We start from the raw sequence: 60948 nt of genomic DNA on the forward strand, positions 1-60948 counted from the left end.
TTCTTATCCATTACAAAACATCTCTATACACTGTTAGTAAACGTTCTCTTTTTATAGAGATTTTTAACCTTAACGTCCTTCCAGGGGGCTCATACAGTGGGGGAAAAAAGTATTTAGTCAGCCACCAATTGTGCAAGTTCTCCCACTTAAAAAGATGAGAGAGGCCTGTAATTTTCATCATAGGTACACGTCAACTATGACAGACAAAATTAGAAAAATAAATCCAGAAAATCACATTGTAGGATTTTTAATGAATATATTTGCCAATTATGGTGGAAAATAAGTATTTGGTCAATAACAAAAGTTTCTCAATACTTTGTTATATACCCTTTGTTGGCAATGACACAGGTCAAACGTTTTCTGTAAGTCTTCACAAGGTTTTCACACACTGTTGCTGGTATTTTGGCCCATTCCTCCATGCAGATCACCTCTAGAGTAGTGATGTTTTGGGGCTGTTGCTGGGCAACACGGACTTTCAACTCCCTCCAAAGATTTTCTATGGGGTTGAGATCTGGAGACTGGCTAGGCCACTCCAGGACCTTGAAATGCTTCTTACGAAGCCACTCCTTCGTTGCCCGGGCGGTGTGTTTGGGATCATTGTCATGCTGAAAGACCAAGCCACGTTTCATCTTCAATGCCCTTGCTGATGGAAGGAGGTTTTCACTCAAAATCTCACGATACATGGCCCCATTCATTCTTTCCTTTACACGGATCAGTCGTCCTGGTCCCTTTGCAGAAAAACAGCCCCAAAGCATGATGTTTCCACCCCCATGCTTCACAGTAGGTATGGTGTTCTTTGGATGCAACTCAGCATTCTTTGTCCTCCAAACACGACGAGTTGAGTTTTTACCAAAAAGTTATATTTTGGTTTCATCTGACCGTATGACATTCTCCCAATCCTCTTCTGGATCATCCAAATGCACTCTAGCAAACTTCAGACGGGCCTGGACATGTACTGGCTTAAGCAGGGGGACACGTCTGGCACTGCAGGATTTGAGTCCCTGGTGGCGTAGTGTGTTACTGATGGTAGGCTTTGTTACTTTGGTCCCAGCTCTCTGCAGGTCATTCACTAGGTCCCCCAGTGTGGTTCTGGGATTTTTGCTCAACGTTCTTGTGATCATTTTGACCCCACGGGGTGTGATCTTGCGTGGAGCCCCAGATCGAGGGAGATTATCAGTGGTCTTGTATGTCTTCCATTTCCTAATAATTGCTCCCACAGTTGATTTCTTCAAATCAAGCTGCTTACCTATTGCAGATTCAGTCTTCCCAGCCTGGTGCAGGTCTACAATTTTGTTTCTGGTGTCCTTTGACAGCTCTTTGATCTTGGCCATAGTGGAGTTTGGAGTGTGACTGTTTGAGGTTGTGGACAGGTGTCTTTTATACTGATAACAAGTTCAAACAGGTGCCATTAATACAGGTAACGAGTGGAGGACAGAGGAGCCTCTTAAAGAAGAAGTTACAGGTCTGTGAGAGCCAGAAATCTTGCTTGTTTGTAGGTGACCAAATACCTATTTTCCACCATAATTTGCTAATGAATTCATTAAAAATCCTACAATGTGATTTTCTGGAGAAAAAAATTCTCAATTTGTCTGTCAAAGTTGACGTGTACCTACAGTGGGGAAAAAAAGTATTTAGTCAGCCACCAATTGTGCAAGTTCTCCCACTTAAAAAGATGAAAGAGGCCTGTAATTTTCATCATAGGTACACGTCAACTATGACAGACAAATTGAGAAAAAAAATCCAGAAAATCACATTGTAGGATTTTTAATGAATTTATTTGCAAATTATGGTGGAAAATAAGTATTTGGTCACCTACAAACAAGCAAGATTTCTGGCTCTCACAGACCTGTAACTTCTTCTTTAAGAGGCTCCTCTGTCCTCCACTCGTTACCTGTATTTATGGCACCTGTTTGAACTTGTTATCAGTATAAAAGACACCTGTCCACAACCTCAAACAGTCACACTCCAAACTCCACTATGGCCAAGACCAAAGATGTCAAAGGACACCAGAATCAAAATTGTAGACCTGCACCAGGCTGGGAAGACTGAATCTGCAATAGGTAAGCAACTTGGTTTGAAGAAATCAACTGTGGGAGCAATTATTAGGAAATGGAAGACATACAAGACCACTGATAATCTCCCTCGATCTGGGGCTCCACGCAAGATCTCACCCTGTGGGGTCAAAATGATCACAAGAACGGTGAAAAATCCCAGAACCACACGGGGGGACCTAGTGAATGACCGGCAGAGAGCTGGGACCAAAGTAACAAAGCCTACCATCAGTAACACACTACGCCACCAGGGACTCAAATCCTGCAGTGCCAGACGTGTCCCCCTGCTTAAGCCAGTACATGTCCAGGCCCGTCTGAAGTTTGCTAGAGTGCATTTGGATGATCCAGAAGAGGATTGGGAGAATGTCATATGGTCAGATGAAACCAAAATATAACTTTTTGGTAAAAACTCAACTCGTCGTGTTTGGAGGACAAAGAATGCTGAGTTGCATCCAAAGAACACCATACCTACTGTGAAGCATGGGGGTGGAAACATCATGCTTTGGGGCTGTTTTTCTGCAAAGGGACCAGGACGACTGATCCGTGTAAAGGAAAGAATGAATGGGGCCATGTATCGTGAGATTTTGAGTGAAAACCTCCTTCCATCAGCAAGGGCATTGAAGATGAAACGTGGCTGGGTCTTTCAGCATGACAATGATCCCAAACACACCGCCCGGGCAACGAAGGAGTGGCTTCGTAAGAAGCATTTCAAGGTCCTGGAGTGGCCTAGCCAGTCTCCAGATCTCAACCCCATAGAAAATCTTTGGAGGGAGTTGAAAGTCTGTGTTGCCCAGCGACAGCCCCAAAACATCACTGCTCTAGAGGAGATCTGCATGGAGGAATGGGCCAAAATACCAGCAACAGTGTGTGAAAACCTTGTGAAGACTTACAGAAAACGTTTGACCTGTGTCATTGCCAACAAAGCGTATATAACAAAGTATTGAGAAACTTTTGTTATTGACCAAATACTTATTTTCCACCATAATTTGCAAATAAATGCATTAAAAATCCTACAATGTGATTTTCTGGATTTTTTTCTCATTTTGTCTGTCATAGTTGACGTGTACCTATGATGAAAATTACAGGCCTCTCTCATCTTTTTAAGTGGGAGAACTTGCACAATTGGTGGCTGACTAAATACTTTTTTTCCCCACTGTATGATGGAAATTACAGGCCTCTCTCATCTTTTTAAGTGGGAGAACTTGCACAATTGGTGGCTGACTAAATACTTTTTTCCCCCACTGTATATAGTTAACAATTATTAACATTCTCACCAACGGAGACTCATAAGATTTTTAACCTTAACTTACATATTTCCTTATAAAAAACAAAAACCCCTGTTCTCAACCAAAACATATATATGTATATATCTCTAACATAAATCTTATCCTAACATGAATCGACACACAGTTTAAACACAACAGAGACGTCTTTATTTATTTATTTTTTTTCTCTCCCACACACACACACAGTTTAAGAGGCTTATTTCCGTTCCTACGGACCCCTAAGGCAGCATTCTACCTCCATCGCGCCGTTTTTTTCCATTGTTCCTAAATTTCTGCTACCTAGAGTTTCCAGATATCCAATGAGCGGTTACATCAAACATATACTTTGTCAACTATAAGTTGAGCGGTAACTTGCAATCGAATGTATGTACCACAAACTCCAGTCCCCGGGACTGACCTAAAACCAACCAAATGCGCTTTTAGGATTTTGGGCCCATCCTAATGATCGCCTCGTTGGAGGGCTTGCCATAGATTCGCGATGTCCTAATTTGTATACATTTCCTTGGCCTTATTCCTTCATTCTATTCTTTTTCAATTTTCCTCAAGCAAAATATCCCTGTGTCCAGTATTTGTCAATAGTTATAGACACTCCCCCCTGTTTGCGTTGCTTTCAACGCAAACACATTTAGAAATTTAGAACAGACTCTTATCCCACAGCAAATAACAGCAAAATGCACACATAAGTCTTTCAAACGGTACATCTCCCCAGCGCACACACCCACATAAGCAAACGAACCGACCAGCGCACAAAATTGTGAGAAATCTCACCTTATGAGCCGGCGTCTTGAGCGGGAGTCACTTCGTAGCTCATGAATGGAACACTGGAGAGACGCAACACGTCCCAACTACCTCGTCGCCATTCTGTAGTGTCGAGAAAACTATGCTGAGATGCTGTGAGAACAAGGAGTCCGCTTACACTGTACTTTGATTATAAAGGTTTATTATATCAAAGGATTTCAGTTTCAGCGTAAATTTACAGACATCTGCAGACATCTGGAGAACAACGGACCCGATCTAATATGTTGTTACTCCCCGTCCTTTGTTTTAACTGTGGTATTTATATCCTATGCCCTATGTAACATAATATGGGTGTTTTCCCATAAACCAATCCCAGGAGGCCACCTAACAGACTTCCTCTAACACACCATTTGCAAACATCAACAAAGTCATAAACTGTTTAGACACTACACATGTACCCACCCAGCCTCTTTTCCCTGTATACTGCTCTGAAGACCTCGGTCATGTTGTCATTGAGGAGGTACCAGAAGGTCTGCTAGAACTGACCTGGCATCCCGTCCGGTCCTGGTGCTTTGTGTTTGTTCAAGGAGCGGACAGCCTGGGTGAGCTCCTCAGGGCTTAGGTCGGGGTTCTTGCTCTCGCCAACCTTGGTGACTCTGTCTAGACCATCTAGGAAGGTGGCCATGAGAGCTTTGTCGGCAGGCTTGATGTCATACAGCCTACCGTAGAACAGGATGTCCTCACTGTTGGTCACAGAGTCACCTTGGTTGTTGTATAGGGACAGGATGGGCTTTTGCTTTGACCGAGCCCTGCGAAAGAAGAAGCGGGTGTATTTGTCCTCCTCCTCCAAACCCTGGAGTTTTGACTTGTGCTGGATCTTCTTCTGTTCTTCCCGATAGAGGGTGGAGAAGTGTTAATTGGTTTTGGCCAGTTCTCTGGCCATATCTCACCCCTCTAGCTGGAGGAGGCTAAGACATTGGAGGGCCTTGTTGTGGTGTTCAAAACTGACCCTCTTTTCCCTAGCTTTCCTCTGCCCTATTCCCCCGAAATAGCCCTGGGTCCTGACCTTGACCAGTTCCCACCACTCTATCGGGGAGTCAAATAGCTCTTTCAAAGTTCTCCACTCCAGGTAGCATCTGGAGAAGGAGAGCTTGACTAATGGGATAGATGTATTCATCCTCCAAGACGTTGTCTTCGCCCAGTACCCTCCTACTCGCTGACTTGAGGGTGGCAAGCCTGCTTAACCAAACGTGTATGTCGTAGTCCTGGATGCATTCATTGTGAAACTGTACAGTATCTACCTTGGATGCTGTGTTGAAAAGGGGGTGTGCTTGGAGTTTGTTAAACAGGGCTGAATCTTTGCACTTTCAGAATTTTGACCAAAACTGTCCTAGTAACTGGGGGGTCTTGAAACTGGCTTCGAATGATTCCTGTGGCCCTGGGGGTTTCACCAGGCAGTTCAGGTCAGCCCACACCTCTCTGTAGAACTGCCCTGCTGAATACCAGGTGGGTCATGGTTTCTCGTCTGGCAGTTGTTGTTGCTGCTCCCCAGCGATTGGCAGCTCCGTCCTCGGCAGGAGGATTCTTGACAATTGCTATTCGAACTTCCGGGATGGTTATAAGGCCCTCCCCCGCCCTCCTTTCGACAAATCTGACCACGACTCCATTTTGCTCCTCCCTTCCTATAGGCAGAAACTCAAACAGGAAGTATCCGTGCTAAGGACTATTCAACGCTGGTCTGACCAATCGGAATCCACGCTTCAAGATTGTTTTGATCACGCGGACTGGGACTATTAAAACCTACCCTAACCAGAAACCGTGGATAGATGGCAGCATTCGCACAAAACTGAAAGCGCGAACCTGTCACGTCTCCTCCCGTTGCTCCCCTCGCACCACCTCGTCAACACAGGAATAGAAACCCAACGCACCCTAATCACTTCCAGCGCACCTGCACCTCATCATCTCATCACCACCACTATATATCCATGGACTGTTCAGTCATTGTTGTGTGTAATTGTTAGCGTCGTGTCGTTTACGCGCTCCTTGTTATTCTCTTTCTCATTGTTAAGTAAACCTTTACCTTGTTGATTCCTGCATCTGCGTCCTGCCTCTTCGTATCCTCAGTACTCGTCACAGAATAACACACCTCTCATGAAAATGGATGCAGCAGGTAATCCTCCTGGAGTTTCCCAGCGCCTCGACCAGCACCAGCAGCAGCTAGCCCAGTTGAACGCCACCATGCAGGAAGTGCTCCAAACTCTGCATAATCTGCCCAGCGCTCCGGTTCCACCTCAGGGATCGGCGAGTGCACCCAGTCCACCTGTTCCCGTGCTATCACCAACTTCTGAGGGACCCCTTGCCCTACCGAAGCGCTATGACGGTAAAACTACTAAATATAGCCGCTTCCTGCTACAGGTTTCACTTTTTCTGGCTTGTCAGCCTGGGGCATATCCATCTGACCAAGCCAGGATAGCGCTGGTGGTTTTGCTACTTAAAGGAAAGGCACTGGATTGGGCCACGGCAGTCTGGGAAGGAGGTGTGGCCGCGGCGCTTCCCTACTCCACCTTCCTCGCTCGGTTCAGGGCGGTGTTTGATCATCCCACGGAGGGAAAGGATGGGGGTGAGTGTCTCCTCCAGCTACAACAGGGAGAGGGGCCCGCATCCGAGTACGCTCTGAGCTTTCGCACGGTGGCGGCGTCTTCCAGATTGAATGAGCGTGCTCTGCGCACAGCCTTCAGGAGAGGCTACGGGAGGACATCAAGACGGAACTCGCATGTCGGGATGACGAGATGGACCTTGATACCCTCATCACCATGTCCATCCGTCTTGACAACATGTTGAGAGACAGACGGAGTTCCCAACACCTCCCAGAGCCTCGACGCTCACCCCATCTGAGCTATGGAAGCCGCCCTGCCTCCGAGTCCTCACCCATGGAGGTGGGCAGCACCCCCTACACCACCATGGACCACAGATCTCTGGGCGGCTCCCAATCTAGGCGGTATGACTCCCGTCGCCGCTCCGTGAGTGTTACGTCATCTCCTATCACAAAACCATTGTTTTTAGTTCCCATAACAGTGACTGGTTATTCCTTCTCTTCCATTTCCACTGCAATGATAGATTCCGGATCAGCGGGGAACCTTCTAGATACCGTGCCACTGCCTTCTCCGCTACACGTCACCTTGCTGGACAATAAACCACTTGGATCAGGCACAATTACGCACGTCACTCTCCCCATCACCATTCCCACACTACCGGAGCACCACAAGGAGCTGTCATTCCACATCGTCACGTCCCCCCTTCACTGGATCGTCTTGGGATTGCCCTGGCTCAGACTACACAACCCCACCATCAATTGGATCACCAAGAGGATCACAGCCTGGTCCACCTCATGCCGGAAGACCTGCCTGCCGGTGGTTTGTTGTTCCACGTCAGTGGAGAGTCCGGATTCCGCCCTCCAGCCCAACATTCCACATGAGTACGCAGATCTCTCCGATGTCTTCTCTTCATCATAGGCTATGTGTCTCCACACAGGCCGTGGGACTTCGCCATTGACCTGCTGGAGGGACAACACCCCCCGAAGAGTCGCATTTACTTCCTTTCTATGGCGGAGACTGAGGACATGGTGAAGTATGTGGCGGAGACCATGAAACAGGGGTTCATCAGACGCTCTACCTCTCCTGCCTCCGCCAGCTTCTTCTTCTTGGCCAAAAAAGACGGAGGACTGAGACCATGCATTGACTACAGGGGGCTGAACGCAGTCACCACCAAGTACCGGTACCCCCTCCCTCTGGTTCCGTCGGCCATCGAGCAGCTACAAGGGGCCCGGTACTTTACCAAGTTGGACCTGAGGAGTGCCTACAACCTGATCCGAATCCGGGAAGGAGACGAGTGGAAGACGGCATTCAGCACTACCTCAGGCCAACGCACCTTCTGTGTTCCAGTACTTCGTCAATGACGTGTTCCGAGACATGCTGAGTAGACAGGTGGTGGTGTACATTGACGATATCCTGATCTACTCGGCTACGTTCCTGGAGTACGTCAGGGACGTCAGAGCTGTCCTACTCCGCCTCCGGGATCACAGCCTGTTGGTGAAGGGGGAGAAATGTGAAATCCACCAACAGGCCATCTCCTTCCTGGGATACAGGATCAGTCCTCAGGGGGTGTTCATGGAAAGAGAGAAGACGGACGCCGTCAGGTCATGGCCAGTCCCCACCACCATCAAGGGCCTACAGAGCTTCCTGGGCTTTGCCAATTTCTACCGGTGTTTCATCAGGTCCTTCAGCTCCATATCCACCCCGCTCACCTCTCTCCTTAAGTGTATGCCTCAGAAGCTGGCCTGGAACCCTGAGGCTGACGCTGCTTTCAAGAGGCTGAAGGAGAGGTTCACCACAGCGCCCATCCTAAAACACCCAGATCCATCTTGTCCTTTCATCCTGGAGGTGGACACATCTGAGGAGGGTGTGGGTACGGTCCTCTCCCAGTGGCAAGGTAAGCCAGACAAAATTTATCCCTGTGCCTTTTTCTCTAAAAAGCTTACCCCCACAGGGAGGAACTATGGAGTTGGAGACAGGGAGCTGTTGGCAGTGGTCCTCGCTCTGGAGGAATGGAGACACTGGCTGGAGGGCGCAGTCCATCCATTCCGGATTCTTACTGATCATCGGAATTTGGAGCACATACGGGCAGCGAAACGGATGAAATCTTGTCAAGCCAGGTGGGCCCAATTTCTTACTCGCTTTCAGTTCATTTTTGATTGATTTATTTTTATTTATTTAACCAGGTAAGCCAGTTGAGAACAAGTTCTCATTTACAACTACAACCTGGCCAAGATAAAGCAAAGCAGTGCGATAAAAACAACAACAACACAGAGTTACATATGGAATAAACAAAAACAAAACGTACAGTCAATAACACAATCGAAAAGCTATATACAGTGTGTGCAAATGTAGTAAGTTATGGAGGTAAGGCAATAAATAGGCCATAGTGCAAAATAATTACAATTTAGTATTAACACTGGAGTGATAGATGTGCAACAGATGACGTGCAAATAGAGATACTGGGGTGAAAATGATCAAAATAAATAACAATATGGGGATGAGGTAGTTGGGTGGGCTAATTACAGATGGGCTGTGTACAGGTGCAGTGATCGTTAAGCTGTTCTGACAACTGATGCTTAAAGTTAGTGAGGGAGATAAGAGTCTCCAGCTTCAAAGATTTTTGCAGTTCGTTCCAGTCATTGGCAGCAGAGAACTGGAAGGAATGGCGGCCAAAGGAGGTGTTGGCTTTGGGGATGACCAGTGAAAGCCGACACACTCTCCAGGATGCACCATACCGGAGAAAGGAAGGATCTGGGGGGTCCTATCCTGCCCCCATCTCTCATCGTTGCACCTGTCGTTTGGGTGTGGACGAAGACATCTGCCTGGCAGCTCAGGAGGACCCAGCGCCTGCAAACGCCCCTCCGGGGCGCGTGTATGTACCCACCAGTGTCCGTGACCGCCTGCTGATCTGGGCGCACACCACCCTTACGGCAGGGCACTCTGGTATTACGCGCACCCTGCATTCTCTAGCACTAAAATACTGGTGGCCCACCTTGGCTTCTGATGTCTCTCGCTATGTCAACTCCTGTTCCGTATGTGCCCAAACGAAGACACCTCGGAATGCCCCGGCAGGCAAACTAGTTCCTCTACCAGTGCCTCAGCGACCTTGGTCACATCTGTCCATAGACTTTGTCACCGACATCCCACGTTCTGAATGCTTCACCACAGTCATGGTGGTCGTAGATCGGTTCTCCAAATCATGCCGTTTTTTGCCACTAACTGGTTTTCCTTCTGCTCTCCAGGTCGCTGAGGTCCTGATCCAACAGGTCTTCCGGCACTATGGACTTCCGGAGGACATCGTCTCGAACCGCAGCCCCTAATTCACCTCCCGAGTGTGGAAAGCTTTCCTGGAGAAGATTGGGGACTTCCGGGTATAGGCCTCAGTCAAATGGGCAGGTGGAGCACATGAACCAGGAGCTGGGGAGGTTTCTTCATTGCTACTGTCAGGACCGGCATGGTGAGTGGGCAAGGTTTATTCCCTGGGCAGAATATGCCCAGAACTCCATTGTTCACTCCCTTCCAATGTGTACTGGGGTACCAGCCGGCCCTGGCCCCTTGGACACCCAGCCAGACCAATGCGCCCGCTGTCGACGAGTGGTTCTGCAGGGCCGGACAGGTCTGGGACGCCGCCCATGTCCGTCTACAGAGGGCCATTCGTTAGCAGAAGGACCAAGCTGACCGCCACCGCAGCGAGGCTCCCGTATTCCAGCCTGGTGATCGCGTCTGGCATTCCACTCAAAACCTCCCTCTCCACCTGCTCTGCAAGAAACTGAGCCCCCGGTTTGTGGGGCCGTTTAAGGTCCTCTGGCGGATTAATGAGGTGTTGTACCGGCTGCTCCTTCCCCCTCACTACCGTGTCTCACCTACTTTTCATGTGTCTCTCCTCAGGCCGGTGGTTCCTGGTCCTCTGGTGGATGCCGTCCCTCGGGGTACGCCCCCTCCACCCCTGGACATTGACGGGAGTCCGGCGTATGCTGTGAGGGGCGTACTGTCACGTCTCCTCCCGTTGCTCCCCTCCGGCGCTCTGATTCGCCGGTCTACTGAGCCACCGGTCTGAGCGCACCACCTCGGCAAACACAGGAATGGAAACCCAATGCACCCTAATCACCTCCAGCGCATCTGCACCTCATAAAAATATGCCATTTAGCAGACGCTTTTATCCAAAGTGACTTACAGTCATGTGCGCATACATTTTTACGTATGGGTGGTCCCGGGGATCGAACCCACTGCCCTGGCGTTACAAGCGCCATGCTCTACCAATTGAGCTACAGAGACCTCATCATCTCATCACCACCACTATATAGCCCTGGACTGTTAGTTCATTGTTGTGTGTAATTGTTAGCGTTGTGTCGTTTACTCTCTCTTTGTTATTCTCTTTCTCATTATTAAGTAAACCTTTACCTTGTTAATTTCTGCGTCTGCGTCCTGCCTCTTCGTATACTCAGTACTCGTCACAGGTAGTTTAAAACTCTGTTGTTAAATGAGTTCACTGAATTGATTATTATAACTTGTTGTAATAACCTGATGTATTGTATTTATAGCTGTTTTGTAGTTGTTTTTGTTGTTGCTATATTAATGTAATTGGTGTCCTCTGGGTACCATTGTAAATGAGACACTGGTCTTAATTGGGTTCCCCTGAATAAATAAAAGTAAAAAAAAAAATATGGGACTTTGAGCAAACTGTAGCTGGGGACTTTAATAAAGGAAATATACTTTTTTTTAATCCCAGAATTTCACCAACACTTCGCCTGTGCCACACGGAGAGAGAAGACGCTTGATCACTGTCATTCTCCCTTCCGAGACAGCTACAAGGCCCTCCCCCGACCACCCATTGACAGATCAGATCACGCCTCCATTCTGCTCCTCCCCGCTTATAGGTAGAAATTAAACCAGGACTCAATCGAATCAAATTGCATTTGTCACATGCTTCGTAAACAACAGGTGTAAACTAACAGTGAAATGCTTACTAAGCACCCGTGCTAAGGTCTGTGCAACGTAGGTCTGACCAATCTGAATCCATGCTACAAGATTGTTTTGATCACATGGACTGGGATATGTTCCGGGTCGCCTCTGTGAATAACATCGACAACTACACAGACTCTGTCACTGGTTTCATCAGGAAGTGCATAGAGCAGTGGTGATCTCCTAGTCGATCTCCTAGTCGATCACAAAACATTCATATAAAAAAACGATGAAGCCTTGTCCTGCGCGCCGGGTAGGCGAAGTGTTCCCATTTTGAATCAGTTCATGTGTCTGAAGGTACAAACTCTGCCTACTCGGCGTGCCCAGAGAGCAAATCACGTGCACCTATAGGTCTACCGCTAGCCAATCAGATTGCTCAGATCACCGTGTCTGCGACTTCCTGCATGTTCAAGTTTTTATTCAGCACTGTCAACACTTTTTATTCAACACTTTTATAAGGTATGAAATGAGCTTCTCCACTCGTACTGCAACCAGCACTGCAGCTTCAATGAATGAATAGCAAAGTGTATCGATAGGCTTGTGTTGTTATTATTAGCGTCTGTGTGTTTTTTAATACCGACTGAGGAATATTTCATTTTTTCTGGTGATAGGAGTAACAACATGAATTTGTGCATGAGACATAAATAATGCGGTGTGACTCGAGTTTCGCCATCAGCTCGAAGACGATGTCCCCTTTTTGGTCAGTCTTAGCGGAGGAGGGAGGGGGGAGAGCTGAGGGACAGTCCGACGGTGACAGGCGGAACCTCTGATGCTCTCCCTCCGCTGAGACTGACCACCAGATGCAGGCACCATCAGTCCAGTAAAATAAAGAAAGCAAATAATTTAAATGCATGCTCACTTATCTATGCCTCACAAGTAATACAACAAATTGTGATCTATTACCAGTGTGATCATATACCTCAAGTTTTGAAATATAATTGGCAGGGCAATTCAAACATAGACAATATGCAGTGATAATGTATTGGGCCTATAGCCTACTGCACAAACCACAATGCTACAGAATGTTTTTAAATAGGTTAATGTTGCATAGACTTATATATTTTAAGTTTTAAAAATCTGAGTGGTAGATCTCGGCCTGCATTTTGACTCAGAAAGTGATCTCAGCTCAAAAAAGTTGACCACTGGCATAGAGGATGTTGTTCCTACGAAAGGCATATCAAGCCACGTCCTCAGTGCATGCACAGACCAGCTGGCTAGAGTGTTTACAGACATATTCAACCTCTCCCTATCTCAGTCCGTTGTCCCCATTTGCTTTAAGATGTCCACCATTGTTCCTGTACCCAAGCAAGCTAACTAAACTGACTACCGCCCGTAGTACTCACCTCTGTCATCATGAAGTGCTTTGAGAGGCTAGTCAAGGACCAATCATGTCCACCTTTCCCTGACACCCTAGACCCACTACAATTTGCATACCCCCCCAACAGATCCACGGATGATGCAATCGCAGTTGCACTGCACACCGCCCTCTCCCACATGGACAAGAGGAATACCTATGTGAGAATTATGTTCATTGACTACAGCTCTGCTTTCAACACCAAAGATCACACCTTCACCCAGAGCGAGCAGGCCACAGGGAAGTACCACCATTGACCTCTGGGTCTAGGGCTCCCTTGAGTGTCTGCTTGCTTCTCAGGTTGTCTTTCCTCCCCTCTACAGATCCCGACCCAGCACCAACCCCGGTTCCCAGTTCCTGTTCTCTCCCAGGCCCATGGTCCCAGCACCAGACCCAGCACCAACGCCTAGTTTTCCAGCCCTGCTACCAGCACGATCTCCAACCCGGCCCCAACACCATCCCACTGCCATGCCCAAGCCAAACACGGCCACGCCCAGTGCCATGACCAGTTCGCCACTGAGTGTGTTGTTGAGGAAACGTGTTTTACTAGCCTGAGTTATAATACTCTACACAGCCATTCATTTTTCACATTGTGAATTCTACAAAAATTCTAATTAATTGTGTAATTGGTGTAGGCTTACCTTGGCCTGACGTTTTTGATAGCCGGGTGGTTCTCTCTCAGGCAAGTTGGGAGTTCCCTGTCAAGAGGAGAGACACAGAGGCCTGCTGGCTTAGCTAGTCTAGCTAGCCTGGAGCCTCAAATGGAGGACGCTAACAAACATTTTCAACGCTGCAGGAGCTGTGTTTATTTTGCTTTATTCTGGGACAATGTGGGTCGCCCAGACTTTCAATGTAGCAACTGTTTGCTTGCAGAGGACTACAGCGGCGAAGTGGCTACTCTTAGCAAACAAGTAGTAAACCTACACAAGCTACTGGGGAATCCACGCCAGTGGTGTAAAGTACTTAAGTAAAAATACTTTAAAGTACTACTTAAGTCATTTTTGGGGGTATCTGTACTTACTATTTATATTTTTGCCAACTTTTACTTTTACTTCACTACATTCCTAAAGAAAATAATGTACTTTTTACTCCATACACCCAAATGTACTCGTTACATTTTGACAGGAAAATGGTCCAATTCACACACTTATCAAGAGAACATCCCTGGTCATCCCTACTGCCTCTGATCTGGCGGACTCACTAAACACAAATGCTTCATTTGTAAATTATGTCTGAGTGTTGGAGTGTGCCCCTGGCTATCCGTAAATAAAAATTGTGCTGCCTGGTTTGCTTAAAATAAGGAATTTGAAATTTTATTTTTGATACTTAAGTACATTTTAGCAATTCCATTTACCTTTAATACTTAAGTATATTTAAAACCAAATACTTTTAGACTTTTACTCAAGTAGTATTTTATTGGGTGACTTTCACTTTTACTTGAGTCATTTTCTATTAAGGTATCTTTACTTTTACTCAAGTATGACAATTGAGTACTTTTTCCACCACTGATCCACGCCTGCCTCTTTCTCTTCTTCCCCAGTAGCCAGATGCTGCTCTGGTCTGGTGGAAGTGTCGCCGCCGTGTCAGCTCCACAGCCGACTGGCTGGTACTCTGCAGGGATCCCTCCCCGAAGGGGTCTCCCCCTTCCCTGGAGAATGGAGCTAGTAGGATGTTCCTGGATGACGTAGTGGATGTTCCTGTTCTCAATCCTACCAACGAGCCATGGAGACATGTCACATGCCGTGGAAGTCAAAAACAGCATCCTCTTGCAACGGGGGCCTCCTTGGAGATTTTAAGGTCGGACCGGACACAGACCAGAAACAGCTTCGCCGCCCTGGATCCAAAGGTTCCGGTGCCTTCTTCCCTGGGGGCTTCCAATTCAAGATCGGATCCGGAGGTACCCGCGCCTTTGTCCTCTGTTCTGTCTCCCTCTCTGGTGGCTTCTACTTCGGGTTCAGATCCTCAGAGCTCCCACCCTCATCAGACGTGAGGCTGTCTGAGATTCTGGCCCATTCATCATCCACATTGGACACTACAGCTGGCTCGTGTCCACCAGGCCCCACCGACCTTCAGTCCTCGAGGGGTTTGCTAAACCACTCGAGGCAAAAGAACGGCCGGACCTCCTCAGCCATTGCACCAGCTGTCGTCATCGGTAGTTCTATGGTAAGAAACATCTTCCTGGAGAACGAGTACAGGACATTATAAGGCTGCTTCCAACCGTTCTACGACAGATGCCAGGAGCTGACGCTGTCGTAGTCCATGTGAGGTCAAACGACATTAGGAGGGCTAGCTCGGAACTTATGAAAATTGATTTTAAAGAACTGATTCTAGAACTGAAAGATTCCAGAAAGCGGCCAATTATTTCAGGTCCTGTACCATCATTGGGCCGCGGGTGTGAAAGATTCAGCAGGCTACTGGCATTACACACCTGGCTAAAAGATTACTGTAGCTCTGTTGGAATCACTTTTATAGATAACTTAGACACCTGGAAACAGAAGATGCTCTACAGGAATGACGGAGTCCAGGCAAATCATCTTGGCTCCTGGACTCTATCCACGCATTTCAAGGCTGTGTTGAGACAATGACTTATCAATGACCCAAGACCAGCTCAGTTAATCCCTACCATTGTGTCGCTGAGTTGTCATAATGCTGCAGCAAATGTACATTATCCCAGGGGCGTTGGCAGACCCAATGTAGGTAACTTAACTTATGTCCCTCTAACTGTCCTGAATGCCTCTGTTGATCCTACAGCTATTGTATGCAGTAATCATGTGCCTATGAACCAGAGTTATACTGTTAGCACTGAGGCGGTGTGCCCTAGTAGGAATTCCACTGTGTGCAGCTCACCGTGCAAAATCAGCTCAAACATAAATAACATGAGCATGTCTACTTCTGACAAGCTGCCCAGTAAAGCAATAAAAACAATCAGGCTGTCGTGACTTGCATTAATGTGATGACTGTTATTTATCGAATCAACTAACTGTTTAATTGTCACTCGATTAAATTAATAATGTAATGAACTCATTAGGAATTTGGGGCACCATGGAATAAGTTGTTTAACTAATTACTATCTCCTGAATTAAGCTCTTAGAAGATATATATATATATATATATATACAGTGGGAAGAACAAGTATTTGATACACTGCCGATTTTGCAGGTTTTCCTACTTACAAAGCATGTAGAGGTCTGTAATTTTATCATATGTACACTTCAACTGTGAGAGACGGAATCTAAAACAAAAATCCAGAAAATCACATTGTATGATTTTTAAGTAATTAATATGCATTTTATTGCATGACATAAGTATTTCATACATCAGAAAAGCAGAACTTAATATTTGGTACAGAAACCTTTGTTTGCAATTACAGAGATCATATGTTTCCTGTAGGTCTTGACCAGGTTTGCACACACTGCAGCAGGGATTTTGGCCCACTCCTCCATACAGACCTCCAGATTCTTCAGGTTTCGGGGCTGTCACTGGGCAATACGGACTTTCAGCTCCCTCCAAAGATTTTCTATTGGGTTCAGTTCTGGAGACTGGCTAGGCCACTCCAGGACCTTGAGATGCTTCTTACGGAGCCACTCCTTAGTTGCCCTGGCTGTGTGTTTCGGGTCGTTGTCATGCTGTCACGCATTGTCTCCGTACTGCTGTGCTGTTTGTTGCTACTTGGCTACCTGCCAAACTATTCACGTTTTACTTTTAATAAACGTTTAATCAATCTTTGTGTTCAACAAATTTACCAACTTTTTAGTTTTGTCCTCACTCATCTTTTTTCGTTAAACTTTTTCACCCCGGACGTTTATCCCGAGACAGAAGAGTCATTTTCCTGTGCGTTTTAGCTGCCAACTTTACGTTATTTTCCTTTTTTCCATCGCAACTTTTTTTTCCCTTATTCAACTTTTTCACTCCGGACGCTTTATCTGGACATGGTTCATCAACATCTTCAACAGCCGAAGCTAAGTAGTAACATTAACATGATGTCTTCTAATTGCAGTCGCTGTACTCATAATATACAGGAGAACGATCGCCTTACGGCGAAAATAGCTGTGCTACAAGCCCAGCTTCAGACGCAATCGTTAGGCAAGGGTAATCTCAGTGTAGGAAAGGAAGAAACAGCGTCTGTGCCACCAGTAAGTACAGACAGTAACGTTAGTATAAATCCCCCCGCACAGTCCCTGCAGCCGGACAACTTTCTCATGGCTTCTGGAGGGAAATACTGTTGGAATGCTCAACCGGTGTCGCTCATTCAGCCGACAGAAACCTTCAACCGGTTTTCCCCATTATGTAGCGAGTCGGAGTCTGAGTCTGAGTCTTCTCTAGTCTCTACTCCTCCCGTTACGGGGTCTGAGACGCCGAAGGCTCCCACCATTAGCTCTGACAAATTGAAAACCCTAGTCATTGGCGACTCCATTACCCGCAGTATTAGACTTAAAACGAATCACCCAGTGATCATACACTGTTTACCAGGGGGCAGGGCTACCGACGTTAAGGCTAATCTAAAGATGGTGCTGGCTAAAGCTAAAACTGGCGAGTGTAGAGAGTATAGAGATATTGTTATCCACGTCGGCACCAACGATGTTAGGATGAAACAGTCAGAGGTCACCAAGTGCAACATAGCTTCAGCGTGTAAATCAGCTAGAAAGATGTGTCGGCATCGAGTAATTGTCTCTGGCCCCCTCCCAGTTAGGGGAAGTGACGAGCTCTACAGCAGAGTCTCAGCACTTAATCGCTGGTTGAAAACTGTTTTCTGCCCCTCCCAAAAGATAACATTTGTGGATAATTGGCCCTCTTTCTGGGACTCACCCACAAACAGGATCAAGCCTGACCTGCTGAGGAGTGACGGACTCCATCCTAGCTGGAGGGGTGCTCTCCTCTTATCTACCAACATAGATAGGGCTCTAACTCCTCTAGCCCCACAGTGAAATAGGGTGCAGGCCAGGCAGCAGGCTGTTAGCCAACCTGCCAGCTTAGTGGAGTCTGCCAATAGCACAGTCAGTGTAGTCAGCTCAGCCATACCCATTGAGACTGTGTCTGTGCCTCGACCTAGGTTGGGCAAAACTAAACATGGCGGTGTTCACCCTAGCAATCTTATTAGGATAAAGACCTCCTCCATTCCTGCCATTATTGAAAGAGATCGTGATACCTCACATCTCAAAATAGGGTTACTTAATGTTAGATCCCTCACTTCAAAGGCAGTCATAGTCAATGAACTAATCACTGATCATAATCTTGATGTGATTGGCCTGACTGAAACATGGCTTAAGCCTGATGAATTTGCTGTGTTAAATGAGGCCTCACCTCCTGGTTACACTAGTGACCATATTCCCCGTGCATCCCGCAAAGGCGGAGGTGTTGCTAACATCTACGATAGCAAATTTCAATTTACAAAAAAAAAAATGGCGTTTTCATCTTTTGAGCTTCTAGTCATGAAATCTATGCAGCCTACTCAATCACTTTTTATAGCTACTGTTTACAGGCCTCCTGGGCCATATACAGCGTTCCTCTCTGAGTTTCCTGAATTCCTATCAGACCTTGTAGTCATAGCAGATCATATTCTAATTTTTGGTGATTTTAATATTCACATGGAGAAGTCCACAGACCCACTCCAAAAGTCTTTCGGAGCCATTATCGACTCAGTGGGTTTTGTCCAACATGTCTCTGGACCTACTCACTGCCACAGTCATACTCTGGACCTAGTTTTGTCCCATGGAATAAATGTTGTAGATCTTAATGTTTTTCCACAAAATCCTGGACTATCGGACCACCATTTTATTACATTTGCAATCGCAACAAATAATCTGCTCAGACCCCAACCAAGGAGCATCAAAAGTCGTGCTATAAATTCTCAAACAACACAAAAATTCATTGATGCCCTTCCAGACTCCTTCTGCCTACCCAAGGACGTCAGAGGACAAAAATCAGTTAACCACTTAACTGAGGAACTCAATTTAACCTTGCGCAATACCCTAGATGCAGTTGCACCCCTAAAAACGAAAAACATTTGTCATAAGAAACTAGCTCCCTGGTATACAGAAAATACCCGAGCTTTGAAGCAAGCTTCCAGGAAATTGGAACGGAAATGGCGCCACACCAAACTGGAAGTCTTCCGACTAGCTTGGAAAGACAGTACCGTGCAGTACCGAAGAGCCCTCACTGCTGCTCGATCATCCTACTTTTCCAACTTAATTGAGGAAAATAAGAACAATCCAAAATTTCTTTTTGATACTGTTGCAAAGCTAACTAAAAAGCAGCATTCCCCAAGAGAGGATGGCTTTCACTTCAGCAGTGATAAATTCATGAACTTCTTTGAGGAAAAGATCATGACCATTAGAAAGCAAATTACGGACTCCTCTTTGAATCTGCGTATTCCTCCAGGGCTTAGCTGTCCTGGATCTGCACAGCTCTGCGAGGGCCTGGGATCGGGAGAGACACTTAAGTGTTTTAGTACTATATCTCTTGACACAATGATGAAAATAATCATGGCCTCTAAACCTTCAAGCTGCATACTGGATCCTATTCCTACTAAACTGCTGAAGGAGCTGCTTCCTGTGCTTGGCCCTCCTATGTTGAACATAATAAACAGCTCTCTATCCACCGGATGTGTACCAAACTCACTAAAAGTGGCAGTGATAAAGCCTCTCTTGAAAAAGCCAAACCTTGACCCGGAAAATATAAAAAACTATCGGCCTATATCGAATCTTCCATTCCTCTCAAAAATTTTAGAAAAAGCTGTTGCGCAGCAACTCACTGCCTTTCTGAAGACAAACAATGTATACGAAATGCTTCAGTCTGGTTTTAGACCCCATCATAGCACTGAGACTGCACTTGTGAAGGTGGTAAATGACCTTTTAATGGCGTCAGACCGAGGCTCTGCATCTGTCCTCGTGCTACTAGACCTTAGTGCTGCCTTTGACACCATCGATCACCACATTCTTTTGGAGAGACTGGAAACCCAAATTGGTCTACACGGACAAGTTCTGGCCTGGTTTAGATCCTACCTGTCGGAAAGATATCAGTTTGTCTCTGTGAATGGTCTGTCCTCCGACAAATCAACTGTACATTTCGGTGTTCCTCAAGGTTCCGTTTTAGGACCACTATTGTTTTCACTATATATTTTACCTCTTGGGGATGTTATTCGAAAACATAATGTTAACTTTCACTGCTATGCGGATGACACACAGCTGTACATTTCAATGAAACATGGTGAAGCCCCAAAATTGCCCTCGCTAGAAGCCTGTGTTTCAGACATAAGGAAGTGGATGGCTGAAAACTTTTTACTTTTAAACTCGGACAAAACAGAGATGCTTGTTCTAGGTCCCAAGAAACAAAGAGATCTTCTGTTAAATCTGACAATTCATCTTGATGGTTGTAAAGTCGTCTCAAATAAAACTGTGAAGGACCTAGGCGTTACTCTTGACCCTGATCTCTCTTTTGACGAACATATCAAGACTGTTTCAAGGACAGCTTTTTTCCATCTACGTAACATTGCAAAAATCAGAAATTTTCTGTCCAAAAATGATGCAGAAAAATTAATCCATGCATTTGTTACTTCTAGGTTAGACTACTGCAATGCTCTATTTTCCGGCTACCCGGATAAAGCACTAAATAAACTTCAGTTAGTGCTAAATACGGCTGCTAGAATCCTGACTAGAACCAAGAAATTTGATCATATTACTCCAGTGCTAGCTTCCCTACACTGGCTTCCTGTTAAGGCAAGGGCTGATTTCAAGGTTTTACTGTTAACCTATAAAGCGTTACATGGGCTTGCTCCTACCTATCTTTCCGAGTTGGTCCTGCCGTACATACCAATACGTACGCTACGGTCACAAGACGCAGGCCTCCTAATTGTCCCTAGAATTTCTAAGCAAACAGCGGGAGGCAGGGCTTTCTCCTATAGATCTCCATTTTTATGGAACAGTCTGCCTACCCATGTGAGAGACGCAGACTCGGTCTCAACCTTTAAGTCTTTACTGAAGACCTATCTCTTCAGTAGGTCATATGATTGAGTGTAGTCTGGCCCAGGAGTGTGAAGGTGAACGGAAAGGCTGGAGCAACGAACAGCCCTTGCTGTCTCTGCCGGGCCGGTTCCCCTCTCCACTGGGGTTCTCTGCCTCTAACCCTGTTGCAGGGGCTGAGTCACTGGCTTGCTGGTGCTCTTTCATGCCGTCCCTGGGAGGGGTGCGTCACTTGAGTGGGTTGAGTTACTGACGTGATCTTCCTGTCTGGGTTGGCCCCCCTTGGTTTGTGCTGTGGTGGAGACCTCTGTGGGCTATACTCGGCCTTGTCTCAGGATTGTAAGTTGGTGGTTGGGGATATCCCTCTAGTGGTGCGGGGGCTGTGCTTTGGCGGAGTGGGTGGGGTTATATCCTTCCTGTTTGGCCCTGTCCGGGGGTTTCTTCGGATGGGGCCACAGTGTCTCCGGACCGCTCCTGTCTCAGCCTCCAGTATTTATGCTGCAGTAGTTTATGTGTCGGGGGGCTGGGGTTAGTTGGTTATACTTGGAGTACTTCTCCTGTCTTATCCAGTGTCCTGTGTGAATTTAAGTATGCTCTCTCTAATTCTCTCGTTCTCTCTTTCTCTCTGAAAACCTGAGCCCTAGGACCATACGTCAGGACTACCGGGCATGATGACACCTTGCTGTCCCCAGTCCGCCTGGCCTTGCTGCTATTCCAGTTTCAACTGTTCTGCCTGCGGCTACGAAACCCCTACCTGTCCCAGACCTGCTGTTTTCAACTCTTTAATGATCGGCTATGAAAAGCCAACTGAGAGACCTGAGCCCTAGGACCATACGTCGGGACTACCGGCCGTGGTGACTCCTTGCTGTCCCCAGTCCGCCTGGCCTTGCTGCTATTCCAGTTTCAACTGTTCTGCCTGCGGTTATGGAACCCCTACCTGTCCCAGACCTGCTGTTTTCAACTCTTAATGATCGGCTATGAAAAGCCAACTGAGATTTATTCCTGATTATTATTTGACCATGCTTGTCACTTATGAACATTTTTGAACATCTTGGCATGGTTCTGTTATAATCTCCACCCGGCACAGCCAGAAGAGGACTGGCCACCCCTCATAGCCTGGTTCCTCTCTAGGTTTCTTCCTAGGTTTTCGCCTTTCTAGGGAGTTTTTCCTAGCCACCGTGCTTCTACACCTGCATTACTAGCTGTTTGGGGTTTTAGGCTGGGTTTCTGTACAGCACTTCGAGATATTAGCTGATGTAAGAAGGGCTATATAAAATAAAATTGATTGATTGATTGATTGGAAGACCCAGCCACGACTCATCTTCAATGCTCTTACTGAGGGAAGGAGGTTGTTGGCCAAGATCTCGCGATACATGGCCCCATCCATCCTCCCCTCAATACGGTGCAGTCGTCCTGTCCCCTTTGCAGAAAAGCATCCCCAAAGAATGATGTTTCCACCTCCATGCTTCACAGTTGGGATGGTGTTCTTGGGGTTGTACTCATCCTTCTTCTTCCTCCAAACACGGCGAGTGGAGTTTAGACCAAAAAGCTCTATTTTTGTCTCATCAGACCACATGACCTTCTCCCATTCCTCCTCTGGATCATCCAGATGATCATTGGCAAACTTCAGATGGGCCTGGACATGCGCTGGCTTGAGCAGGGGGACCTTGCGTGCGCTGCAGGATTTTAATCCATGACGGCGTAGTGTGTTACTAACGGTTTTCTTTGAGACTGTGGTCCCAGCTCTCTTCAGGTCATTGACCAGGTCCTGCCGTGTAGTTCTGGGCTGATCCCTCACCTTCCTCATGATCATTGATGCCCCACAAGGTGAGATCTTGCATGGAGCCCCAGACCGAGGGTGATTGACCGTCATCTTGAACTTCTTCCATTTTCTAATAATTGCGCCAACACATGTTCCCTTCTCACCAAGCTGCTTGCCTATTGTCCTGTAGCCCATCCCAGCCTTGTGCAGGTCTACAATTTTATCCCTGATGTCCTTACACAGCTCTCTGGTCTTGGCCATTGTGGAGAGGTTGGAGTCTGTTTGATTGAGTGTGTGGACAGGTGTCTTTTATACAGGTAACGAGTTCAAACAGGTGCAGTTAATACAGGTAAATTAGTGGAGAACAGGAGGGCTTCTTAAACAAAAACTAACAGGTCTGTGAGAGTCGGAATTCTTACTGGTTGGTAGGTGATCAAATACTTATGTCATGCAATAAAACGCAAATTCATTACTTAAAAATCATACAATGTGATTTTCTGGATTTTTGTTTTAGATTCCGTCTCTCACAGTTGAAGTGTACCTATGATAAAAATTACAGACCTCTACATGCTTTGTAAGTAGGAAAACCTGCAAAATCGGCAGTGTATCAAATACTTGTTCTCCCCACTGTATATGTGTTATATATTGATAACAGTCACTTATTAAATCATTACCTCATCAGTATCATTCTGAATGTCGCATAATCCTTGAACCTGCAAGAACCCTAACCTTATTGATGAATCAGCAATACACAAATTGGCCTAATTGTTGATTTACTAACTAAATAATAACGCAGAATACATACACACACACACACACACACGGTATAGGTTATTGATTACTAACGTAATACAATGAAAACAGGTCCCTAGTGGACTGGACTAACAATAGTATGACTGCTTGGTTAGGGGAAGGCGGTCAATAGAAAGACAGTGAAAGGGAGAGACAGAGATTCATTTACATTTACATTTTGGTCATTTAGCAGACGCTCTTATCCAGAGCGACTTACAGGAGCATTTAGGGTTAAGTGCCTTGCTTAAGGGCACATCGACAGACTTTTCACCTAGTCGGCTCGGGGATTAGAACCAGCGACCTTTCGGTTACTGGCACAACGCTCTTACCCACTAAGCTACCTACCTGCTACCTGCCGCCCTAGATTCAAACTATCGTTGTTATATTTGGAAACTACGCTCACAGTAATCATAATACTATGCACCCTAACCACCGCTCATTCGGATAAGAAATGCAATGTATATATTTACACGTACAGTGAGGGAAAAAAGTATTTGAGCCCCTGCTGATTTTGTACGTTTGCCCACTGACAAAGAAATTATCAGTCTATAATTTTAATGGTAGGTTTATTTGAACAGCGAGAGACAGAATAACAACAAAATAATCCAGAAAAACGCATGTAAAAATTGTTAAATTTATTTGCATTTTAATGAGGGAAATAAGTATTTGACCCCCTCTCAATCAGAAAGATTTCTGGCTCCCAGGTGTCTTTTATACAGGTAACGAGCTGAGATTAGGAGCACACTTAAAGGGAGTGCTCCTAATCTCAGTTTGTTACCTGTATAAAAGACACCTGTCCACAGAAGCAATCAATCAATCAGATTCCAAACTCTCCACCAAGGCCAAGACCAAAGAGCTCTCCAAGGATGTCAGGGACAAGATTGTAGACCTACACAAGGCTGGCATGGGCTACAAGACCATCGCCAAGCAGCTTGGTGAGAAGGTGACAACAGTTGGTGAGATTATTCGCAAATGGAAGAAACACAAAATAACTGTCAATCTCCCTCGGCCTGGGGCTCCATGCAAGACCTCACCTCGTGGAGTTGCAATGATCATAAGAACGGTGAGGAATCAGCCCAGAACTACACGGGAGGATCTTGTCAATGATCTCAAGGCAGCTGGGACCATAGTCACCAAGAAAACAATTGTTAACACACTACGCCGTGAAGGACTGAAATCCTGCAGCGCCCGCAAGGTCCCCCTGCTCAAGAAAGCACATATAGCCCTTTCATGGCTGGCCCTTAAATGTACACGGAAAGCTAACATTAATAATATGCATGTCAATCTCTCATGATTCAAAGTAAAGGAGAGATTGACTTCCTCACTACTTGTTTTTGTAAGAAGTTTTGACAAGCTGAATGCACCGAGGTGTCTGTTTAAAGTACTAGCACACAGCTCGGACACCCATGCATACCCCACAAGACATGCCACCAGAGGTCTCTTCGCAATCCCCAAGTCCAGAACAGACTATGGGAGGCGCAAAGTACTACATAGAGCCATAACTACATGGAACTCTATTCCACATCAGGTAACTGATGCAAGCAGTAGAATCAGATAAAAATACATCTTATGGAACAGCGGAGACAGTGAAGAGACACCACACAGGCACAGACACACGCATATGCACACACATGCTAGCAAACGCACTCTACACACACGTATTTGAAATATTGTTGTATGGTGGTATTATACATTTTGTATTGTAGATATGTGGTGGTGTAATAATGTTATATGATGTACTATTTTATCTTTTGTTTTATATGTGATGTAAGTGCCTTAATGTGTTTGGACCACAGGATGAGATGCCTTGGCAGCAGCTAATGGGGATCCCTAATAAATACAAATACAAACCCAGGTTTTCCCGGTACCAGCAACAACCCTGGACACAGCACTGACCAACCACAACTGCCACCTTCAGCCAGCAACTGCCACCTCAGATCCCACCCCTCCCCCTCCCCCAACAGAAAGACACAAACACACCGTCAACCACTCCACTACACTGACTGACTGACTGAAAAATTGATGGACTGGTGATTGTTACATGTTATTTGAACGAATGCTTTAGGTTTGTGGTAATGGTTGGTTTTTCATTAGATTAACTTAAGTTGGGATTGATTATTTGTTTGAATTGTTTATTATGTTTAACTAAATTTGATTTGAAATTTTTACATGTAATGAATTTTGAGGAAACCAAATAATTTAACCTTTCAACACCATAGTGCCCTCCAAGCTTGTCACTAAGCTCAGGGCCCTGGGTCTGAACCCCTCCCTGGGCAACTGGGTCCTAGACTTCCTGACGCGCCTACCCCAGGTGGTAAGGGTAGGCAACAACTCCTCTGCCATGCTGATCCTCAACACGGGGGCCTTCCAGGGGTGTGTGCTCCCCTCCTCCCTCCTTACCCATGACCACGTGGCTACGCACGACTCCAACTCAATCATCAAGTTTGCTGATGACGTGACAGTGGTAGGCCTGATTATCAACAACAACGAGACACCTGACAGGAAGGAGGTTAGAGGCCGGGCGGAGTGGTGTCAGGAAAATAACTTCTCCCTCAACATAAAAAAAATACAAAGGAGCTGATCGTGGACTCCAGGAGACAGAGGAGGGAGTGGAGAGGGTCAACAGCTTCAAGTTCCTTGGCTTGCGCATCGCTGAAGGCCTAAAATGGTCAGACCACACTGACACCATGGTAAAGAAGGCGCAACAGCGCCTCTACAACCTCAGGCGGCTGAAGAAATTCGGCATGGCCCCTAAGACTCTCACAAACTTCTACAGATGCGCCATTGAGAGCATTCTGTCGGGCTGCATCACCGCCTGGTACGGTAACTGCACTGCCCTCAACCGAATGGCTCTCCAGAGGGTGGTGTGGTCAGCCCAACGCATCACTGGGGGCACGATGCCTGCCCTCCAGGACATTTACAGCACTTGGTGTCAAAGGAAGGCCAAGAAGATCATCAAGGACCTCAGCCACCCAAGTCACGGTCTGTTCACTCTGCTACCATCTAGCAGACAGAGACAGTACAGGAGCATCAAAGCCGGGACCAAAAGACTGAAAAACTGCTTCTATCTCCAGGCCACAGACTGTTGAACAACTATCGCGACATTTCCTGTAGTAAGAGACAAAGATAGGCTCACTCACACAAAACGCACACACACATTTCATACACACGAAGACTCCTGCACTCACATATACACTAACAGACGCATACGCCCATACTCACAAACACACACACTCACAGCCAATGCTGCTGTCCCATGTATATACAGTGGGGAGAAGAAGTATTTGATACACTGCCGATTTTGCAGGTTTTCCTACTTACAAAGCATGTAGAGGTCTGTAATTTTTATCATAGGTACACTTCAACTGTGAGAGACGGAATCTAAAACAAAAATCCAGAAAATCACATTGTATGATTTTTAACTAATTAATTTGCATTTTATTGCATGACATAAGTATTTGATACATCAGAAAAGCAGAACTTAATATTTGGTACAGAAACATTTGTTTGCAATTACAGAGATCATACGTTTCCTGTAGGTCTTGACCAGGTTTGCACACACTGCAGCAGGGATTTTGGCCCACTCCTCCATACAGACCTTCTCCAGATCCTTCAGGTTTTGGGGCTGTCGCTGGGCAATACGGAATTTCAGCTCCCTTGGGTTCAGGTCTGGAGACTGGCTAGGCCACTCCAGGACCTTGAGATGCTTCTACGGCGCCACTTAGTTGCCCTGGCTGTGTGTTTCGGGTCGTTGTCATGCTGGAAGACCCAGCCACGACCCATCTTCAATGCTCTTACTGAGGGAAGGAGGTTGTTGGCCAAGATCTCGCGATACATGGCCCCATCCATCCTCCCCTCAATACGGTGCAGTCGTCCTGTCCCCTTTGCAGAAAAGCATCCCCAAAGAATGATGTTTCCACCTCCATGCTTCACGGTTGGGATGGTGTTCTTGGGATTGTACTCATCCTTCTTCTTCCTCCAAACACGGCGAGTGGAGTTTAGACCAAAAGGCTCTATTTTTGTCTCATCAGACCACATGATCTTCTCCCATTCCTCCTCTGGATCATCCAGATGGTCATTGGCAAACTTCAGACGGGCCTGGACATGCACTGGCTTGAGCAGGGGGACCTTGCGTGCGCTGCAGGATTTTAATCCATGACGGCATAGTGTGTTACTAATGATTTTCTTTGAGACTGTGGTCCCAGCTCTCTTCAGGTCATTGACCAGGTCCTGCCGTGTAGTTCTGGGCTGATCCCTCACCTTCCTCATGATCATTGATGCCCCACGAGGTGAGATCTTGCATGGAGCCCCAGACCGAGGTTGATTGACAGTCATCTTGAACTTCTTCCATTTTCTAATAATTGCGCCAACAGTTCTTGCCTTCTCACCAAGCTGCTTGCCTATTGTCCTGTAGCCCATCCCAGCCTTGTGCAGGTCTACAATTTGGTTGGTAGGTGATGAAATACTTATGTCATGCAATAAAATGCAAATTAATTACTTAAAAATCATATAATGTGATTTTCTGGATTTTTGTTTTAGATTCCGTCTCTCACAGTTGAAGTGTACCTATGATAAAAATTACAGACTTCTACATGCTTTGTAAGTAGGAAAACCTGCAAAATTGGCAGTGTATCAAATACTTGTTCTCCCCACTGTAGATACATTAAACACTGATCCGTTTATTTTATACTGTTTTTCACACTGTGTATTCATATCATGTATTCTTCACATAGCTCATTCTAATACAGTTGAAGTCGTAAGTTTACATACACTTAGGTTGGAGTCATTAAAACTTGTTTTTCAACCACTCCACAAATTTCTTGTTAACAAACTATAGTTTTGGCAAGTCGGTTAGTACATCTACTTTGTGCATGACACAAGTCATTTTTCCAACAATTGTTTACAGACAGATTATTTCACTTATAATTCACTGTATCACAATTCCAGTGGGTCAGAAGTTTACATACACTAAGTTGACGGTGCCTTTAAACAACTTGGAAAATTCCAGAAAATGATGTCATGTCTTTAGAAGCTTCTGATAGGCTAATTGACATCATTTGAGTCAATTGGAGGTGTACCTGTTGATGTATTTCAAGGCCTACCTTTGCTTGACATCATGGGAAAATCAAAAGAAATCAGCCAAGACCTGGGGGAAAAAATGTAGACCTCCACAAGTCTGGTTCATCCTTGGGAGCAATTTCGCCTGAAGGTACCACGTTCATCTATACAAACAATAGTACGCAAGTATAAACACCATGGGACCACGCAGCCGCCATACTGCTCAGGAAGGAGACGTGTTGTGTCTCCTAGAGATGAACGTACTTTGGTGCGAAAAGTGCAAATCAATCCCATAACAACAGCAAAGGACCTTGTGAAGATGCTGGAGAAAATAGGTACAAAATTATATATTTCCACAGTAAAACGAGTCCTATATCGACATAACTACGGTTTGCAACTGCACATGGGGACAAAGATCGTTCTTTTTGGAGAAATGTCCTCTGGTCTGATGAAACAAAAATAGAACTGTTTGGCCATAATGACCATCGTTATGTTTGGAGGAAAAAGGGTGCGCTTGCAAGCCGAAGAACACCATCCCAACCGTGAAGCACGGGGTGGCAGCATCATGCTGTGGGGGTGCTTTGCTGCAGGAGGGACTGGTGCACTTCACAAAATAGATGGCATCATTAGGAAGGAAAATTATGTGGATATATTGAAGCTACATCTCAAGACATCAGTCAGGAAGTTAAAACTTGGTCGCAAATGGGTCTTCCAAATGGACAATGACCACAAGCATACTTCCAAAGTTGTGGGGAAATGGCTTAAGGACAACAAAGTCAAGATATTGGAGTGGCCATCACAAAGCCCTGACCTCAATCCTATAGAACATTTGTGGGCAGAACTGAAAAAGCGTGTGCGAGCAAGGAGGCCTACAAACCTAACTCAGTTACACCAGCCTGTAAGAGTAAAGTTACGCTCTGTCAGGAGGAATGGGCCAAAATTCACCCAACTTATTGTGGGAAGCTTGTGGAAGGCTACCCGAAACGTTTGACCCAAGTTAAACAATTTAAAGGCAATGCTACCAAATACTAATTGAGTGTATGTAAACTTCTGACCCACTGGGAATGTGATGAAAGAAATCAAAGCTGAAATAAATCATTCTCTCTACTATTATTCTGACATTTCACATTCTTCAAATAAAGTGGTGATCCTAACTGACCTAAGACAGGGAATTTTTACTAGGATTAAATGTCAGGAATTGTGAAAAACTGAGTTTAAATGTATTTGGCTAAGGTGTACATAAACTTCAGACTTCAACTGTATATCTACTACTGTACATTGCATTTTGTTACACTATTTATACACTGGACTCTCATAGTTCACTGTAATACAGTGCCTTTGGAAAGTATTCAAACCCCTTGGCTTTTTCCACATTTTTTCCCCTCATCAATCTACACACAATACCCCATAATGACAAAGCAAAAGCAGGTTTTTACACATTTTTGCTAATAATAATTTAAAAAAAACTGAAATATCACATTTACATAAGTATTCAGACCCTTTACTCAGTACTTTGTTGAAGCACCTTCGGCAGCAATTACAGCCTTGAGTCTTCTTGGCACACCTTTATTTGGGGAGTTTCTCCCATTCTTCTCTGCAGATCCTTTCAAGCTCTGTCAGGTTGGATGTGGAGCGTTGCTGCACAGCTGTTTTCAGGTCTCTGACATGAACTGTCAACTGTGGGACCTTATATAGACAGGTGTATGCCTTTCCAAATCATGTCGAATCAATTGAATTTACCACATGTGGACTCCAATCAAGTTTTAGAAACATCTCAAGGATTATCAATGGAAACAGGATGCACCTGAGCTCAATTGAGTCTCATAGCAAAAGGGTGTGAATACTTATGTAAATAAGGTATTTATGTTTTTTATGTTTAATACATTTGCAAACATTTCTACAAATCTGTTTTTGCTTTGTAATTATGGGGTATTGTGTGTAGACTGCTGAGGATTTTATTTTTATTTTTATCAATTTTAGAATAAGGCTGCAACGTAACAAAATGTGGAAAAAGTCAAGGGGTCTGAATACTTTCCGAAGGCACTGTGTATCATTCTTTGTATATATTTTTGGTGTATATTCGCATAGATTGCATTTGGGTTGTTAACTGGATTCGTTCTGACATTCGTGATTTCTTGTTTCTAGTTTATTATTATTTTTTGTGTACTTTTGACATTTTAGGAACTAGTAACACAAGCATTTCATTGCACCCGCTATAACATCTGCTAAACTGTGTACGCAATCTCTAAACTTTGATTTGTGTATCAAGCTGCGATCCTAAGTCTGTCACTTCATATGACCTGCAGTCACCACGGAAAGGAATGTGAAGAGAGAAAGCTGTCACATTACTGCTGCACCAAGATATTTTGGGGAACACAGTTTCACATAACAACTGTCCCCAACACGGCATCATACATGAGTCTGCCTTGAGGGCAAACATTGTCCTCACAGACATTTCACACTCGCAGCACAAATCTCCCATCAGGATTTCTATTGGGAAATGACAGTAAACTACACAGCACAACACTGCCACCAAGTGATCAAAATATGAACACACATAAAAAATAAATTACCAAAAACTGGTTAGAGTACATTACTTCCTGTGATGTTTTTTTATTAACAATTCAACCTTAATTTTAAAGACATGTACATCTCATTTGTTTGTGCTATCATGAGCAATAACATCAACTCCATGTACACCGTTAGTATTTACATAGGATGCGTCCCACATTGCACCCTATTCCCTATATAGTGCACTACTTTTAACCAGGGCCCATAGGCCTCTGGTCAAAAGTAGTGCACTATTAGGGTATAGGGTGCCATTTGGGATAAACTATAGTAATTTTTATTTTCTTCAAAAATGAACATGTTTACTTGTTAGGCACATTTGTATAATAATCCTCTCATAAAGATGCTGGGTGCAGATACAGACATAAAGAGCACATGGTGGAATGTGTTGTCTCATGGTTAGAAATCATCATCCTACAAACAAAACTATGAAGTTGATGTGTTATGATGATAACAAAATCATGTTATAATACAACACAAAAGAACAAAAATACTTCATAGTATTGTGTGCATTTTAAATTTGTGGGCAATAGCATTCTAAAACTGTTCCAAAAATATATCGGTCCTGGAGATATGTACTGTAACCATTCCAAGATACTTTTACGTAACATATACATTACAATGCAATAGTCTTCATCATAGAATTCATTATACTAATATACTGTACATCATTCATTTTACTCTTACAGGCTGTGTACAATACAACACCGGAAGAAATTCAACAACAGTCACTCTGACTGAAAGTAGGGGAGAGCGGGGTAAGTTGAGAATTTCTTTACATTCCGCATCACTCAGTCAAGGAAAATATACAGTAGTATTCTTTCTAACAAAGATATCTACATAAACTTAAGGATGTTGTGTATCCCTGGAAATAATCAGAATTCATGTAAACAGTACAGTTTTGAAAACATAGCTTGTCCAAAAAAAGTGGTCTCTTGGCACAACTTACCCCAGGTATGGGGTAAGTTGAGCCGCGGGACAGGGTGTTAAGCTGCTTACAAATGTCTTTATTGAATTAAATACTACCACTACCGTTTTAAAACCATGTTGATGTTTATTTCCCAAACATAAACACAATCACCATAGCTTTTTTTGTCTTGTAATCGTTTTAAGCATCTTTTAACACAGGCTTAACACCTAACAAATACTTTAACATAGGCCAGGTCCTGTTGTTACCTCATATCCCAGCAATAATGCCTTGCATTACACCTGGCAAGAAAACACTTACATTTTCTCAATTTGACATTGGATCAACCATTGGCTCAACTTACCCCAAGGCAAACATTTTGACTATTAGCCCACACAGCTACAAGGATGCACTTTCATGCTAGGTTTAGGACATCATATTGAAGCTTATAGAGACCCCAACGGATGTATAGGACCATCTTTAAATTATCTACTTTGGTTTAGAGACAAGCATCATGAAACCTGTAACACAATCAATTCCTTTGACTTCATGAACATATGTTTTTTGGCTCTAGCTTGCTTACCACTTTTTCCATGTGGTTTCTTCCATGACAGACTCCATGAAATGAAAGCCTCTTCCTAAATATTTGGTCAAATTATAAATTTGTGTATGGTTTGCTAGAAACCCCTGTGGCTCAATTTACGCCACTCTCCCCTAGCTGTTAACCTCCTGACATCAATTTATGGATTCTTGGTCAAAATACTTCATAACAGGATTGGGGTTGGAGGTGACAGATAGAAAGCGTCACCTTCTCCTGCTCCCTTCAATAATTTATCTCACTGCTAGGAACATGCGTACAGGTCCCATAGAGCAGGGTTTCCCAAACTCGGTCCTGGGGCCCCCCCTGGGTGCACGTTTTAGTTTTTGCCCTAGCACTACACAGCTGATTCAAATAATCAAAGCTTGATAATAAGTTGGTTATTTGAATCAGCGGTGTAGTGCTAGGACAAAAACCAAACGTGCACCCAGTAGGGGCCACCAGGACCGAGTTTGGGAAACCCTGCCATAGAGAACAAGGACATGACCGGCAACCCGTCAGAGGAAAGCAGAAGCAATGACACATTCTACTCTCTGAGCACAGGCAATAACCAATCAATTGTCTGGAATAAAACGGTATGCCTAATATGCTGTCCATCGTATCATTTCAGGGACAGTCAAGAAGACATACTGTATGTGTAGCTGTGTCTTTCTGTCCCATTGGCCACTTTGTTATGAATATAAATACTTTGAAAAGTTCACATACAAGTACGACACATTTGTGGAACTTTCTAATACTATACGCTTTTCAAAATCCAGACGTCTCATGGACAGCTATTCACTATTCATGCATTCAAACAGGAATCTCCTTCAGTAAATACTAAAGTTAACACAGGCATGAGCTTCTTTAGATAGATAGGTCTAGAGTGCACAACTACTTCCTCATTCACATTAGGGAAAATAACTTGGCGTTGTTGTTCATGTGGGGGGAAATACTGGTTTCAAAAGCCTAACTTGTAGGGATACAGGACTAATACCCTTAAAGGTGCAATATGCAGAAATCACTTCGTCATTTCCTGGTTGCTAAAATTATAATAGGTCGCCTAATTTCAGTTTATGTGACAAAACAAGCAATGCATAGTGTAGAGAATCATTGTACCGTCTAAACCACTGTGAAATATATTTTCAATAACCCAAAATATTGTATTTTCAGCTGTTTGAAGCTGGTATACAAAACCGAAAGTAGAAATGAAACATAAGAATGGGAAGCGCAGAAATAGTGCACATAGAACATATCTACTGCTTCTTAGACTTGCTTTCAATGAGAATTACATATCTATAACTCACATTTCTATGTGAATTTGGTCAGGTAGACCATAAAGTTACAAATTGCAGTTTTAATTCAATACTGTATGTACATTTAAAACATGAACTATGGACATTTACACATTGTGACAACCTCACAGAAAAGAGAAGGATGACTATGTACAATAATAATGTGCAACTCATGTATTTGATCAGATGAAATAGCTTTCTCTTCATTTATATTTCATAAACCCTGGGTTAGTTAAGTTTGACTCTTGGGGGGTGAAAACTATTTGTTTTGCGGATGGTTAAACCACGTTAAAATCAGACTTCAAAATAACTAATTTGAAAGTTGAGGTAGCTAGTAACACAAACATATTTATTGAAGGAAAAATAACAATGATTGAAATTCATGATTTTGTCACACAAATAAAAAAAGTTAAGCTCAACTTGAAAATCCACCCCTATAATATACTTCAGAGTAAGGTTATACTTAAAAGAGAATGAAGAATCCTCCCAAAAATTACAAAAAGAAAACCAGTAAAAATGTGTCTCCATCAAAGTTGAATATAATATTTTTACTACCAAAGTAGCCTAGACATTTCGGTCAATATGTTGCAGAATGTTAGCAATATTATTTTTACAGTATGAATAACAGGGTTGGGGTCAATTCCACTTCAAATCCAGTCAATTCAGGAAGTACACTGAAATTCAAACTCAAATTCCAATTCTCTTCAATGCTTTTCAATGAGGAAAATGTGGAATTGGAATTTGGTTTACTTTCTAAATTGACTGGAATTTAAATGGAATTGCCCCCAACCCTGATGTATAATATCAATAAAATACATCATAAATACATCTTATAAATTATATTATTCAAGATAAAAAAACTTTTTTAGTACAGTAACAATCAGGATTTCACAGACTGAACAGAAACCGCAGGGCACTGCATGAAACCATAAAGCTCAGCAATGATTATGGCATCATTAACACCTCAATTCTGCCTCCTACTGACATGAGGCCACATCCAGTAAATATCCTACATAGTTCCATATTCTCACCATACAGTAACACTTTTAGCAGTTTCTCTAGGACCAGTGGTTCAAGTACCAAAACTCTGCACAATAAAGTGTGAGGAGTTATGAGATCTTGGAGTAAAAAAATCACACCAAGATCTCATCTTCCTACTCCCCTACCATCTTATTCCCTCATGCCTCCCCACCCCTTATAAGACAATGATATGATAAGTGCTTTCTGAATAATGTGAGTTATTGTAAGGCTTGTGAACAGAAGATCCCATGAAATATTGGACAAATATCTCATCCCTTTTATTATGTCGTAATCTTATGGCTGCTCATAGTGACAGAGTTCCTCTATGAACAGTCTTCTAAAGTAAATATGTTAAGTGTTGTTGACTACTGGCACAGATCTTCTTCTTGTATTGAAATGCTGCGCAGCTGAGTTTGAAAATGCGTTGAAGCAATAAAATGCAGGGCATAGCAAGCTCTTTCCCTTCTACCTCCATTAAACATCTTGTTAAAAAAAATAACTCACTCAATCTCCCCAGCGGGCAAAGCTGGTTGAAATGGCATCATTACAACCAGATTATAACCAGTAACCAGTTTTGCCCGCTGGATCCACTATCTCTCCCTTCAGACTCTTATAGCAAAACAAGGTCCAGAGTCCTATAGGTGAAAAACTAAAAACACTGGGGTAACCATCCCCTGAAAGATCACAACATCATAAACAGCATATCAAATCCTCTTAAATAAATAAATACTAGTTCCTATGGAGTAAGGGCGGGGACAGGGGCGTAGACCAGGGAATTAATGGTTGGTCGTGCGGTGCAGAGTTGCACACAAGATTGAGCTTAGTTTGCTAGGCCCCTGTCCCATCCCCATCCCCCTTTCATTCTCTCCTCCTCCATTGGGGATAGATAGGCTACATAAGTGGCGTGTTGGGGTAGTTCCTGTAGCTGGGTGTAACAATACCAAAGCTGCCTGCTGCCCTCCTTCTGTCACACGATGCTGTCCTGAAGCAGGGGCTCAAAGTCCTCGTCGCTGGTCGGCACTTGCGTGTCCTCGTCGCTGCCCGGTAACAGGGTGTTGATGTGCACACCGGCTAGCATGGAGGTTTCCTTGGTGTCGGCACAGGTCACAACTGGAGGCTCAGTGTGTTCAGGGATAAACAAGGCTACCAGGAACGCCACGACAACCGTGCACGAGCCCAGGAGGAAGGGAGGGCCGGGGATCAGGGATTTCTTTATGGAGAGAGACAGGGTAGTATAGATATGAAGAGTTTTATTCCAAAACGCGATATATCCATTTTCAGAAATGTTGGTAAATGGACATGAATTAAAAACAGATCTTGTGAAAGAGCTAGAGCTATAATTTTTTCATGAAAACCCAGACATGATTTTGTTTGAAATACACTGAGTGTACAAAACATTAAGAACACCCGCTCAATGACATACAATGACCAGGTAAATCAAGGTGAAAGCTATGATCCCTTATTGATGTCACTTGTTAAATTCACTTCAATCAGTGGAGATGAAGGGGAGGAGATGGTTTAAATACGTATTTTTAAGCCTTGAGACAGTTGATACATTGATTGTGTATATGTCCCATTCAGATGGTGAATGCGCAAGACAAAGATTTAAGTGCCTTTGAATGGGGTATGGTGGTAGGTGCCAGGCGCACTGGTTTGTGTCAAGAACTGGACGCCGCTGGGTTTCACGCTCAACAGTTTCTCGTTTGTATCATGAATGGTGCACTACCCAAAGGACATCCAGCCAACTTCACACAACTGTGGGAAGCATTGGAGTCAACATGGGCCAGCATCCCTGTGGAACGCTTTTGACAACTTGTAGAGTCCATGCCCCGACGAATTGAGGCTGTTCTGAGGGCAAGGGGGTGTTCTTAATGTTTCATTTTATTTTAGAGTGGCAAAACGCTATATATCCAACCCAAACAACAGAACTCCCGATTGGGTTTTAAACAGTTACATGTAATAAAGTAGGCCTATCTATACATAAATAAATATTAAAAGATCCCAAACAGCAATTCTGATTCCCATGTAAAATTGCTTTTGAGTGACTAAAATATCACCCATAATATTTTTGGGGGATAGAAATGTTCAAACTGAGAAAAAGTAGTTTTTCTCTCATGGCTAACTAGCAGGAAGTTTGAAAAGACAGGCTCAGTGGGCGGGGAGGTTATATTCATGAGCTTGTCTTGACCGACAGCTCTTTGAAACGCCTATGTCAAGGAACTTGGATGCAGTGAGTGGTGTTGCAGTAAAATCATCTCAAGCTAATTTGGTGATACACAAACCAACTCAAACAACATTGAAATTGCATCTGCGTCAGAGTTTTAAACAACCCTTCCCCCCCTTTTGTTCCATGCAGGCTGAAGACCTAGCTACCCAGTAACTAGCTAACACCAGACACAGATGAAAAGGGGAGACATATGCATCTTTGCCATAGATGAACAGGGCAAACTTTTAATTATATTTGCTGACACCCTACAGTCAAATTTTGGCACCAGTAGAGTAGCTATCTAACTATATAAACCACGCCCTTCAGCAAACACGCCAAATACTTATTTAAATTAAGTAAAAGAATATCATGTTACCATTGGTGTATTAAAATGAGAGTTAGGGTGATGTCACCCTATCTCCTTAATAATCCCGCCTCCTGAATCCAAGAGTTTGACATGGGGGAGGGAACCAGTAACTTTATGATCAAATTTGATCAATGTAGAAGCAACAGCCATTTTTCATACTTTGGTCATCATACTTTGATCTGGTATCTTCCAAATATCATCCAATTTCATGAAAAACATGGTTTTGACTGTTCATGAAATATAAAATAATCAATTTGTTTAAACAATATTGTGCAAAAAGCCTATCACATAGCCGATTTATTGTATCCAGAGGGTGAACAGTGTATACAATGTGTGTTTTCTTTTTGGACATTTAAGCAATTTTTTGAAAAATGTTATGGGAGTTTTATGGGGTTTTCTGTTAGGATAAATGATAGGAAGCTTTTTGAGTTTTATTATATACTCTTTAGGGAAGGATTTAAGGAATAATAAGGACGCAATTAATTTGCCGTTCAAGGATGGATTGATTCTTATTGTCGGAGTGACACAGCCCGCTATTTGCAGTGTTTCCCGTCATTAGATCTTGGCTCTCTCCTTTTTATGAGCATGTTTAGAAAGTTATCTTTCGGCCAACAGTAATAGATTTCACAGACTCCAAAAACTGTTGAAGGGATCCATAGTAATCAAAAGGTCCATGACACTCAAGAGTTCAAAGCTAACATAACGCTAGGTAGCCAACGTGCAAACAGCTGAGAGTGACAGCTATCTATCACTGCATCTGGCTGACTAAGCCAGGGGTTAGCCTAAATTAATAAGATAAGGTTTTAATTACGTTCCAAAGTGTGGAAAAATTATTTAGAGAAACCTACCGTACAAATGAACAGACAAATATAATGGAAATGATTCAGTAAATTATTCATTTTTGCGCCAGCGGCAAAAACCATATGTAATGTTCCATGCAACTGGACAGTGGATATAGCGAGAGCCATATACAGTACAGTGCCTTCAGAAAGTATTCACACTAGTGATGCGCGGGTTGACTCATAACCCGCAGTCCCCGCGGTTATATATCCGCGGGCCGGACGGGTTTAGGGTAATTAAATATTGTGTGGCTGAAGGGCGAAAGAAGAGTTGAAAATAAAGAGAAGGGAGGGCCATATTTGGTAAAGTGGTAAAAGAGGATGATAGCAGTGCCGGCTATATTATGTGTGATAATTGTGATAATTGAGGCGCTATACAAATTCGACTGTCTCAAGATGGGGACTTCAAATAGGCCTATGGCATGTCAAGGGAACTGAAATCTGGACATGACTGTAGGTCTATAACCTCTCACATAGCCTTAATAATAACTCCTGCAGAATTAAGTATTTCTTGCAGTAAAATTATACACCAATGTAGGCTAAATTTGGACTTGGGAACAGGAGTGGAGAAATATGATTTATTTATTTCTGCATCTTGAGAGAATGCAATGCTCAGTTAGATACCATCTGTAGAGGTGCTGTCTTCATCATAAAAGCTTATAGTATTTCAACCACATAAAATATGCATCGAAGACTAACTGAAATCTTATCAAAAACACATTGGGTCTTTTCACAGCTTTCTGTGAAACTAATGTCATTTGGACATTTTGCACAGAAAATCTTTCCCTCTTTTTTTATTTAGTCTTCTAGGGCAACATATAATGACAAAAAAGAAGCTACATGTATCTAATTATAAACAAGTTTACAAAAAAATAGCCTACCAAAATGTCAGAAATTATAAACTGAAACGCATCTAAATCAGGCAACAAAAAAATCCTGCACCCCCTGTCAAGAAAATCTTTCTGCCATCTTTGACTGTAGCCTATAGTGCATTTTCTATATTTGCGGGTTAGGGTTGGGTGCGGGCCTCAGATTTTCACTTTATCACATATAGTTGGGTGGTTGCAGATGGGTTATTAGCAATTGCGGGCGGGTGCGGGTGAACAAATAGCTGACCCGCGCAACACTAACTTACAACCCTTGACTTTTTGCACATTTTGTTGTGTTACAGCACCTACTTTTCACTGGCCTACACACAACACCTCATAATGTCAAAGTGGAATTATGTTTCTAGAAATGTTTACAAATTAATTTTACATGAAAAGCTTGAGTCAATAAGTATTCAACCCCTTTGTTATGGCAAGCTTAAATAAGTTCAGGAGTAAAAACTTGCTTAACAAGTCACATAATAAGTTGCATTGACTCACTCTGTGCAATAATATAGTTTAACATGAATTTTGAATGACTACCTCATCTCTATACCCCACACATACAATTATCTGTAAGGTCCGTCAGTCGAGCAGTGAATTTCAAACACAGATCAGGGAAGTTTTCCAATGCCTCGCAAAGAGGGGCACCTATTGGTAGATGGGTACAAATAAAAAAAAGCACACATTGAATATCCCTTTGAGCATGGTGAAGTTATTAATTACACTTTTGATGGTGTATCAATACACCAAGTCATAATGATGCACGCATCCTTCCTAACTCAGTTGAAGGAGAGGAAGGAAAACGCGCAGGGATTTCACCATGAGGCCAATGGTGACTTTAGAACAGTTACAGTGATAGGAGAAAACTCGACATTGTAGTTACTCCACAATACTATCCTAACTGACAGGGTGAAAAGAAGGAAGCTTCTACAGTAGGGTTGGGCAGTTTCCAGATTTTCATATGATCATTACGGGATTTACGGTATTACCGGTTTAGTACACAAGGGTGCGACCAAAAAAACGCAAAAAAGACCATTGGGCATCTGTTACCAGAATGCTAACAAAATTAGCACAGGTAATAGCGGATTTCCATGGAGGCTGCTAGCTAAATATGCTAACTGGTGAGTTTGGACATTTACAAGCGAATGTGAATGAGAGACATTGTGCAAATTAACAAAAGTTTGTGTACACACTGTGTCTGTCTGGAGTCGTTAGGGAAAAGGGCCTGCCTGCTCTGCGAAGATGGGGGAGGAGCAGACGGGCCGAGAACGGAGGAGAAAAACGCAAGGAAATCAAAAGATAGTAGTGGCAGATGTTCAGATAACTCATCCAAAGGGCTTTGACTTCTCAAACACGGCAGAAAACTTACACAATATGATGCCCCGTCACCATATTAATTAAGTAACTTACTTAGATAGCAAGTTAAACTTAGGGGTCACGTTAACGCAGAATTCGTAAGAATGTGATTTTCTGGATTTTTGTTTTAGATTCCGTCTCTCACAGTTGAAGTGTACCTATGATAAACATTACAGACCTCTACATGCTTTGTAAGTAGGAAAACCTGCAAAATCGGCAGTGTATCAAATACTTGTTCTCCCCACTGTATCTCACTGGTCATCCCCAAAGCAAACACCTCCTTTGGCCGCCATTCCTTCCAGTTCTCTGCTGCCAATGACTGGAACAAACTGCAAAAATCTCTGACGCTGGAGACTCTTATCTCCCTCACTAACTTTAAGCATCAGTTGTCAGAGCAGCTTACCGATCACTGCACCTGTACACAGCCCATCTGTAATTAGCTCACCCAACTACCTCATCCCCATATTGTTATTTATTTTGCTCATTTGCACCCCACTATCTCTATTTGCACATCATCTTCTGCACATCTATCATTCCAGTGTTAATACTCAATTGTAATTATTTTGCACTATGGCCTATTTATTGCCTTACCGCCATAACTTACTACATTTGCACACACTGTATATAGATTTTCTATTGTGTTATTGACTGTACGTTTTGTTTATCCCATATGTAACTCTGTGTTGTTGTTGTTTTTATCGCACTGCTTTGCTTTATCTTGGCCAGGTCGCAGTTGTAAATGAGAACTTGTTCTCAACTGGCTTACCTGGTTAAATAAAGGTGAAATATATATATATTTTTTAAATTAGAGACTTACCCAGAAAGACTCAAAGCTGTAATCACTGCCGAAGGTGCTTCTACAATGTATTGACTCAGGGGTGTGAATACTTATGTAAATTAGATATTTTTGTATTTCATTTTCAATCAATCTGAAAACATTTCAAAAACATATGTTCACTTTGTCATTATGAGGTATGTGTTTAGATGGGTGAGATTTTGTATTTATTTAATGAATTTTGAATTCAGGCTTTAACACAACAAAATGTGGAATAAGTCAAGGGGTATGAATACTTTCTGAAGGCACTGTATTTAGAGTTGGGCCAACTTTTAGAATTTTGAATATTGTTCTAATTCTAGACATTCAGTAACATAGCATTTTTAAAATATTCCCTGTGTAATGATAATCGGGTGGTAACATGGCTGCCATATAATTTTGTAGTGTCATGTAAATGCATCATAATGCAGAAAACCCAATGTCCCAACTCTCTATACACATGGCTCTGGATATAGCACGTTTTGGTATGAAACAAGTGTGTCGCATATTGCGTTTAGCAAAAAAAAAAAAATTTTAAAGAACATCTAAAGTAAATGTTTTAAAAGTATGAAAACAGCCATAATTCATACACATAGAAAGGGATCCCTGAGCATTCATTTCAGAAACGGACCCATGAGCAATTTCATTTCAAAATTGCAATTTATCGTGTTTTGGAATCAAACACTTCATATATAACTTATTTTTCTGTAGGAACTTGATCTCACATTCATATAACACAAATAATACCACCCATCTCTGAATAAAGAAACAGAAAGATACAGGATTACAGCTACATAAAGATTGCAAGCGCTTACTTAGGAATAAATATGTTTTAAAGCTAAAGAAGAGAGATGTATACGGCTAGTCTGGCTGGCCCTAGAGGCAGAATGAGAATGTTATATTGGTGTTAGATAGTAATTCATTTACCTCAGCCGGTGGGTTTATAGGTATAGGGTCGATGGGGTATTCTCCCTGGATGGGGTCAATGGTGTTCAGCTCTACGTTGAACATGAAGAAGATAAGGCCATACAGCGCAGGGCCCAGACCGTTACACAGGCCCCGGATTCCAGTGATCATTCCTTGCACCAGACCTGAGGAGAGAAAGGTTATTAGTTTATTTGTCAGGAACGATGTGTACCACATGTAGCTACATAGACCATCTGCGGTTCCTGGGCAGAACACATAAACAGCATGACATCACAGAAAACACACCATATACATAAACATCCATGAGGGTCTGTTTCTGATAAAAGTCTATTATAAAAACAAATTCAAATGTTAACAGGATAGGTCTGCTATGAAACAAAATAGTCAAAGTTAAAAACATCCATGCATTTGTATGCTGTGATGTGTCTTAATGGAAAATGTTAGTAAAAAATGTATTTAAAAATATACACATTTATTCACTTTCAAAAGGACTACGGAGGTGGAAAGGTAGTACCGTAGAGAACAGGATGAATGGATAGATTACATGAAGGAAAAAAGGGAATGCCTTAGAGCATGACAAATGGATAGATTACATACAGTAAAGGGAAATAAGGGGAATGTCTTACCCTGCTTATCTGGGTCTGCGCTGTGAGACACCAGGGCGCTCACTGCAGGAAAGGTGATACTAGACATGGCTGCTACTGCACCCGCAGCCCACATCATCCTAAAAACCACAGCGAAAGAGAAAGAGACACAGAGGAGACAGTGGTTAGCTCCAGACACATACAGTCTGAGACATCACTTAGCTAAATGGACCCACTCTAAGGAGTCCCACACTCAGGACCAGCCCTGCTGAGCATGCTCAATGATCTTTGACAAAATCGATTCCCGATCCACCTTCTCTTTTCATTTTAGATCGATTCTGAGATGAGGGAGAAAGATATACCAGTAGCTACATAAACGTACAGATTTTACATGTAATACATTTCTTAGTCAATAGAAAAACAAATCTGTTTGCTAACTTTATGTAGGACAGCTCTGTAGATCATACTCCACTAACCACAGTGAACATAGAGTTAAAGGTGACCCACCATGGTTCTGATCCAAAGCCGTACCAGGCCAGCTGTAGAATCTGGAAGCCCAGGCCCAGTAGAACTGTGTTCTTGTTTCCGATCGTTCTCATCAAGACTGTCAGGATAAGTGTCTGCAACAACAATTAATCAATTAACCAATCAAACAAATGTATTTATAATGCCCATTTTATATCAGAAGTTGTCATAAGTGCTTTACAGATTGCTAATTTATTTCATATGTATTGTAGGCACATTCTTCAGAAATATTGTATGCATAGGAATTACACGATTTGCTACATTACTTTAGAATGCTTTTCTTTTAAGTAGGATAGAACGGGCAGGCTAAGGCTATGTCGACATGATTTAGATCTAAATGTGGAGCTAGATTAAATACATTCCAAAGGACATGATTGTTCGTTAACACATTGCAGTTCCCCACAGACACAGTTAAATGGAGTAGCAGACGGTCACCATTGCGTCAGATACGTACCTGGGCTATGATGGAGAGGATTCCAACCACCCCGATGAACACTGCGATCGTTGCCGATGAAAAGTTAATGACCTGAGTGGGGATAGAGAGAGAGAGACAGAGAGACAGAGAGAAAAAGAAAGAAAGAAAGAAACAGAGCCAAAGATGGAGAGAGAGAAAACATAAAACAGCATTAGCCTCTCTCTTTCTCTCTTTGCTCCAATGGTCCAAGGCAAAGTAACGCCACTATGCTAAATGACTAGCACTTGACTGTGCTCAATGGAGAGAGAGTTGTACAAGTGGATCTAAAAAGAACAGCGAAAGAACACCATCTCTATAATTATAGTCACCGAACTAAAATGAACTGAACCGGAGGTAAACAACACTGTGTGCTGAAATAACTTGTTGTTTGTTGTACTTGTATTTTATGTAGATGATGTTATCATTTGCAATCTGGCATGGTTTTCTTAATTGCCCCTAAGGGGATAAATAAAGTTGTATTGAATTGAATCTCAAGTTTACTGCCAGATGGTTCAGGTAAATGTAGAGGAGTTGTCCTGTCTAAGATACAGGACAAGCTGGATATTTACCTGTCTAAGGTAGAGAAAAAAGCTGGAGTATTGGCCAGCTTCAGGTAGGTAGGACAGGAACACTGTTATACAGATGAGAAGAACCGTGGGATCCTTCCCCACTTTCCTCATTGACTGCAAACATGAGACACCAAAGTATTTTAAACAACAGAGAGACACCAAAGTATTTTAAACAACAGAGACACCAAAGTATTTTAAACAACAGAGAGACTCCAAAGTCTTTAAAAAAAGGACACTGACACTGATGAAACCATTAGCTGATGTAGCCTACTCAGCATGGCATGGCATGGCATGGCATGGCATAGCACTCACCTGGAATGGGTCGGCTTGCTCCCAGGTGATGGGTGCTCCCCAGGTGTTGAGCCTCATCTTCTCCGGAAGGGACTCTGGCACGGCCAGCAGGATGAAACAGATGTCTGCCAGTGCAACCAGTGTAGCCACCAACACCACCAGGTTGTCACCGTAACACGCGGACAGGTACGCCCCGATGGCTGGACTCGTCACCAGGCTGGCTGCAAACGTAGCCGACACCTAGGGACACAGGAGGAGAACGTGTGTTTGGAACTAAAGTTGTTTCCAGGTCAGTTTATATTTAATCATGATATCCACTCAGTGACAATTGTAACTGTTTTTCATGAAGTCCTGTTGTGTGTTTTGTGTTGTGTGTTTTTTTTATTGTATTGGAGCCAATAGCTGTCAACGACCCAATTGTCAGGGATGCAGCCATTTTTCACATTTCACAAGTGGTTAAGCTACAAAGGAAATGTAGTTCAAAATACAAAGATAAAAGGATTGAAGAATTCAATGGGATATGCTATACTACAAGCATTTGGCTCCACCTAACATCTGCTAATCTGTGTACACGACAAATAAACGTTGATTTGATTTGATTTACTGCATGCTGTGACCTCAAGGGACCCATCATGACACAACTGTATGAGATATGAAAACCACTGTGTGAAGGCTTGCAGGAACATGACACTACCAACATCTATTCTAAGCACAAAAGAGCACATTGCATAACCCATATAGAATTACAGAACTTGATCTTTACCCACATAATTGTCAGATAGAATTGGAAAGATGGAAAGATAAAATTCTCCTCTACCCCAAATCAACATGGGAATCAAATGAGAAAGATACTGGACATCATAATAAAAATAACTTTTTACCAGTCCATATGCTGTGCTTCTCTCATGCTCCTCCGTGACATCAGCGACATAAGCGAAGATGACAGAGAAGGTGACAGAGAAAGCCCCTGACATGGAAATCGCTGCAAAGTACCACCTGAGGGAGGGAAAATTGTCAGTTAGACTCTTCTCAAACTGCCAGTCAGTCACATTCAAGCAAGTGCATTTCACATCATGTACAAATACTCCTTCAGACTCTAAAGATAGACATTCTGTGACAAATTACTTGACAGTCTTAAAGTGTTTACCAATTACAAATTCTGACTAAAATTGGTAAAACAGACAACTAACTATATTGTGGTGTGTGCATAGGAGGGATAATATAGTATTTTCATTTAAAACAGCACTTTTACATTTGGACAAAGACCACACTCTTAGACAAAAGGGTTCCAAAAAGGTTATTTGCGGAAGGATTGGGTTCTACCATCTGAAGATCCCTTTTGGAAGACAAGGTTTCTTTGTAAGGCAAAGGGTTCTACCTAGAACCTTTCATGTCCTAAGAACCATTTTTGGAAGAAGGGTTCTTTGATGATTCTTTGGAAGGCAAGAAAGAGTCTTTGGAAGGCAAGACTGTAGAACCCTTCTGAATCTGAATAAGCTTTTTCTATTGTAACTTTTTTTTATTTCTTTTAAAGTGGAACTGACAGCATTTTTTGCTTCCCCAGGAAGAATGACATCTTTTTTTTTACATTTTCTGACAAGCACTTAGATATCTATTTTCATGTTTTCGTAAATACATAGAATGTTTAGGAATGATGTATAGTAAGGCATTTGTGAAAATTCTATAGCAATATAGAGTGGGAAAGCGGCCGTGCGTTTGGACAATTAATAGACACTGCAGTAAATAAAACCAAATAACAACATCTGTCCTGTCCAGGACTGGAGTCTAAGCAGACAGGTGCGCCATAGCCAATCAGAGCTACAGTAGGCCTATATGCAAATAAGCCATTTGCCACACGGGCCTGCCATCATTCACTTTGAACTGGACTGTGTGTTTACAGGTAGTAGCAAGAGTGCCACTTTAGATCATTAGAACGCATTCGCCAAAAGCCACACAATACACCTGAATGGATTTCTGCAAATATGTAAATACATTTGGGAACTTTAAAATCCTATTTCTCAAACAACCATGAAAAGGTATGTTCTCTCCCTCAGTTGCCTATGCACATCAACAACAACAAGATCAACAACTAATGCTAGCTAGAGCGAGATAAGCTAAAATCTAACGAAGGAACATTAGATAAACCCTCTTAAACTTTTTCTGCTAGTTGGCCTTCAAAATTGCACTGATAAACGATGGGGAATAGTAGCCTGCTCATCCTTTTGCAGCTTGCCTGCCAATGCACGCTTGTCCCAACGCACATTTTGACAACTGAATGGGAACTTGCCTGCCTCCCCGCCCATTTGATCAATGCCAAATACAACTAAGAGATATGTTAACTGTGTATAACAACTAGCAAAGTGTTTCACATTTCTTGCTAGCTAACCAAATGACACCTGCAGCATCTCTAGATGTAGCCAAAGAAAAACGATATGAGGGGAAAAAGTCAGTCACTAACCCACTCCTCCAATGACACGACATCCTCCCAGCAGCTAGCTAGCTAATGTTAGGCTTTGTGTTTTTAGCTTGCTAAATAAATAGTTAATTACATAAATAGATACGCTAGCCCAGGGGTGTCAAACTCAATAAGCGCAAGGCCCATATTGAAAAAACAACTAATTTGCGGGCCAGACATAGCCTATTTGTTTTTACAAAAAAAACATGCAACTGTGACTCAAACTGGCCATTGTTTTATTAGAAAAAATATGGCCCTTTATAATGTCCACTTACAGTGCATTCGGAAAGTATTCAGACCCCTTGACATTTTCCACATGTTGTTATGTTGCAGCCTTATTCTAAAATGGATTAAATAGTTTTTTCCCCCTCATCAATCTACACACAATACCCCATACCCCATAATGACAAAGCAAAAACTGTTTTTTTGAAAATGTTGCAGCCTGTGCTGCTATGCTTGCAGATGTGCATTATATGCTGCGACCCTAATCAAAAAGTATTTAATAACTTAAAATAACAAAAGCTTTGCTATAGGTTGTTGTAACATTTCAACTTAAAACATGTTTGCTTATTTTTTTGCACTTAATGGATCACCAGTGCGGTTCAATGCAGCATTGCTGTATGGTGCACTCAAAATGTATTGTAGTTGAGTAGCCAACCTAGGCTACTGCTCAAATGTTGCTGTAATTGGCTTTCATTTTTCTCTTTTGCATGGTGTTTTGTTGCAGGTTTTGTTTTTTGGTTAATCATTGTCAAACTTTTAAAAACCGAAGCCAGACTGCAACATTTTAGTAGCCTAGCTAGGACTGTGGCATGTGTCTGTACACTTTCCCACGGCTGCGCGATGTAAACGGGACACACGAAAGCAGCGCAGTTTAAGTTTAATTAACAATGCGAGCGCATCAGGCTGTAATTTCATAAAGTAGATGACTCAACTCTTGACTCATTTACACTCGCTTGTGTGTCCTATTTGGCCCACAGGCCTTGTGTTAGCCACGTTATGACTGACTTGTGATCATTACCCTTGCTAGTTTGATTGTATTGACATTCCCAGCCTTAGTTACAGTCGTTAAAAATTTAAACGGTGCATCCCGAATGGGTGGCGGCAGCAGAATATGTACCAGGTCAGCGATATTTACAACCTGATAGCAATATTTTGGGGACTACCAAGAAATGTATTGGTGAATTATATGAATAATGCATTGAACTACATCCATATATTCTGCCAACAATGCCTTACTGTACATCATGGAATGTTGAGTCAAATAGAACCTATCTTTAAAACCTCTTATAAAGTTGGTTTGAAGTATAAACTGGGAATTTTATATTTTTGATTGATATTATGATTGTCTGTTTCATATCTGCAAAGTAGTTAAAACGCTGTCAGTTCAACTTTAAATACTGCCAAAGCATTAGTGTTTACCTCAGTGTTTAGACTAACATCAGGAGTTTGAGTAATCTGATCAATTTAAAAAGATAGGCGTGAGAATGTTTTAATAACCAGTCGAGTGATTGTGTTATTTTTACTAGAGTAAAAGACTCAAAACCATGCCCATCATTATCATATTTCCCAGCATGCTCTATTGCAGGTAGATTTTCAGAATTGTTTGTATCAATATCTGTGTTTTTGCATGTACATTGAATGGTTGATTAATCTTATGCTAAACCGATAACATGCTTTTTCATAAACTAATCCAATCTGTTAGTAGTTGGATTTATTGTACCCGTTACTGAGATGATTGTTCCAGTTTAGAGGATTTAGGTAGTCTCTTCCCTACATTTGCAGTCATTCTGAATGCAGATTGCTAGTGATATTACATTTGAGAACGGTGCGCCAGACATGCGTCGAAATTGTTAAGGAGTTTACTTCGAAGTGCCTGTATCAATTTTTCAAACAACCACCTGATTGGTTTGGTATTGGTTTCGGTAGAAGACATTAACGCTTTGAACACACCGACTGTGTAATGCGCAAAAAAGTATGCAGCACCAGCTAGATATGTGTGCAACAAAAGCTCAACATTCACCTTCTGCTACAGACCACTTCTCAGTTCCTATGCTTCCTGGCTGATGTTTTGGTCACTTTTGAATGCTGGCGGTGCTTTCACTCTAGTGGTAACATGAGACAGAGTCTACAACCCACACAAGTGGCTCAGGTAGTGCAGCTCATCCAGGATGGCACATCAATGCGAGCTGTGGCAAGAAGGTTTGCTGTGTCTGTCAGCGTAGTGTCCAGAGCATGGAGGCGCTACCAGGAGACAGGCCAGTACATCAGGAGACGTGGAGGAGACCGTAGGAAGGCAACAACCCAGCAGCAGGACTGCTACCTCCGCCTTTGTGCAAGGAGGAGCACTGCCAGAGCCCTGCAAAATGACCTCCAGCAGGCCACAAATGTGCATGTGTCTGCTCAAACGGTCAGAAACAGACTCCATGAGGGTGGTATGAGGGCCCGACGTCCACAGGTGGGGGTTGTGCTTACAACCCAACACTGTGCAGGATGTTTGGCATCTGTCAGAGAACACCAAGATTGGCAAATTCCCCACTGGCGCCCTGTGCTCTTCACAGATGAAAGCAGGTTCACACTGAGCACATGTGACAGACGTGACAGAGTCTGGAGACGCCGTGGAGAACGTTCTGCTGCCTGCAACATCCTCCAGCATGATCGGTTTGGCGGTGGGTCAGTCATGGTGTGGGGTGGCATTTCTTTGGGGGGCCGCACAGCCCTCCATGTGCTCGCCAGAGGTAACCTGACTGCCATTAGGTACCGAGATGAGATCCTCAGACTGGTGTGGTTGGCCCTGGGTTCCTCCTAATGAAAGACAATGCTAGACCTCATGTGGCTGGAGTGTGTCAGCAGTTCCTGCAAGAGGAAGGCATTGATGCTATGGACTGGCCCGCCCGTTCCTCAGACCTGAATCCAATTGAGCACATCTGGGACATCATGTCTCGCTCCACCAACGCCACGTTGCACCACAGACTGTCCAGGAGTTGGCGGATGCTTTAGTCCAGGTCTGGGAGGAGATCCCTCAGGAGACCATCCGCCACCTCATCAGGAGCATGCCCAGGCGTTGTAGGGAGGTCATACAGGCACGTGGAGGCCACACACACTACTGAGCCTCATTTTGACTTGTTTTAAGGACATTACATCAAAGTTGAATCAGCCTGTAGTGTGGTTTTCCACTTTAATTTTGAGGGTGACTCCAAATCCTGACCTCCATGGGTTGATAAATTTGATTTCCATTGATAATTTTTGTGTGATTTTGTTGTCAGCACATTCAACTATGTAAAGAAAAAAGTATTTAATAAGATTATTTCATTCATTCAGATCTAGGATGTGTTATTTTACTGTTCCCTTTAGTTTTTTGAGCAGTGTATGTACCACACAGAACACAGTGCAACTACCTCTGCAAAGCAATGCTGCAAGGCAAACGCAGCGTTCCATTGGAAATTAATGTACTTATAGTGTACCAAAACGCAAGTGCAAGGGTACCCTGCGTACACGCTACGGTGTGTGGGACGTCATATATAATAATTTGGCTGCTCTAAATTCTTTTGACCAGCAGGTGCCACTAGTGTACACTTTGTTGATCAAAGGCTTGAGTAATGAACCTATTTTCGACACACAATTGGCTGGATAGCCTCAATGCTTCAAGAAGCTTAGTTTACCCCATCACTAAAGATTGAGGGTCATCAAAAGTTTCAGTTGTGAGATATCCTAACTCTGGCTGGATTTCAACAGGAATTACACATCACTTTGCAAGTGAGCATAATGTGATTTGCAAGCCTGATGTGGCCTGTAAACAAGGAGTTTCCTAACACCAGTGTCAGGGTATACCTAGGCCCTCAAAGATAGGGCTTTTGATATATGTAATGTATTGTCCTAAAGACTTTAACTTTAAAGGCTAATATGGCTGGTGGAAGTGCTCATAGAGGGTTCTAGGAAGAACCCTTCAAACATAAAAGGGCTCTCGGTGGTACCTTTCATCAAGATTTCTAGGGAGAATCTTTAGAGGATAAAAGGGTTCTTGGTAGAACCCTTCATAGAGGGTTCTAGGCGGAAACCTTCAAAGAGGGTTCTAGGTAGTACCAAAAAGGGTTCCCCTATGGGGACAAACCGAAAAACCCTATATGTTTTTACTTTTAAGAGTGTAGATTTCATGTTTAAATGTGCGTATTGTTTAATTCTAATCAAATACACAATGAATACTAAACCAAATCACAAAAGTGTTTTTTCCTTGGCCAGCAGAAACGGGCGGTCTTACCAGGGACTGAGTCTCATAAGCGGGATGGGGGCGCAGGTGAAGAACACAGTGACCAGTAGGAAGGACCGTCTGCCCCACACGTCTGACAAGGCACCAATCAGAGGGGCACTCATGAAGGACAGAAGACCCTGTTGAGGAGGAGGGTGAAGAGGGGAGGAGTGTCTGTTAAAAATGTCATGGTTACCGGGAACCCATAATGAGAAGCCTCATTCATCTTTAGTGGAAATGAGAGTGAGCTTGATTACAATCAAGTAGCAGCACGAAAATGGCTGCTCTACGGTATCCTGAAATTACCTATAATAAACATGCACTTATTATGAAATAAGATACTGAAAAAAGATGAGCTAGAGTACACAGAATACAGTTTAGTGTGCTGCATTTGTTCAATCGCTCAGGGATGCAACTCTATGGATGGGTCCTCTGTAGCATAGCAGTGATCAATAAATGACATAATTGGTTTATGTTTTGGAAGATATACTGTTTGTAGTCTTTGCTAAACAAAACTGTTAGTATTTAGTTATTTCTAAGTCTGATATCTTACCTTCACCCCTTGAATGAGGCCATTCATCAGAAACGTGTGTTGTGGAAAAGTTTCATGTAAAACCTGCAAAGAACCACAGAAAAACCAAAACCATCTTTAACAGGGCTGTTCCACAGAAAGGCTGCCAAGAAACCATAACAGTCACACACACACACACACACACACACATAAGCATTTTAACAAGCCAAGAAATCTACCCTAAAAAACAACACCACAAAAACACAGGTGCGTTTTACTAGACCATTCCATAGGGAAGGGAGACAGACAGAGAAGGTGAGAATAGAAAGATGAAGAGCAAAATAAGAGCTAGATAAGGATGACTGTCAGAAAGAGCCTGTAGGTCTCTCTCTATATCTCAATTAGTATTTCTGTAATTCCTCATAACCTCCTTTCTCGCCTCCTTCTCAACTGTATTGGAGGGAAGGGCCAAGGTCCCTCCATCCCAATGCGTTTTGAGAAGATTAATCTCAGTTAACCCAGAACTAAAGTCTTGCTTAATTGGTCAGATGCTCGATTATGTTCTGGGTCCATACGTGTTAAGAGAAGAGATAGAACGAGGATCGGAACCGGAGTTACAGGCAAGTCTATTGGCCAAATGTCCCCTCCATTTCCGAAATTCAAAAGATTATAATACCTGCGAAATCAAGATTTGTCCAAAGCACAGTACTAATGCTGCTCGTTATCTCATGCATCCTCTTGTATCATGACAGATCTACGGTACCATTTAAGTTTACGTAGTCTGTCCACGAGAGATTGTGAGAAGACGGATGCGAGGAATAAAGGCCATTTTGTTTTAGAAAGAGCCCTACACTCTTAAAAATAAAAGTACAATAGGGGACCCATTTGAGGGTCTCTGAAGATCCATAAATGGGATGGTTCTTTGAAGAACCACACAAAAATCCAACACCAGACATGTTTCGGCCATGCAGGACCAGAATTCAATAGCCCTGCTGTAGGGTTTAAAGCCCTATTTTTCCCATGGTGCCTTTCGGGTGAGTTTTAGAGTTACCACCCATGACTGTGTTTTCTAGTGACAGAGACATGGCTGTATTCATACATTCAGTCCTGTGGCCTTCACCAATTGAGATCCTAAGTGAATATGTTGTCATAAAATTACATTAAAAAAATAAATACAATTAAACATATTTTATAAGGCCTTCTTTTGAGGGCCTAGTTTTACCCTAATACAGTGGCCTGAAACTCTTGGTTTACAGGCCACATTAGGCCTGCAAGTCACATTATGTTGGCTTGGAAAGTGATGTGTAATTCCTATTGGAATCCAGCCACAGTGGGGCTAACCAAAATGTTGGATTTTTTTATCCACCCACAACCTGTATTCAGTATGACCTCCAGGGTTGGGAAGACTAAAATATGAGACTACCTTAAACATCTAAACTGGAACAACCATTTCAGTAACGGATTGGAATAGTTTAGAAACATGTATGTTAGCATGAGATGAATTAATCAATCAATGTACATGCAAAACCATAGATATTGGGCCTCCCGAGTGGCGCAGCGGTGTAAGTCACTGCATCGCAGTGCTTGAGGCGTCACTGCTTGAGCCGGCCGTGACCGGGAGACCCATGAGGTGGAGCACAATTGGCCAGCGTCGTCCGGGTTAGGGGAGGGTTTGGCCGGCCAGGATTTCCTTGTCCCATCGCACTCTAGTGACTCCTTGTGGCAGGCCGGTCGCAAGCTGGACGGTGTTTCCACTGACACATTGGTGCGGCTGGCTTCCAGGTTAAGCGAGCAGTGTGTCAAGAAGCAGGGTCATGTTTCTGAGAATGTAGCCTCTCCCGAGTCCGTAGCGGAGTTGCAGCGATGGGACAAGACTGTACAGTCGTGGTCAAAAGTTGAGAATGACACAAATATTAATTTTCACAAAGTCTGCTGCCTCAGTTTTTATGACAGAAATTTGCATATACTCCAGAATGTTATGAAGAGTGATCAGGTGAATTGCAATTAATTGCAAAGTCCCTCTTTGCCATGAAAATGAACTTAATCCCAAAAAAACATTTCCACTGCATTTCAGCCCAGCCACAAAAGGACCAGCTGACATCATGTCAGTGATTCTCTCGTTAACACAGGTGAGAGTGTTGACGAGGACAAGGCTGGAGATCACGCTGTCATGCTGATTGAGTTAGAATAACAGACTGGAAGCTTTAAAAGGAGGGTGGTGCTTGAAATCATTGTTCTTTCTCTGTTAACCATGGTTACCTGCAAGGAAACACGTGCCGTCATCATTGCTTTGCACAAAAAGGGCTTCACAGGCAAGGATATTGCTGCTAGTAAGATTGCACCTAAATCAACCATTTATCGGATCATCAAGAACTTCAAGGAGAGAGGTTCAATTGTTGTGAAGAAGGCTTCAGGGCGCCCAAGAAAGTCCAGCAAGTGCCAGGACCGTCTCCTAAAGTTGATTCAGCTGCGGGACTGGGGCACCACCAGTGCAAAGCTTGCTCAGGAATGGCAGCAGGCAGGTGTGAGTGCATCTGCACGCACAGTGAGGCGAAGACTTTTGGAGGATGGCCTGGTGTCAAGAAGGGCAGCGAGGAAGCCACTTCTCTCCAGGAAAGACATCAGGGACAGACTGATATTCTGCAAAATGTACAGGGATTGGACTGCTGAGGACTGGGGTAAAGTCATTTTCTCTGATGAATCCCCTTTCCGATTGTTTGGGGCATCCGGAAAAAAGCTTGTCCGGAGAAGACAAGGTGAGCGCTACCATCAGTCCTGTGTCATGCCAACAGTAAAGCATCCTGAGACCATTCATGTGTGGGGTTGCTTCTCAGCCAAGGGAGTGGGCTCACTCACAATTTTGCCTAAGAACACAGCCATGAATAAAGAATAGTACCAACACATCCTCTGAGAGCAACTTCTCCCAACCATCCAAGAACAGTTTGGTGACGAACAATGCCTTTTCCAGCATGATGGAGCACCTTGCCATAAGGCAAAAGTGGTAACTAAGTGGCTCGGGGAACAAAACATCGAAATGTTGGGTCCATGGCCAGGAAACTCCCCAGACCTTAATCCCATTGAGAACTTGTGGTCAATCCTCAAGAGGCGGGTGGACAAACAAAAACCCACAAATTCTGACAAACTCCAAGCATTGATTATGCAAGAATGGGCTGTCATCAGTCAGGATGTGGCCCAGAAGTTAATTGACAGCATGCCAGGGCGGATTGCAGAGGTCTTGAAAAAGAAGGGTCAACACTGCAAATATTGACTCTTTGCATAAACTAAATGTAATTGTCAATAAAAGCCTTTAACACTTATGGAATGCTTGTAATTATACTTCAGTATACCCTAGTAACATCTGACAAAAATATCTAAAAACACTGAAGCAGCAAACTTTGTGAAGACCAATACCACGACTGTAAGTACCAATTGGATATCACGTAAAAGTACAACAACAACATAATATATATATATACACACACATAGATATTGAAAAAATAAAATAACCTGCAATAGATCATGCTGGGAAATATGATAATGATGGGCGTGGTTTTGGTTAAACTCTGGTTATTAACACCAATTTTGATCCATTTAATTCTTGAATCAACACTAGAAATTTCAAGAACCTTTTAAAATTCAGAAGAACTGTAGATGCCACATCAAGTACACCACACTTAACTCAAATGTTATTTATTTGGCAAGAGTTCTTCAAGGAACCTTAAGAGCTGAGGAAGAACCATTTAAGAACCTTTATTTATTTCAGTGTAGATCACGTGTCAAACTCATTCCACGGAGGGCAGAGTGTCTGCAGGTTTTTACTCCTCCTTTGTACTTGATTGATTAATTAAGATAATTAATTAGTAAAGAACTCCCCTCACCTGGTTGTCTAGGTCTTAATTGAAAGGAAAAACCAAAAACCTGCAGAAAGTAGGCCCTCCATGGAATGAGTTTGACACCCCTGGTGTAGATAGACCTAGATAGGCCATTTCTGATATTTTGCCCAATTACTGCCAAAAGAGCTTATCTGATTAATCAGTGGAAAAAGATCCGAATTAGGCTGCATGTGTAAATGGAAAAACATATGAATTTGGCTGCGTTTACAGAGGCAGTCTAATTCGGATCTTTTTTGCACTAATTAGTCTTTTGACCAATCACATCAGATCTTTTCACGTCAGATATTTTTCAAAGCTGATCTGGTTGGTCAAAAGACCAATTAGACAGATAAGCTGATAACCAGGCAGGCCAGATAGAGATGTAACTCACTGTCAGCATTGGAGTGGTAAGGAGACCCCAGGCAAAGAACTCCAGGAAGATGACCACCACAGCATGGGAGACACTGGGTCTGCCAATGCCCTGGCCCGGCTGCAACACACAGGAAAGAAAGTCGGCCATTTTAGAACATATTGTATTCCATGTTAAAACATACACTACGGAAATTAGCAGCTTTTACAGTGTGAGAAAAATGTAAACAGCGTTTCAAAAAGGTCACTTGAGATGATAAACAACCACCTTTTCACCATAATCACAAAGCATATAAAATCATTATCAGGACCCTGTGAATGGGTTTGCTATATTTGAGTGCCTGGACTTATTTTGACAAGTGCAGTATATTCTTTTTGAAGCAGACATACAATATGCACTATTAGGAAAACAATTTCCTAAAGCAACCATTTATTGATCTACACTCTGATACTGTAGATCTTTCTGAATGAGATGGTCAAGAGGAGTCCAAATCAAAATAATCAATAAAAAGAGCCCACTGCTTCTCTGTCAAGGTGAATCAGTCACTTTGCTATTTGAAGACATCCACGTGGCCATTGTCTCCTAGGACATCCCTGAGCAAGGACAGACAGCAGTGGTATTTGAGGAAGGCAATGGCATAGAAAAGATAGATAGATTAGCACAGGCCCCTAGCTACTTCACAGCACAGTGTGAGGCAGCCTGCAGCTTGGGAAGCTTGGGACATGGCCGTTGCATAACAGTGGAGACGAGATGGGGCCCCCAATTCCCTATTCCTCACAGTGAGTGCACCGAGTTTTTCCTGTGTGTATGTAATATGTATGCGTGAGTGAGGACTGGAGGAGATTGAGATGTGGTTGTGATCTCAGCTCGCTGTCATGCAAGGGGCGAATCACGTTATCATCACCTTGTCTAAACTGAGAAATTAGACATACATAGTAGCCAGGCCTAATGGAGATTGAATCACTGCTTGCTTACCATGCTGTGGAAAATAGACTTAGGCCTAAGCGTTTATTTGTGTTGTTTGCTACAAATAAAACCGCTGATCTAAAATGAATGTCCCAATCCACTTTGATGTGATAGCTCAGATTACATAATAGAATATTGTTTATTTTTAAATTAGGCCATCTGTAATTTTGTTTTTGGTCCAGGTCACCTTTCCTTTCCAAGGAAACACCATGGTAACACCTATGGTCCTAACAGCTGGCTATTGGCTAATGTTTAGCCTATGAGGAGGTTTAAATCCGAGGGCACTGTGGGACAAACAACCTGCCTGGAGCACCTCCAACATCATCAACACCAACAGTTCATGAAAGGATAGAGGTTGCGGCAATAAATAAAAGTGTTTGTTTTTTTATTGCAGGGGGATCTGGACTCTATTATCTATACAAAATAGATACAAATAGGCCTTATGCATCTAAAAAACCAAAAGGTATTATCATGATAATGAACCAGTCTATGAATATGATTATGGAATTATCATGCAAACAGATTGCATTGAGAGGTAGCCGGGGATGTTATGTAATACAGTAGGCTATTGGCAGCGGCATGACAATATTATACGGTCTTCATTCAATAAACTATCTGCAGCTAGGCCTTCCGCAAGATGCAACCCCGATATATTACCGGCCGCGTCCTTCCAAAAGACATTGCGATGTAACCATCTCCTATCACTATTGATAATCTATTAACAAATTGATCAACATGTCAAAGCTGTTTGGCAATAGCGTGTGGTGCACTGTATGCTGAGTGCATAATGTCCGCTTATGTCATAGCCTCACAGCTGATGCTGCATCGTTTGCGGTTTATGTGAACATCGGTTACATTGTTACATACACATTCCCGGTTACAATTGTTAGGATACCGAAATAAAGACGATTCATTCACATACCGTGGGCCCATCTTTCATGATAATTTTCTTCACCAACACTATACGGTTGGTACCCTGATGATCTTTCTCTCCCGGAGCCATCTCCTCATTACATTTTGCCGGAGTTACATAGAATCCATGCTGCGTAGGGATCTTCGGTTCACCCGTTTCTTCCAGGATGCCTTTTGATTTAGCCTTGAAAGGCTAACGGTTATTAAAATACGTGTTTATAACCCTGTAGCCCCGACCGAATTGACAACACCGGCAAATGAACAAAATGGATATTGCACACGTCAACACGTCCTCTCGAATCTCTCTCTGTGCGGAGGACAGCGCACTATGCGATTTAATATTTGAGAGGGGGCTGAAGGTCTGACTGCGGATCAGTGTGTGGTTTTATGGCGTCATTGTATGCATCGGCTTGATGTCGGCTGAAGGTTGGAAAAGCTGGTCTGAGATCAGATATATGGCTAAGGAGCGCTTCTTTCTGCAGCCACAGTAGACTACGAGGAAACCACGTGTCACGTGTCTATTAAGGTTTATTCTCCCCTCTGGTACAAATAAAACATTCATTTGTGGTTACATTTATTGAGCTGAAAGTACATTACCTAGTTTAGGCCTACTCTGAGAAAACATGAGCTGTGATCAATTATTCAAAATAATATAATGTATGAAATGTGCTGCATTGAATTATATTGTTTTATTCTTACATACACTGTCAAAAATAGTTGTGTGATATCACCTTGCATTCTAGTTTAAGTGCATTGCAAAGGTAGTGCAGCAGACTGCTTAGCCAGCAAACTCTACTAGGATCACCTGAGGCAAATTCCTTCTCCTCCACAATACTTATGGTAAAGCAAATACAATAAATTATTTAGACCCACTTGTGTCTGTTTCTATAGACAGAATGCCTTAGCAAGTGGAAACTGGGTTGACAAGGAAACGAAAGGTGAACCGCCAAGCCCCAGGTAAGTAACTGTGTGTTTGTGTGTTTGTTTGTGTGTTTGTGTGTTTGTGTGTTTGTTTGTTTGTTTGTGTGTTTGTGTGTTTGTGTTTGTGTTTGTGTGAAACATGAGAGAACATGATCCTCTAGAACAGGGTTTCCCAAACTCGGTCCTGAGGCTGGGTCCTGGGGCCCTCCCTGGGTGCACATTTTGTTTTTTTTCCCTAGCACTACACAGTTGATTCAAATAACCAACCCATCATCAAGCATGAATTATTCAGCTGTGTAGTGCTACTGCAAAAAAACTAAACGTGCACCCTGCAGGGGGGGGCCCAGGACTGAGTTTGGGAAACCCTGCTCAGGTCCTTGAGTACCCCTAAAAGTACACATTTTTATTGTAGCCCCGGACAAGCACACCTGATTCAACTTGTCAGCTAATCATCAGGCCCTCAATGTGTTGAATCAGGTATGTTTGTCCGGGACTACAACAAAAATGTGTGCTGTTGGGGGTACTCGATTGGGGGCCCCCCTGCAGGGTGCACATTTTGTTTTTTTGCAGTAGCACTACACAGCTGAATAATCCAAGCTTGATGATGGGTTGGTTATTTGAATCAACTGTGTAGTGCTAGGGAAAAAAACAAAATGAAACTCATAGTTTACATGCCACATCAGGCCTGAATATCACATTATGCTGGTTTGCAAAGTGATGTGTAATCCTATTGGATTATCTAACACTTGGCATTTTTTGTGTCCAAGCTGCAGGCTGGAGAATGTCTTCCCGCACTCTTAAAAATAATGACTGCCAGAGTTGGGAAGAAAACAATATGAGACTACCTTAAACATCTAAACTGAAACAACCATTTCAGTAACAGGTGCAATAAGTAACAAATTGGAATAGTAAAAAAATAATTATGTCATATATATTTGAGTAGCATAAGATTAATCAATCAATCAATATACATGCAAAAACATAGATATTGAAACAAACAATTCTAAAAATCAGCCTGCAATAGAGCATGCTGGGAAATATGATAATAATGGCCATGGTTTTGGTTCACGTCTGGTTATTAACACCAACACTGGGGTTCTTTACACCAGTGAGTGTTAATTTAACTCTTTACAGTGTTCATTTAACTCCTGACTCAACACTCTCTGCTACATCACGGCTAGCGGTACAGGAGCACCAACTCTGGGACCAAAAGGCTCCTGAACAGCTTCTACCCCAAAGCCATAAGACTGCTGAACAGTTCATTAAAAGGCTACCCAGACTTTCTGCTTTTCACCCCCTACCTACATGTACATCGTACTTCAATCAATCACCTAACCAAACCTACATGTACATATTACCTCAATCAATCCACCCAACTACCTCGTACCCCAGTACACTGACTCGGTACCAGTACTCCTTGTATATAACTTGTATATAGCCTTGTTATTGTTATTTTATTGTGTTACTATTTTATTTTTATGTATTTGTTAATTTTCTTACTTTTTAACTGCATTGTTGGAAAAGGGCTCGTAAGTAAGCATTTCACGGTAAAGTCTACACTTGTTGTATTCGGCGCATGTGACAAATAAAAGTAGATATTTTTTATTTATTGTTACACTGAAAATTCAACACTAATTTATACTGGCCAATTTGCTGTGTGCTATGAAAGGGACATATCTGCAGGCTTCCATATATTTCAAGAACCTTTCAGAATTCTGAAGAACCGTAGATGCCACATCAAGAACCCCACTCTTAACTCAATGTTCTTTATCAGGCAAGAGTTCTCCAAGGAACCTTAAGAGCTGAGGAAAAACCATTTGAGAAACATAATATTTTTCAGTGTGGAGTCTACTGCTTTGACATACAGTGGGGAGAACAAGTATTTGATACACAGCCGATTTTGAAGGTTTTCCTACTTACAAAGCATGTAGAGGTCTGTAATTTCTATCATAGGTAATAAAATGCAAATTCA

The 60948-nt window shown here is 43.0% G+C and overlaps 1 protein-coding gene across 1 annotated transcript; it reads right to left on the reverse strand.

The window, feature by feature from the left end:
• Positions 1-35878: 35878 nt before the first annotated feature.
• On the reverse strand, positions 35879-58146 carry LOC311127567 (hippocampus abundant transcript 1 protein-like; the record flags this gene model as incomplete). Its single annotated transcript, XM_084159383.1, has 12 exons — positions 35879-36132; positions 42301-42464; positions 42927-43024; positions 43392-43504; positions 43864-43935; positions 44433-44546; positions 44745-44963; positions 45605-45719; positions 51437-51564; positions 51978-52040; positions 56199-56297; positions 58066-58146. 12 exons carry the CDS (start codon positions 58144-58146, stop codon positions 35890-35892), a joined length of 1509 nt encoding a protein of 502 aa, XP_084015509.1. The 3' UTR covers positions 35879-35889.
• Positions 58147-60948: the final 2802 nt, after the last annotated feature.

Source organism: Coregonus lavaretus (assembly GCF_964263955.1).
Source record: "Coregonus lavaretus genome assembly, chromosome: 4".
Taxonomy (NCBI): Eukaryota; Metazoa; Chordata; class Actinopteri; order Salmoniformes; family Salmonidae; genus Coregonus; species Coregonus lavaretus.